General features: G+C 39.4%; 2 protein-coding genes across 8 annotated transcripts; both read right to left on the reverse strand.

Annotated features, from left to right (window-relative positions):
- Positions 1-1,000: 1,000 nt before the first annotated feature.
- TMEM35B (transmembrane protein 35B) lies at positions 1,001-4,320 on the reverse strand. The gene is made up of 3 exons (XM_082686938.1): positions 4,105-4,320; positions 2,490-2,670; positions 1,001-1,552 (listed from the first exon to the last, which is right to left on the reverse strand). Exons 1-3 carry the CDS (start codon positions 4,210-4,212, stop codon positions 1,449-1,451), a joined length of 393 nt encoding a protein of 130 aa, XP_082543064.1. The 5' UTR covers positions 4,213-4,320; the 3' UTR covers positions 1,001-1,448.
- Positions 4,321-5,586: 1,266 nt separating this feature from the next.
- Positions 5,587-49,630, reverse strand: ZMYM6 (zinc finger MYM-type containing 6). Of its 7 annotated transcripts, none has more exons than XM_082686844.1 (17): positions 49,440-49,630; positions 49,018-49,101; positions 47,957-48,123; positions 37,773-37,857; positions 36,837-37,086; positions 33,426-33,600; positions 33,136-33,327; positions 29,307-29,457; positions 28,761-28,876; positions 27,669-27,962; positions 27,348-27,498; positions 26,055-26,227; positions 24,186-24,333; positions 22,827-22,967; positions 22,345-22,382; positions 9,444-9,588; positions 5,587-7,544 (listed from the first exon to the last, which is right to left on the reverse strand). In XM_082686844.1, exons 3-17 carry the CDS (start codon positions 48,047-48,049, stop codon positions 5,713-5,715), a joined length of 3,984 nt encoding a protein of 1,327 aa, XP_082542970.1. In that variant the 5' UTR covers positions 48,050-48,123; positions 49,018-49,101; positions 49,440-49,630; the 3' UTR covers positions 5,587-5,712. The 7 variants fall into 7 exon arrangements, with proteins under 7 accessions (XP_082542970.1, XP_082542972.1, XP_082542973.1 ...); XM_082686846.1 differs by having other exon boundaries at positions 49,013-49,101; positions 49,440-49,584; XM_082686847.1 differs by lacking the exon at positions 49,018-49,101 and having other exon boundaries at positions 49,440-49,612.
- Between the last annotated feature and the right edge of the window lie 19,700 nt (positions 49,631-69,330).

The raw sequence follows: 69,330 nt of genomic DNA on the forward strand, positions 1-69,330 counted from the left end.
TGGTCACTTTCCCTCAATAATTCCTACACACACACACACAAACACGCCTGGTTCTGATCCCCTAGGATCTCTGGGATTCATCCCAGGCTCCGAGCACTTTACCATGAGGCATCTCTTGGAGTTGGGAGTCCTCTGCCTCCATGTCGATATCCAGGAAGCACCACACTGGGTGCCCTACCTCGCTACCAAAGGCTGGCAGTTTTAGAACCCGTAAAACGATGACTCTGTGCTCATCTTTGTTAGCTCTGCACACAAGGTAAAAGACTAGGAAGGAGTACCTCATGAGGCTTAAGAACCCAGGCATTAGAGTCTGCCATACTAAATGTGTAAACTATAATGATTTCATAAAAATTTTAAAAATGTGAGTGCCTTTTGAAGCAGCACTCTCTCTTCTAGGGAAAGACAGTAAGTATGCAAAGGTGATTTACTATGACATTGTAATTTAGGGGTGCCTGGGTGCCTGAATCCATTGAGCATCCAACTCCTTTTGTCTTTTTTTTCTTTAAGATTTTATTTATTTGTCAGAGACAGAGCACAAACAGGGGGAACAGCAGGCAGAGGCAGAAGCAGGCTCCCTGATGACCAGGGAGCCCAGTGCAGGACTCCATCCCAGGACCCTTGGATCATAACATGAGCCCAAGGTAGATGCTTAACCAACTGAGCCACCCAGGCATCCCACGGCTGACTCTTGATTTCAGCTCAGGTAGTGATCTCAGGGTCACGAGATCAAGCCCCCTGCTGGGCTCCTTGCAGGGGATGGAACCTGCTTAAGATTCTGTCTCTCCCTCTGCCCCTCCCCATCCTCTCTCTTCACGTCTAAGGAAAGACAGTTAAGTATGCAAAGGTTTACTGTTAAGTGTGCAACAGCAAAACACAGGGACAATCTAAATGTTCCTCAGTGGGGCCTTGAGTAAATACATTACAGTACATCCTTACGGTGGAATACTATACACCCATTAACAGCAAGGAGGTAAAACAGACTTGGAATCATGTTACAGTATGAGTTTTGAAAGCAGGTAATAATTTATTTTGTCTCATTTTCATTAAAAAAATATCTGTATAAAGGGGTACAGTTACTAAAAGGAATTAATAGTAGTTATTTTAGTGCATCATTAAAATCTGGGGTGATTTAAATTGCTTTTCTCTTTATTTTCAATTTTCACATGACATGAGGAATGTTAGTATGTTTAACACGTATCCTTTAAAAAAAAAAAAGAACAGTAAATGTCCAAGACAGAAAGCAGGGTCAGGTAGATAAGATGTCTACTTCAATACTGGCCAACCCCGGAGGTACTGGTAACAAGGCAGTAGACTGTGTTTTTCACCATGTTCCAGTCCTGACAGTGACACAGCATGAAGAAGCAAGAGGCCCTGGACTCCCAGGATCCCTTGGATGCACTCGGAAGAGTCTTCTTCCTGATGGGTCTGATCACCTTCTTAGTTTGGACTCAGAGCTGGCAGATATCCAGCAGCAGCAGGAGTCCCAGGCAGATGACAGCTGGGATGTAGGTATTCGGTGACTCTTTCAGAGATGCCAAAGTGAAGATAGCCCCTGGAATGGAAAGTGAGGTCCCTGAGACTCCCTGACCCACTCTAGCTCAAACCCTCCCATTCAACACCCCCACCCCCCAACACATAAACAGACACACACCCCCTAAACTAGTTGCACTCATCTCTCTGGCCTCCAGAAGAGAACAGAACCAAGAATCAGAGGCCCCTTGAACTAATGTAGCCACTCTCAGAGGGCAAGAAAGAAAGAGGAATAAGCCTGCCAAGTAGGACGGGGAGATAGGTAGATGGGCCTTTTAGAACAACTTCTGATCCTTCTCCCTTCTTAATCCTACTGGAGAGGAGGCGGCGCAGGGGTTAGTGATGTAGATATGGAAAAGATCTGAAGATGAGGAAAGCTCCAGAGATGGAAAAGAAGGCCTGGGAAAGGGGTGGCCGTGGTGACAGCAATGGTGACACAAGACGAGGGGATACAGACAAGGCTGAAGACATCTGACCTTTGAAGCAGCAGCTGTCATTGTACATCAGCAGTTTGTGTGCGCCGAGCTGCTGGGAGGGGTTCCTCTAGCTTGTCACAGGGAAATACTCTGCCTTTCTGTTCAGGGACCCCAGTTTCCTTGCTTTCCCACCTGCCAGACACATAACTCCACGGCAGCTGCTACTTCATCCCCTCGCCTCAAGGGTAGGGGTGAGGAGAGAGGGGTAGGGGCTTTTAAGTTACAAGACATCCTCACCATGGGGATACCCTGCAGCCAAATGAATCAATGAGGTAGGAAGTATGTTTGAGACAGAATCATGTTATAGTATCTTAAGTTTAAAAAGCACCTGTCCTAGTCTAAAGACCATGGAAACTATAGTAGAGCGGGGAGTGTTCCTGGTTCCAGAAAAAAAAAAGGTGACAACAGTAAAGGGAACAGCCAGATCTTCTATTACCCTCTGCCAGAAGTCCCCATTTCCCCAGCGCAGTTACACCCCCTTACCCATCATGAGCACGGTCAAAAGCAAGTTACTGATCTCTTGCAGCATCGGTGGGCCCAGGACCAGCAGCAGCCCAGCCAGCAGTTCGAGCCAGCCCACAGCCTCTTGGTAGCTCATGGGATCCGGCTGGTAGCCGAACACCTTCAACGGGAATACCTCAGCGAACTGCACAAACAGGGCTTTCTAGGGGCGGCAGGGAATGCCTGTCAGCCACACTCAAAGGTCCACCGCCTGGGCACTCCACGGGGGCCTTCTGTGTCTGCATCCTCAACTCCCCCAACAAAGGAGCTATCCTGCTAGGTCAGGCCCAGGGCTGAGGTCAGTCTGGAGAGGAGAGGGCCTCCCTGAGGGACTGAGCTTTGGAATCAGGAAACAGGCTTTACGCTCCAAGAATGGCCAGATGGTGGTGCAGAGGAGGACTAGTTTTCTCACCAGCCTCTCACTGGACTAGACCCCAGCCCCAAATTCCAAGACCAGGAAGTTAGGCATGCCACAGCTTCTCCTTCTTGCTGCCTGGTCCAATTTTCTTGAGGATACTATGATGGGAATATTGGGAGGCTGGGGAGAGGATGAAAGGTTAATTGTTGCTTATTCAACAGATTCCACTCTGAATATGGTATGCTGGGATCTAGACCCCACTGCAGTAGACACTGAGCAGTTAAGGAGCTCAAAGAGGCTCATTGTGCTGAGTCAGGCTCTGATCTGGGCCATATGACCACCACCCGCAGGCTCGCTATCTTTTCCTGCACCCTTACTCCCCACCTCAGCTCTACCCTCCCTACCCTGCTACAACAAAGAAACTTGAAGCTATCTGGCTCTGGGGATGTACTTCCCCAAACAATCCACCATCCTAAACCAGGAAGGAAGGGCAGAACCCAGGCCTGGGAGAGGGAGGCTGCAGGGATATCCAAGTCTGCTTTTTTGAGAGGCTGGAGAGACTGATGGGCATAACCACACGAAAACTTTTCAGGAGTCTGAAACCAGCCAGGAGACAGGAGGAGGACTTGTAGACGTTCCTCTCTACCTCCATGGTAAGGGCTCTCCAGATTCTGATTCAGGAGAGCACCTAGATTGGCTCCTGCGTCTTGACTAGCTGTGTAACCTTTAGCAGATACACTTCACCTTCAGGGCGACTTTCCTACTCCACCAAGCGGGGAATAATAAACATTAAACCCGCTCCTCACGACCCTCCCAAGAACGCAGGCAAGCGAAGGAGGAGAAGGGGACGGAGAGGGTGCTGGGTCCCCCGCTGCATTCTATCTTCCACCCACAGGGTCCGGACGCTTTCCTCTTCCCGCCCTAGGTTTGCGCGGGGGTCCCCCAGGGCTCTGCTGGAAGATCCGGCCCGCCCCTTCCGTCTAGGCAAGAGTCGGAGGACTCCGAGGAGCACCCTAGGAAGGCGCCCCCGTCTCAGTCGACGTGCTCTCCCCCTGCTCAGCGCCGTCTCGCCGGAAGGCAGGCGGGTCCGCGGGGCACCGGCTCGGGCAGGCGGGCAGACGGGCCGGAGACTGGCCGGGCGCCGAGGCCAGAGCCGGGGTAACTGCGGGGGACGCAGCACCCGCAGCCGTGCAGCCGCCCCCGCGTCCATCCGCCCGCCGCCCCCGCCCCGCCGCTCACCATCTGCTGGGACACGGGAGCCGAGATCTGCCCCGAAAGCTTGGCTGCCCCGGTTAGTGCAAAGAAGCCGCCCAGCAGGACGCGCAGAGCCGCGAGCCCGAGCGCCATGGCCGCCCAAGCCCTGCGGGAGCGAGTAGAGGGAAGAGGGCGCGGCAGGGAGGGGAGGGAAGGGCAGGGCTGGGCAAGGCAGGGCAGGGCCGGCCAAACCCGCCCCCTGCAGCCCGCTCTGTTCCTTCTTCCCCAGGGCTGGCAGAAGACCCGCGCCAAAGCTTCCCGCTCCTCGCCTCCCGAGGCTGCCGCCACCCTCTTTTCTGGCGGGGCAGTCCCATCTCACAGATGGGGACACTGAGGCCCACTGGCTCAGCTGACTAAACGGGCCCCTTTGAATTCAGTCTCCTGTTTCCCAGCCAGTACGGAGTCAGTCCAACAGGAGGATCTACACGGGCCTCGCAGAAGACCGGGACTTCCTTCCTGCTGAGCCTCCCTAGCTTTGCCAGCTGACACCTAACCTCCGCGGGCCTCAGCGTCTGTATCTGTGAAGGCAGAGGAGCCTCTTCGTTCTGAAGAACAGGCCTAGTACAAAGTCTGGCACATGGAAGAGCTCAAAAGTTGTTACTAAGTTATGGAATCATTAGTAATAAACCAGTAACAAGTGGCTATAAATTGTTCTTTCCTATCTTTGTGTAAAATGAATTTTCTCTTGAATTTCCCTCAGCTGAAATTAAAATGTGAAAAGTGTTTGAAAATTCAGACACTTGCGGCTGCAGGAAGAGAGGCTTCCACTGAACAAAACCCTACAGGCCACTCCTGGCCCATCTGCTATTACCTGAGATCTGTCTAGACCTAGATGGACAAACTTGGTGGTGCGCCAGATTAAGTCAGCTGTCTGGTTTTTTCACTCCCTCCCCGTCCCCAGCTAACAATGTTTACATTTTTTAATGATACAAAAAAATTTAAAGGCCGTTCTCATGACACATGAAAACTATATTGTTTCAATGCTCATAAAAAAAAAGTTGTACTGAAACAGCCACACTTGTTTGTGTATTGCACACAGCTGCAACCGCAGAACAGAGTAGTTGACACTGTCTGGCCTGCAAAACCTAAAATACTATCTGGCCTTTTATAGAAAACATTTGCCCAGCCCTGGTGGGGAGGGCCACAGAGACCCCTACAGGGGGCCTCAAATTCTTTTGCTGCTTCCATTTCTGGTTAGCCAAGCAGCTTGGATCTGAGTTTTTTACCTCCCCACAACAGAGCTGCCTGGCTGAAGACTGCAATGGCCCATGTGTTTCTAAAGGCCAAGAGGTTTTAACATTCAGGTGTGCCGAGACATTATAAATGCCTTTTGTTACCCTCATTTTTGTCCCTAATCCAGAGTATCCAATCAATCAATCAAATAGCTAAATTTGCTACCTTAGACTAATAAAATTATATATAACTATTTATAAATGCATAATCATTAAATTCCTCAACAAAAAGAAAAAATATTACAATGCTTATTTAATCACTGAAAGCACATATCCACATTAGGAAATTATATTTTAGGGTACTTATACAAAATTTAACACAAAATTTTATAGACTCTGGTAATAAGCAATAGCCATGTTACTATTCTTTCTCCTTTACTAATTTTTCTATCCTTGGAATTAAAGATGTGACTGCAAGTCTTAGAGCAGGACCAGAAACCAATAAATTTCTTTGTTTTGACTCGGTCAGAGCAGAAAATGTAGCATCACATAAATAAATAGTTGAAAAGGGCAACAAAAACTTCATTGCCTTTTCATGGAGTTCTGGGTAACATGTCTTTGCATTTACCCAAAACTGAGTTACAGACATTGATTTAAATACTGATTGTAATTCCAAATCCGAAGATAACTGTACTAGTTTTTCTTCTTCAAAGTCCGTGAGATTACTATTTTGGTGATTCATAAAAGGATTAATTATCCACAAATTTCCTGAACGCAAATCATCTTCTGGTGGATAACAGTCGTGGAACATTTGAGAAAGTCCTTCCAGGTGCTCAGAAATAATGCTTGCAATGCCTCTCATATTTAAGTCTGATGAGTTTAAGAATTCAGAAAATGAAGGGAACATGTCAAAATCATTCTCTTGTGCACGCTTCAACCACATTTTTAACTTTTCCTTAAATATATCCATTTTATTATACAAATTGAAGAGGGTAGTCATAGTTCCTTGGAGACTTGAATTGAGTTCATTTATAAGTGAAAAAATATCTGATAAATAGGCCAGCTTTGCAACCCATTCCTCATCAAGAAAATACTTGGCCAAATCGGAATGCTTCTGATTTAAAAAAATTTCAATTTCATGTCGTAATTCAAATAATCTTGTTAAAATTCTCCCTCTCGATATCCAGCGTACTTCAGCATGAAGTGGTAAATTCACATGCTCAGACCCCATTTCTTCACACAAAATTGTTAACATTCGTGAATTCAAGGCATTGCTCTTTATAAAACTTAAAATTTGTGCTGACTGTAAAAGGATTTCATGTAAGCATGGAGACAACTTTGCTGCTGCTAAATGTTCACGGTGAATAAAACAGTGTGTAAATGCCACAGTATTCGTGGCAATTTCTTGAATTTTCGCTCTGAAACCAGAACACCTGCCAGCCATGCTTGCAGCCCCATCTGTACAGAGACCAACACAATGTTTCCAATTCAGAGATTTACTGTCAATGTATTTATTTATTAGTTCAAATATTTCAAATCCAGTTATTTGAGAAGGCATTTCAATGCAACACAGTAATTCTTCCTTTATATCACTGCAATCATAATCAATGAAACGAATATAGCACAAAAGAAGGGTGATATTTGATATTTCTGATGATTCATCTACCTGAAGGGCAAACCACTTGGACTTTCTGACTTTTTGAATCAGCTGATCTTCAATGTCTGCAGAAAGTTCATCAATCCTGTGTCCAATCGTATTATTAGAAAGAGGAATGGTTTTCATTTTGTCTCCTGCACTTGAACCCAAAACTTCTGAACACATCTCTACTAAATATGGTTTAATTAATTCTTCAGCAATGGAGAAGGGCTTCTTGCTGGCAGCAATTTGAAAAGCAATTAAATAAGAAGCTTTCACAAGTGACTTTTCAACTAGTAAACACTTTTTTAAAGAACTATTTTGACATTCCATTTCAAGAGATTTTTGTTCAAAAAAATCTACTGGTTTGTTTTCTAATTCTGAATGCTTTGTCTTCAAATGATGAGAAAGATTTGCTGGTTTCATGTTTTCAGTGGATAAAATTTCTCCACAGATGACACACTGTGGCCTTGGTGAACTTTCTTTTGATCCTGGACAGACAATAAAACCAACTTTTAAATATTCCGCATCGTAAGTCTGGAAAAAACCTATTCTTTTTTTCTTTGCAGGTGGAGACTCAAGTTCCGCATCACGTTTCTCATTAGGCATAGGGAAATCTGCATGAAATATGTGAATCACTGTTATTTTCAAAAAAAATAAATAAATAAGCCATAACTTTATGCCTTCCCCCACACATTTAAAATTTATATTTTATTACTACTTGTATTTGTCAAAGGAATACACTAATTAAAGTTGAAACCCAAACTCCAATACTTCCATGGTGCCACTAAAAACTGAATTTCTCCTTGCCCAAAACTTGGCCACTAACTAAAGCAAAACTGTAGGCTGTAGTACATGAACTAGCAATGCTATGTATTCAATAGATTACTGGAATTAGGACTGAAGTCCACAGGATACATCAAATTAAGAAAAAATTATTTTACTTTTAAAATTTTCAGAAAAAGGGGCGCCTGGGTGGCTCAGTGGGTTAAGGCCTATGCCTTCAGCTCGGGTCATGATCCCAGGGTCCTAGGATCGAGCCCCGTGTCGGGCTCTCTGCTCTGCAGGGAGCCTGCTTCCCTTCCTCTCTCTCTGCCTGCCTCTCTGCCTGCTTGTGATCTCTGTCAAATAAATAAATAAAAGCTTTAATTAATAAATAAATAAATAGAATTTTCAGAAAAAAAGGAAAACAAATGTTTCAAAAAGTTAAATCTGATGAATCAAGATGAAGATATTGATATACTAATATTCATTGTGCCGTATTTTCAATCTTTCCGAATTCTGAAATTTTTCCAAATTAAAGTTGAGGGAAAAAGTAAAGGTTAATTGTTAGAATACCCAGTGTCAATGAGGGTAAAGAGAAATGGGTGTTTTCAAAAGCTGATGTAATTTTTCAATTTTGTTGAAAAAAGTCTTAAAATTCTGTGATAGTTTTTGAATCTGAAATTCTACTACTTAGGATCTATCCTAAGGACATAATTAGTCAAGTGAACAAAAAACCATTTACACAACTTAAAACTGTTTATAATATTAAATAACTAAAAGCAATCTTAATGTCCAATCTTAAGGGACAGATATGTTGCAATCAATGCATTCATTAAGAATCTCAATGTATATTTAAATCTACATTGGTATGGAATGAAAAAGTAGTTCACAACGGTTTATTTTAAACAATCCAATATTTAATCTAGAAATTTTTAAAAAATGTGTAACCACCCACATACGCTCATAATACTACTACCTTCCACATGCAAATGTGCATACAGTATAAATTCATGTACACAAAGAGTGCACCATTTTAACAGGAATATAAAGCAATCAAATTTACTCTGGAAAGAAAACAGGATTCTCCCTGACTCCTACCAAAACAAAGGCACCCTACATCAAAACTCATGATTATGTGTTGACAGACTATGCTTTTAAATACAGTATATTCTGGGTAGTAAAATTATTACTAAAAACAAAAATAAAAAAGTGCTTCGGGCAGAGTAGGCTACAGAACTAACTGAAAATATAAAGGTAGTGGCAGTTAACATGGACTGGGGCAATAATTTACAACCATTCCAGGTATGAATTAAAATAATTTCCCTGATCACCAATACCTCAGACACATAGTTATACTTTTAGTAAATGACAAATCAACTTACAGTATTTTTAAAAAGAGAACTAAGGTTAAATCACAAACGCTTTTCTTTAAAATCACTAATGCTTTTATATAAGTATATATCTTAGTAGTTATAATAATTTGTACATTTAAAAAACAGAAGTACACGCACAGGAGATGTTTGTCCACTCTACACAAAATGTTGTCTGTGCAGATGGACTCAATTTGGTAGTTATTAGCATTAATGAAAATAATTATAAAAGGAATAAATTAGATTTTCAAAGTCTGTGATCCAAGAATGAATGTTTTCACATTTAAGAAACTAAATGATTCTTTTTGCCTTTATTAAAAAAAAACAGAAACAAACAAAACAGAATAACTTTCTACATATAAAAAGCATAAGGATACATACCTGTCTGACATTCCTTGTGTTGTGTATGTGGTTTGCAAGAGGTGGCCTTGGTCTGTGTGACAGGTTTGCACAACACTGCTTTGTTTTTTAAAAGCCTGGAAGACTGGGAAGATAGAAGTTTCAAGGCATCTGTCTGCATGATTCCCTAGTTAAAAAATTCAGAAGCCAAAAAGAGATGTTTTTTAGTACCTCATCACTGATCATAACTGTATCAATTGAAAGGTGGCACAAAACAAAAGAAATATAATTCCTCTGAAAGAGCAGTTGCAATGAAGAAGTTACTTTAGAAAATATACACTTATTCCTAATTCTTCTAATCAGTATCTGTCCCATTTATTAATTAAAAAAAAAAACTCTGCCTATAGTAAGGACAACCAAAACAGTGAAAACAATCTTTGCTGATTAGGACAACTGGCAATTCAGAAAAATTAGATCTAATCTCAAGCCATATGCAAAAATATATTCCATATTGATTAAAGACCTCAACATTAAAAAATAAATAAATAAAACTTTAAAATCACTGGAAAGGGGCACCCGGCTGCCTCAGTCAGCAGAGCATGTGACTCTTGATCTTGGGGTTGAGTTTGAGCCCTACATTGGGAGAAGAGATTACTTTAAATATCTTTCAAAACTTAAAAATAAATCAAATCAAATCACTGGAGAATTTTCAAATAACCAGAACAAGGATAAAATATTCTCTTTTTAAAGATTTTTTTTAAGTAATCTCTTCACCCAACATGGGTCTCCAACCTACAACCCCAAGATCAAGAGTTGTATGCTCTACTGACCAGCCAGCCAGGCACCCCAAGGAGAAGGTATTCTTAAACAAAACACAAAAGAGTTAAAAACAAAATAGAAAAAACGAATACATTTGACTACCTTGATTTTTTTTTTTAAAGGTCTTTATACAAGAAAGTTGAAGGATAAGCAACAGAGTTGGAGAATGTACTGAAAACATGTTTTCCATTCAGTAAATATTTACAGCATGTTTACTGTAAACTAGGCACTCTTGTAAACCCTAGGGATACAACAAAATAACAAGACAGAAAATCCTGCTTTTATGGGCTCTACATTCTTTAGGGAGACACAGAAGATAAACAAGTAAAGCAAATATAATTCCAGGTAGTGATAAGTGGAAAGAAAAGAAAAGAAAAAAGAAAAGAAAAGAAAAGAAAAGAAAAGAAAAGAAAAGAAAAGAAAAGAAAAGAAAAGAAAAGAAAAGAAAAGAAATGAACGAACAAACCAGGATAAGGGAATGGAGAGCAATGGTGCTGAGGAAAGATATTTTTGGAAGAAACATTGGAGCAGAGAGCTTTTGAATTCTCAAAAAAGCAAACCATGCAAAGGCCTGAAGTCACAGGACTCCAGGCAGTGGGATTATAGATGCAAAAGTCCTCAACTGGGAAAGAGTTTAGTATGTTTTAGGAAGAGAGATGAGTATAAAACTGAAATAAAGTAAGCAGGGGCTGGAATGAAATGTTTGAAGGAGGCAGAAGCCAAATTACATAGGATCTGGAAGGTCTTAGTTTTAAAAACAAGATATTAGGACTGTATTTTAAATGCGAAGGCAAGCCACTGCAGATTTTATTTACATTAACTTCTTTTTTTTTAAGATTTTATTTATTTATTTGAGAGCAAGAGCAAAAGCAGAGGCAGAGGGAGAAGCAGAGTCCCCACTGAGCAGGGCGGCTGATGAGGAGCTCAATCCCAGGACCCTGGGATCATGACCCAAGCCGAAGGCAGATGCTTCACCTTTAAGAAAAGGTGCCCCTACATTTACTTTTTAAATAGGCAACAGATGTAATAATTTTGAATTATGTAATAAGAGAAAAGGTATAAAAACATATACATGAAGGGACACCTGGGTGGCGCAGTGGGTTGAGCCTCCAATTCTTGGTTTCAGCTCAGGTAGTGATCTTGGGGTGGTGACACTGAGCCCTGCCTCGGGCTCCATGCTCAGAGCAGAGTCTGCTTAAGACTTCTTTCTGGCATGCCTGGGTGGCTCAGTCACGTAGTGTCTGCCTTTGGCTCAGGCCTAGAATCAAGTCCCACAATGGGCTCCTTGCTCTCGCTCACTCTCTGATAAATAAATAAAATCCTAAAAAAAGAAAGAAAGAAAGAAAGAAAGAAAGAAAGAAAGAAAGAAAGAAAGAAAGAAAGAAAGAAAGAAAGAAAGAAAGAAAAGACTCCCTCTCCCTCTGCCACTCCTCTCCGTGTGTGCTCTCTTAGATAAATATCTTTCTTTTTAAGTATATACATGAAAATTAAGTTTTCCATCTGTCTGTCTTCTCTATCCAGACTCAAACTTGAACACAACCATGTCCCCCCAGTTTCTTACACATCCTTCTAGAGATGCTCCCTGTAATTAAGTAAGTTGCTTCTGACTACAAATTGGCAGCATATTATCGGGGATAATATGCACTGTGCTTACAGCAAGCTATCATAGAGGTATATTTACATAACTTTGTATAAAGCTTCCCTAGGAGCAGCTTTACACACTGAATGTACCACAGGTAACCCAAAGAGTCTCTGCAGCTCAACAGTGAATGTTAAAAATATTTGCTATTACAAAGAATGCTATAATAAATATCCCTACATATAAATTAATCCTACATGTGCTAGTATATTTATAGAATAAGGTATTCTAAGTGCAGTTTGGTGGGTCAGAACATTTTAATTATGATGGTACAGCCAAACCGCTTTCCACAGAGGCATAGTGTATCAAATTACATGACCTTCAGCAATGTATGTGAGCCTGTTTCTCAACACTCTAGTTAACACAGTACTATGAAACTTTTTGCTATTTCTCAAGAAATGAAAAATTACCTAACAGTAGTGTGGTTAGGCATTTTGCATGTGTAAGAATTACTAGGTTTTCCTCTTCTGTGAACTATCTACTCCTGTCTTGTACCGTGTATTCCTCTAGCTTTTAAAAAATTTCCATGTGATGGGGCGCCTGGGTGGCTCAGTGGACTAACGCCTCTGCCTTCAGCTCAGGTCATGATCCCAGGGTCCTGGGATGGAGCCCCGCATCGCATGGGTGGGGTGTCTCTGCTCAGCAGGGAGCCTGCTTCCCCTCCTCTCTGTCTGCCTGCCTCTGCCTACTTGTGATCTCTGTCAAATAAATACATAATATCTTTTTAGAAAAACCTTCTATGTGTATTTTTTGAATGAGCACTGTAACATATGACATAAAATTCAAAGATTTAAACAGGAAACAATGAAAAAACAGTAATTTCCCTTCTTAAAATTCTGCCTTGGTCATTCAGTTCTCCTCAGAGGCAACCAGTATTATCTATTTACTGCCTGACTTTCAGAGTTTTTCTATACATATGTACAGGCATGTGGTGTGTGTGTATGTGTGTGTTTAAAATATAAATGGCAGTATGCTGTATCATTTTGTCTTTTTCATTTATTATATATGAGACTGCTCTATGTACAGATATAGCTACCACATTCTTTTTAAGCACATAGTATTCCACTGTATGGATATAGCATATTTATTTTAACTACAGTCTCCAAAGAGTTGCTGCATATGCTTATGAAGGGAACTCCACTTACCAGCCCACGTGACTTAAGTATGATCTAGGAGAGGGGTATATTTCAGGCCCTACCCATGTAGGCCTATTTTTTTTTCCTAGTTCACACAGTAACTCAGGATGAACTCACAGTGGCTCTGACTACTGATGAAACAATTTGTTTTCAAGCCTTTGCTACTACAAACAATTGCTACTGCAATCATCCCTGTATATACTTTATTTCATAAATGTGTGAAATGTATCTGAAGGATAAATTCCTAAAAATGGAGTTCCTTGGTAATATTGTATTTACATTTTAAATTTTAACAAGTTTTACTAAATTGCTCTCTGTAGCAGTTTTACCAACTGCTATTGACAATATGTAAAAATGCCTTAACAGTGTTATCCATCATTTTTATCTTTGCCAATCTGATAAAACTGTAGTTCTAACTGGCATTTCTCTAATTCTGAAGTTGAATATATTTGCCTATGTTTAAGAACAATTTTTATTTCATAGTCTGTAAACTGAAGGATCATAGTTTTGCCCATTTTCCTAATGGGTGCTGGGTCTTTTTGTTGATTCACAGAAGTTCTTTACATATGAAAAAAAAAGCCTTTTATGACATTAATTGCAATCTTATAATTTTTTTCCATGTCTTTTGATTTTGAAATGTAGCTGAATTTCCCTAAAAAAATCTTTTATGGCTTCTGGGTTATGTGACATATTTAGAAAGACTCCCCACTTCTGCATTTAAATTCTTTCCTGAATTTTTCCCTACTTTATTATTTTTTTATATTTAAGTATTTTCTCCATCTGGACTTCCTTTTAGTGTAACTTGTAAGGTAGAAATCAATCGCATTTTCTTCTATATGTACACTCAATTGTCATAACACTATTTACTGAATAATCTAAATCTCCTACTGATCTAAATGCCATCTCTATTATTTCTAAACTTACATATATATTTAGGTCTATTTCTGGACATTTTTTTAAAGATTTTATTTATTGGTTTATCTGACACAGAGAGAGAGCACAAACAGGGGAAGCGGCAGGTAGAGGGACAGACAGAAGCAGACTCCCCTTGGAGCAGGGAGCCTGATGTGGGTCTCAGTCCCAGGATGCTCAACCAACTGAGTCACCCAGGATCCTCTGGACTTCTTTTCTATTGAGGTGTCTGTCTGTTCATGGCTTTAGGATCAGTTGTTTTAACTACCTACCTTTATAAAATTTAGAGTTTTACTATTGTTTTGGAAACTAGCTCCTCCCCCTTTTTTACCCTTATTTTTCAGCATTTCAGTGAAGGTTTTAAGGAGTGGAGTGACACAATCTGATTTGCTTTAAGATCATCCTGCTAACAATATGGAGGGAAAAAATGCAAAGGGCAAGAATGGAAGCAGGAAGACAAGTAGACAGTCACTGAAATGTAGCAGAGAAAAGATGATGCTGCCTCAGACAAAGGAGGTAGCACTGTAGTGGTAAGAAGTAAGGAACATTAGAAGGGAAAATAAAAGTGTTCTGAGGGAAAATAAAATTGTTCTGATTTAGACATATTATTTGAGATGGCTATTAATCAGTTAAGTGTATATGTGAAGCAGGCAATTGGATATATGAATCTGGAGTTCAGAGGTCATGGCAAGAGAAATAAATCTAGGAGTAAGCCACCATCTACATGGTGTTTAAAACCACAGGACTGTATTGAATCCCTGGGAATGATGTTGACTAAGAAAAAGGTCAACGGAGGAATAAATAAGGAAGATGTGGTCCATATACATTATGGAGTATTATGCCTCCATCAGAAAGGATGAATACCCAACTTTTGTAGCAACATGGACCGGACTGGAAGAGATGATGCTGAGTGAAATAAGTCAAGCAGAGAGAGTCAATTATCATATGGTTTCACTTATTTGTGGAACATAACAAATAGCATGGAGGACATGGGGAGATGGAAAGAAGGGAGTTGAGGGAAATTGGAAGGGGAGATGAACCATGAGAGACTATGGACTCTGAAAAACAACCTGAGGGTTTTGAAGGGGCGGAGGGGTGGGAGGTTGGGGGAACCAGGTGGTGGGTATTAGGGAGGGGATGTATTGCATGGAGCACTGGGTGTGGTGCAAAAACAATAAATGATGTTACACAGAAAAGAAATTTAAAAAAAAAGAAAAAGGACTAGTATAGGGGTGCCTGGGTGACTCAGAGGGTTAAGCCTCTGCCTTCAGCTCAGGTCATGGTCTCAGGGTCCTGTGATTGAGTCTCAAATCAGGCTCTCTGTTCAGCAGGGAGTCCTGCCTCCCCCTCTCTCTCTGCCTGCCTCTCTGCCTACTTGGGATCTCTCTCTCTGTGTCAAATAAATAAATAAAATCTTTTTTAAAAAAAAGAAAGAAGAAGAAGAAGAAAAAGAAAAAAGACATGTATGCTGACCTGGAAATTGAAGAAGATATTTTAAGAAGAAAGGGGAGATCAACTGTATCAAATATTACTGAAAGGATAGGTAAAATGAGAACTGAAAATGACCACTGGATTTGCAAAATAAAGGCTGATAGCAACCCTGACAAGAGCAGTTCCAGTGGAATGGTGCAGACAAAGCCTGACTTACGAGAGCTAAGGAAAGATAACAGGTAAGGAAATTGAGGCAGTAAGTAGGGGCCACCCTTAAAGATTTTCTAAAATGGAGAGCAGAGAAATAGGACAATAGCCAGAGCTCTATGCTGTTAAAGAATTTTTCTTACAGATATTAAGTATTACTGCATGTTTTTGTATCAGTGAAATTGAGTAGAAAGAGGTGGGGGGCAAATCCAGAGTATATAAAGAAATTCTATAAATCAATAAGAAAAAAAATTCAACATAAAAATAATGAAAAATTAATAACAAGAAATTCAAAGAAAATTCAAATGTTCAAAAACTTAGAAATATAAGCAAACATGCTAGAAAATTAGTGACCTGCAAAGTAAGACAGTAAGATATTACTAAACAGATTGACAAGAAAAAAAGTTTAAATCTGACATTAAATGATAGTGAGGCTGTGGGAAATGAGTACAATCATAAACTGCTGGTGGTAAAAAACTGAAATAGCCATTTCAGATACTAAAAATGCAAATACTCTTTGGCTCCAAAATTCCACTTTTCCATATCTACAACTAGAAAAACAACTGTACATGTGCACATGGAGATATATGCAAGAATGCTCATTGTAGCAGAGATTTTTTAGGTTAAAAACTGGAAGCAACCTAATGTTCATCAATAGGGCAATGATTAAATAAAATGTGTTATTATACAGCAGTCAATAAACTAATAAACAAATTCAGTAAAGTCACAGGATACAAAATTAACATACAGAAATCAGTTACATTTCTACACACTAATAACGAGCTATTAGAGAAAATGAAAAAACAATCCCACTTATATATGAATCAAAAAGAATAAAATACCTAAGAATAAATTTAATCAAAGAGATAAAAGATCTGTACCCTGAAAACTATAAGACACTGATAAAAGAAACTGAAGAAGCTACAAATAAATGGAAAGCTATACCATGCTCATGGGTTAGAAGAATTAATATTGTTAAAACACCCATAATACCCAAAGCAATCTACAAATCCAATGCAATTGCCATCAAAGTATCAACAACATTTCTCACAGAACTAGAACAAAGAATCTTAAAATTTGTATGAAACCACAAAGTTCTTGACTAGCCAAAGCAATCTTGAGAAAGAAGAACAAAGCTGAAAGTATCACACTCCCTGATTTCAAACTATACTACAAAGCTATAGTAACCAAAATAATATGGTACTGGCATGAAAAGAGACACACAGATCAAATGGAATAGAACAGAGAGCCCAGAAATAAACCCGCCCATATATGGTCAATTACTCTACATCAAAGGAGACAAGAATACACAGTGAATAAAAGACAATGTGTTCAATAAATGGTGTTGGGGAAAACCCAACAACTACATGTAAAAGAATGAAACTAGGGACTCGTGAGTGGCTCAGTTGGTAAGGCATCTGCCCCTTAATCTCAGCTCTGGTCTTGATCTCAGGGCTTTGAGTTCAAGTACCACAAGAATGAAATCAGACCACTATCTTACACCACATAGAAAAACAAATATGAAATGGATTGAAGACTTGAATGTAAGAGATGAAACCAGGGGCGCCTGGATGGCTCAGTGGGTTAAAGTCTCTGCCTTCAGCTCAGGTCATGATCTCAGGGTCCTGGGATGGAGCCCCACATCGGGCTCTCTGCTCGGCAAGGAGCCTGCTTCCCCCACCCGCTCTGCCTGCCTCTCTGCCTACTTGTGATCTCTGTCAAATAAATTAAAAAAAGAAAAAAATAAGAGCAGAAACCATAAAACTCCTAGAAGAAAACACAGGAAGTTAGCTATCTTGAAACATTTTTAACTTATTTATTTGCGAGAGAGCATGAGCAGGGGAAGGAACAGGGGAAGGGAGAGGGAGAAAGAGAATCTCTCAAGCAGACTCCTTGCTCTGCACAGAACCCTCTGCACAGAGGGCTCAATCTCACGACCCTGGGATCACAACCTGACCCAAAACCAAGAGTTGGACACTCAACCGACTGAGCCACCTGGGCACCCCAGGAAGTTAGCTACCTAACATCAATATTAGCGACATTTTTTTGGCAAGAGCAACAAAAGCTAAAATAAACAGAATTACATCAAATTAAAAAGCTTCTACACAGAGAAGGAAATGATCAACAAAATGAAAAGGCATTCTACTGAAAGGGAAAAAATATTTGCAAATCATGCATCTGATAAAGGATTAATATCCAAAACATATGAAGAACACACAACTTAATATCAAAAAAATAAGCAACCCAAGTACAAAATGGGCAGAGGACTTCAATAAGCATTTTTCCAAAGAAGACATACAGATTGTCAACAGACACATGAAAAGATGATCAACACCATTCATCATAGGGAAAGAAAAATAAAAACCACAATGATTTATGACCTCAACCTGCCAGATTAGATATCACAAAAAAGAAAAAATTACAAGGGTTGGCAAGGATGTAGGGGAAAAACCTACACAAGTGACTACTTGTGTAGTCACTGTGGAAAACGGTATAGAGTTTCCTCAAAAAATGAAAAATAGAACTACCATATGATCCAGCAATTCTACTTCTGGGAATTTATCTGAAGAAAACGAAAATACCAAAGTAAAGAGATAGATGCACCCCAAAGATCACTGCAGCATTATTTACAATAGCCAAGATATGAAAGCAACCTAAGTGTTCATTGATAGACGGATGGATAAAGATGATGTGATACACACACACACACACACACACACACACACACACACGAATGTAACTCAGCCATAACAGAGAACCTTGCCATTTGCAATAACAAAGATGGACCTAAAGGGTATTATGCAAAGTGAAATAAGTCAGAGAAAGACAAATAAGTGAAATGAGTCAAACAGAGAAAGACAAATGCCACAGGATTTCTTTCACTTGTATATAGAATTTAAAAAACAAAACAAACAAAACAAAACAGAAACAGACTCATACATAAAGAAAACTGTTGGTTATCAGAGAGGGTGGGGGGGCAGGCGAAACAGGTGAAGGGGATTAAGAGGTACAAACTTCCAGTTATCAATAAGCCACGCGGATGCAATATACAGCATAGGAAACATAATAATACTGTAATGACTTTGTATGGTGACAGATGGTAGCTAGACTTACTGTGGGAATCATTTTGTAACGTATAAAATACCAAATCACTATGATGTCCCAATAAACTCCTGAAACTAATAGGATACTGTACATCAATTATACTTCAATTAAAGGAAAAAACTTAGGGGCGCCTGGGTGGCTCAGTCGGTTGAGTTTCTGATTCTTGATTTTGGCTCAGGTCAAGATCTCAGGGTCATGGAATCACTTAGCAGTGAGACTGCTTGAGAGTCTCTCTCTCCTTCTCTGCTTCCCCCACCCTGCGCTCTTGCTTTCTCTCTCTAAAATAAATAAATCTTTTACAAAGAAACTTGCTTTTTTTAAAAAGATTTTATTTATATTTTTTGACAGAGAGAGAGATAGTGAGAGAAGGAACACAAGCAAGGAGAGTGTGAGAGGGAGAAGCAGGCTTTCTGCTGAGCAGGGAGCCTGATGCAGGGCTGGATCCCAGAACCTGGGGATCATGACCTGAGCCCAAGGCAGATGCTTAATGGCTGAGCCACCCAGGTACCCCAAGAAACTTATATTTTAAAAGAAAAAAAAAAAGATAAGAGGAAAAAAAAAAAACTAAGCAAGTAAGCCCAATCTAACAATGGTTAATTCTCAATGGTGTGACTACAGTAGAGCAGGAATTAGCAAAGTATGGAGTGGACCAAGTCCTGCCCACCACCTGTTTCTGTAAATATGATTTTATTGGAATGCGGCACTCACTACTCATTTATGGACTGCCTGTGGCTACTTCTGCTCTACAATAGCAGAGATGAGGAGTTGCAACAGAGTCTGTATGTCCTGCAAAGTCTAAAACATTTACTACCTAGATCTTTATAGAAAGTTTACTGACTTCTGCAGATTTTCTTCTTTGTACTGTACTGTATCTCACCTTTCCCTAAAATTTAAGACTATTTAAATAACTTGAAGGAGATTCACACTAAAGTCCCACAGAACCAAAGAAAAGATTCTAAACTATCAGGCTTTTAAACATTGTAAGAGTACTACATTACTTATCACTATACTTGCTATAGAGTAAACTGAAAATATTAATCAGAGCTAAATTGGTGAATTATAAAGGTACTCCATATAGGGGAAAGAATATATAGGGCAGTCATATTTAATACAAGAGATGAATTCCCGAAAATCCTGAATAATTCAAAACTAACTATCCCATACATATAGAAGAGGGATGCAGTCTCAGAATATATAAATCTACAGCCAATATAGAATGCTCTTATTTTTTTTAAAGATTTCATTTATTTATTTGAGAGAGAGAGATGGAATACGCGAGCAATGAGGAAGGACAGGGAGAGGGACAAACAGACTCCCCGGCCAAGCAGGGAGCCCCACAAGGGGCTCAATCCCAGGACCCTGAGATCATGACCTGAACTGAAGGCAGACTTTTTTTTTTTTTGAAGAGTTTTATTTATTTGTCAGAGAAGATAGAGTACACACAGATAGGGAGTGGCAGACAGAAGGAGAGGCAGGCTCCCCACCAAGCAAGGAGCTAGATGCAGAATTTGACCCCAGGACCCCAGGATCGTGACCTGAGCAAAAGGCAGTGGTTTAAATGACTGAGCCACCCAGGCACGCCTACAGAATACTTTTATAATACATACTAATAACATATTAAGCATAGTATATTAAAATAGTAAAAATGTAGTATATTAATACCTTAATTATATGGTTATAATGGTTAATAACAATTATTAATTCTGTAACACAGCAACTTACTGGTTATGTAATTTTAAAATATAATGTATAATACAAAGTTAATTGTATTTCATTAACTAATATAGTATTCTGCCTGAAAATAAATATTAGTTACCATTAACAACTTCCAACAACACAAGTAAGGACAGAGTTAAAAAGTATCAAATTAGGAGAAGCTCTCTCCCTATCAGGGGGAAGGCTAGTCTGAGTCCTGGAAAGACTTCTGCTAATGAATGGATCTAATGTAGCTGGTTCTTTTCTCTCATTTTTTTTTTTTTTACATAAGATTTTTTTTTTATCACTGAAGATTTCCTGATATACAGACACACTGTCCATTTTTAACCTTGCCACCATGAAACAGCAATCCACATTTGGATCATTTCCTTTAACATTAGCAACTGTCGCTGGAATATGGTCAAAAGCATATGCCAGTTACTTCACTGTTGGCTGTTGTGCTGAAGGCCCGGGCTAACTGCTGGGGCCCTGTTTTCCTAATTCTAGCAAGTTTTCCCTTATTAATCCATGGAAAACAACCCAAGCAAAATGTCAACATCCCTTTCACCAACCTTGCACAAATGCACCTTCTTTACCACTTTCACAGGTCCTCTATTAGGAGTGAGGCTGTCTTCCAAGTTAAAGCCTCTTTAGGTTATGATAAAGCTGAAATGTTTCTGATAGCTTCTGTTAGCAGATATAGCTTGCCTGCTCATTTTTATTTTCTTAAAACCTCAGTAGGCTTTAAAATTGGAAAGCCAGCCATGACTTGTAGTAAACCTTTTTGTCTCACTTTCAATTCCTTTCAAATCATCAAAAACACTTCATACCTTAACACAGGCAATGGCTTGGCCTTAGGGACACATTACGGCAGCACTGATCTTGCAGCAGTGCTGCTGGCATTTCTTCCCATTTACTTCATTATTTTTGTAAGGCTATATTTTTATGCAAACTAAATGATGTGCCTTCTTTACTGATGCATTTGTTTTTTGAGCATTATCTCTACTATTCTGCAGGTTTCACTCTCCTAAATGAACAGCCTGGGGATTCACAGCCGAGGCCTGGCCTTCATCACAGAGTTTTAGAATACCTAACTTCTGCTCCAAAGATACTGAATTTGGGGCACACTTTTAAGCACTAGCACCACTACTTAATGTACCTGAATGACATTATTATATGATATATAAAAATATTCTTAATTGTACCAAAACAAACATTAAGAGAACAGCCAAACACAGTTACCAAAAACATTAACCCAAAATCTGATACATTAAGTTCATAAGATACTGACAAAGGATCATGGGAATTTTGTTTCCTGCTAAAACAAGACACAGACAACAATGACATAGTTTGCAATCCTTTCAGCCTGCCAGATTTGAAATTATGCATTTCTTCAAAATATTTTTTTTAATTTTGGAAAGTTTCACAATATTTCAAATTTGAGACATAAAGTGGGAATTTAAATGTATTTTTACTATGCACTATTTTCAGCCTCACATAATTTGAAGATGCATAAAACAACACTACACTGAACTTTTTCAAGAGACTTTCTTTCTCTTTCTTTCTTTCTTAAGTAGGCCCCACACCCAGCATGGAGCCCAACACAGACCTTGAACCCTGAAAGCAAGACCTGAGCTGAAATCAAAAGTCAGACACTTTGACTGAGCCACCCAGGCGCCCAAGAGACTTTTCAAGTTTTAAAGAAAAATACTTGAATGTAGTAAAAGAGAAAAATAAGAAAAATAAGCAACCAGATGGAAATAACAAATATTTAAAGAAATTAAGGAGTGAAAACACAATGAAATGAATCAGAAACCCATTCTTATTAATGATGTAACTTTAAGATCCCAAAACAAAATTAGTACATAATAGGTCACTCTTTTTTTTAAAGACTAAGCTGCAAATAGAAATATATTCAGGTATGTATTGGAATGCTACACCCAAAATGAAAATAAACACAAGTGGCATTATGAGGAAAAAGATTAACAATAAAACTTACATCTTCGATGATCTTTGCTGCCTCTTTAGTAATTGCACCTGTTGTAAATTAAAACATACATTATCCCCCAGAATATACAGATGTAAACACTGAGACCAAGATATTACTTTCCTCTTACTAAGGTGGGCCAGAGTCTAGTCCAGAATTTCACCAAAAAATGGTCCAAGGAAACTAGGCATCAATGTTACCTGGGATGCCTGGTAAAGGAAAAAGATTCTTGGACCTCAATCTCATCCAGATATATTAAAATCACCAGTGATAAAGGCAACTATTAAAACCACTTAGGTTCTTAAAAAAATATATACATTCACATTCCATTTCCTTCCCTTCTCAGGCCCACCTCCTTGGTACCCACTTCCCTCTGAGAAAAAGGGGCATGTTTCCTTATAGAAATATAAATGTAAATATTAGCAACAAGAGCTACTTAGATTAGAAAGCACTCACCTCTACAGTCTAACCAAATGCCTTTATATAGGTCATACCTTTTAAAACACTGTTAGTGTTCCCTGTAGGCTGGGTAGAAGGTATTTTTGCCAATGATACCACACTGGTTATAACTGGTGTTGTATTTTTCCTTGCAGAAGAGAGCTCCACTGAAGCACTCGCCGCCTTATAAATATTTACTGATTAAAATAAAAAGGTAAAACCTAGTATAAACAATAGGGTTACACACATACACACACACACAAACCCTGTTTAACAACTAAGTTTTCAGGGAGCCGTGCAAACATCTAACTCTGTATAGAGAGTGATTCTGGTCAGATTAACATTCATCAGGACTTAAAGACAGGCTGATTCTCTAAAATTATAAACTTTAAATGCTACTTAACAGCTAAAAATGTAGCTACTAGCTTCAGAATCAACTGGCCTTTTCTATTAGTGAATATAAAACTCCTCCACCTAAGCCTGCTTCCAATAAAAATTTAACATAATAATTTTTATAAATAAGTTGGTGAGGTACCTATCCATCCACTGGTTTTTTGCTAACCCATATTGTAAAATGAAAATTCTACCACTAACCCGACTAGTCTTAGGGAATAGATGATGACATAAAAGATTGGCACGTGGCATATGTGATTAAGGCGATAATCAATAAGACTGCAAAGACAGACAAAGGCCAGACGAAGCCCATGGATCCTATGAATTCAACAGCACTCCAGGCTTTGATTAGAGAGCATAATACCAAATATTTTGAACCTAACTCAGAGAAGTACTACTTCAAGGAGCTACTTTAAGAACATGCCACAAATGTATCTATTCATCTGGAAATTTTGACCATATTAGCTGTCCTACTTGCAAAATTATTTTATTCTTAGCTTAAAAAACTTTGCTACCTATGAAGAACTGGTCTACTTTATTTTTCCTGATATAATTAATGTGCTAGTTCCTTCTTCCTTGGCTACAAGCAAGCTCTGGATCAAATCTTATGCCAGTCACAGAAACTATATTAATATATAGTATATACATATGATATATATACTTATATCCTCTCCCTTTGTTCGCGCTGTTTTCCTCTTTTTTTCCCAGTTTGTTAACTGAATAACATTTATCTCTTATGTATAGATAAAATCAACCAAAAGCAATCAAATCTAACTTTCTATAAAATTAGAGATTATAACAGTTATTGATTCTTTGGTGTGTTTGATTATGATAGCAAAAAGCATCAGGATTAACCTTCCCTGAAGGGCAATCTTTAAGAATTCTTAGAGGAAAATTTTAAGGAAATCCAGGTTATTTGAATCTAGTAAAATTTTGTTTTTATTATATTATTTACAACTGTCTGTGCTAATAGTATATCCTGGCACTGACATAATGATCCTGTTAGCCAAGTTTAATTTTACCTTTATTTTGTGAAAGAGGGTCATTCATAATTTGCCGATGACAAAACTCCAAGACACAAAACAAGTTACAGAAATGCTTGATGTTTCCTCGCCATTTTATGGACTCACTTAGCTTACCCTGTCGTTTACAGCCATCACACTTGGCCATCTAAGAAAGAAATATGAGAAAAGATAGGCTTAAAACCAAAAAATAATGAAAAGATAACACTAATCATAAAACCAGAAGGCACTATGAAAACAGGATGTATAAGTCAGGTGAGATCACAAAATATAAGGTTTAAAATAATGTGGTTAAAAGTAGATATACTTGTTTGTTTCCACATAGATGCCATAGATGCCCTCAATATATAGAATATAAAAATTATCTCTCAGGGCACCTGGGTGGCTCAGTGCGCTAAAGCCTCTGCCTTTGGCTCAGGTCATGATCTCAGCATCCCTGGATCAAGCCCCGCATTGGGCTTTCTGCTCAGGAGGGAGCCTGCTTCCCTTCCTCTCTCTCTGCCTGCTTGTGATCTCTGTCAAATGAATAAATAAAATCTTTTAAAAAAAATTATCTCTCGGGGCGCTTGGGTGGCTCAGTGGGTTAAGCCTCTGCCTTCAGCTCAGGTCATGATCTCAGGGTCCTGGGATCGAGTCCCACATCGGGTTCTCTGCTCAGCAGGGAGCCTGCTTCCCTCTCTTTCTCTCTCTGCCTGACTCTCTGCCTCCTTGTGATCTCTGCCTGTCAAATAAATAAATAAAATCTTTAAAAAAAAAAATTATCTCTCATTTTCAAAATTACTGATGAAGGAATCTAGAGCGAGGTTCTACTTTCAAGAGGTAAAGAAGCAGCATAATATAGTAGAATATGGATTTTGGAGTTGTAAAGACACTGATTCATTCAAAAAATATTTAATTAGGGAGCACCTGGGTGGCTCAGTGGGTTAAAGCCTCTGCCTTCGGCTCAGGTCATGATCCCAGAGTCCTGGGATCGAGCCCCGCATAGGACTCTCTGCTTAGGGAGCCTGCTTCCTCCTCTCTCTCTCTCTCTCTCTCTCTCTGCCTGCCTCTCTGCCAACTTGTGATCTCTGTCTGTCAAAATAAATAAAATATTAAAAATATATATATATATTTAATTAGGTGTCCTTTGTCTTGAGCACTGATAGTTTCCTGGTCATATCGTTATGATAAAGATACACTTCTCCACCAAGATTATATTTTAGGGGGTAGGTAGACAAAAAAAAAAAAAAAAAAAAATGGTTTCAGGTGCTGTCCAACTATCACCTACCAGCTTCTTGAAGGGTACATTACTTATCCTCCTTGGATCTTGCTCTTTTTCCATATTCATAAGCTGGTAGTAATATACCTACCTCTAGGATCATAGTGAGGATTAAATTACACTTATGAAGCATTGGGTGTGTATCAGTGGTTCAATTAATTGTAGCTTTCAGAGTTAGCCTTTCAAAAAAGTAACTTTTTTAAAAGGTCGTGGGTAAGGAGGTCAGTCATAGTCATTTGACTTAGTAAGTGAGAACAAGGTCATCACAGTAACCTTCTGAATGAGAGAGCCACTTAACACAACATAACTACACAAGGTTCTGACTTAAAAGAACTCAGTTATAAACAAGGTCAATATGCCTCAAGAGAAAACAAAATATAAAATATAAAAATAAAAGGAACATATGTGCAAACAACAACAAAGTCTCCAGAAACCTTATGCTCTTTACTCCCAAAATTTCACATTTATATTTGGTTGAATTTTGCTTTAGGAGCCCAAAATTTACTTTAACCCAGTTCTAAACACTAAATTTTACTTCACATGATCCAAACATATTTTAAGAAAATAATTCATACTAACTTCAGAAAGCCAAAAAGGTATGTTACATTTACCTGATAAAACAAAACTGTAAATTTCGACATGCAATCTTCACAACAAAATTCTTCTAATTTGCCCTCCAGTCGATTTTCTACCAAATTAGGGGATGTCTGTGAGCAATAACTGCACATCTTACAATAATTTCCCCATCGTTCTCCAAAGTCACGGGCAGAGAGGAATTTGCAAACTGAGAACCAGAAGGGATGAAAGAAGAAACATCAAACTTACATTAACCTGAAAGAGATAAAGTGAGTTTCCAGAGTCTCAGGTACCAGCTAAGCTAACTTCTACACACTTGAGACACAATTATTTGTTTCTTGAAGAGGAGCAAAGATAGTCTCTATATTCACAAAACAAACTCATATCACTTTTTAAACATACTCTAATATAGGCCACCTATATTCAGAAACATCAGAGATATAAAAGTTTCTTAACCCAAGAAGCAGTAATTGCTGAAATACCCACTTTACAAGTAGGTGCAAGAACAGAAAGATTTCTCAAGTCATTGCTAAACTTATGAAGAGATTTTTTAGACTCTATACTAATACCATTGATCTAATTATCTTCCAAAAGTCTTTTCTGAGTTTTAAAGCAATTTATTTAAGATTGCTATAATTTAAAACATCACCATAAGCCAATCATGATCACAAATGTATTACAATATTTAACATTTTTTTTTCAGGGTGCCTGGGTGGCACAGTCGGCTGAGCATCCAACTCTTGGTTTCAGCTCAGGTTATGCTCTCAGGGTCACAGGATCTAGCCCCACATGGGGCTCTGTGCCGAGCGTGCAGTCTGCTTAAGACTCTTTTCCTCTGCCCCTTCCTAACCCGTGCTCTCTTTCTCTAAAATAAACAAATCTTTAAAAATTTTTTCTTAATTGACATTACTGTTAACATTTAAAAGTGTAGACTTTAAAGTGACTTAGGTATAAAAAATAAACAAAAAGTGAATTAAGCATCAACTCAAGAAAAAAGCCTCAAATTATACCTCATAAAACAAAATCACTTGAAAATTAATTATAGATTAATGGTCCAACTCAGCATGAATTACTTTATAACAACAATATGCTCTGTGGATAAAACTGAACTGCCTGGAGCACCTGGGTGGCTCAGTCATTGTCTGCCTTCGGCTCAGGTCATGATGCCAGGATCCTGGGACTGAGCCCCACATTGGGCTCCCTGCTCAGCGGGGAGCCTGCTTGTCCCTCTCCCATTCCCCCTACTTGTGTTCCCTCTCTTGCTGTCTTTCTCTGTGTCAAATAAATAAAATCTTAAAAAAAAAAAATGAACTGCTTGCTTCCTTTACCTTCACTACAGAATGGCTTATCAACCCCTGAGAATCGAACAGTCTCCTTTATAATTTTCTGCAGTTTACAGTAGTCACACATTGCCATAACTTTATTTTTCTTTTTGTATTCATCAGAGCAAGTCTTGCCACAAAACAGAAACATTTTACCCTGCAGAGAAAAAAAAAAAAGTCATTGAGACCTAATTAAACAGTTGCTTCATCTTTAAGAAATCATTCTCCTTAACATTTCAAAGCAAATTAAGTGACTGTCAAAGATGAAAAGACAAATGCTTCTGATGGATACGTTTATACTCCATCCCTTTCATGATTTCTCTTTACCTTGTAGAAAAGGAGTTCTGGTTTTGTGGCAAACAGATGGCTACAGTGTTGACACTTGAGTTTAACAAGTGTCCGAGCTACAGCAACTTGCTGGGATGGGGCAGCAAGAGGCCGGAAACCGGCTGTGCCAGAGGCAGAGCTGCTGATGGAGCCGGTGGGACTGGAACCGGAACTGGCAGAGGCATTACCTCCTGCAGCTGACACTGCTGACCCAGAGGGTGGGCTTACAACCACTTGGCCCTGAGACGGGGGCACTGCTGAAGAGTTTGTTCCTTTGGGTTTGTTAAATACATTCTGAAAGAACACAAATAAGGCAAAAGTTTAGCAACTGAGAAGTAACGTGAGTTGGGTAATTTTTATTTTCTTGTTTTAATAAATTAATGCCCCCACAAATATTTCCTTGACACTTTATAAAGCAGTTCACAGAAAGAGTTTAAATGGCATACTTCCAGAATAGAAGGACTGAATAATGCAATATTGTAAGGTTAAGGACTGGAATTTGGGCTTCCCGGACACCTCTAATATAGGGCTCTAACAAATTAAAGCAGACCTCTTCCTTCCCCCAAAATACCCTTCCCACTGGCAACCAGCCTCTGATGGCCATGAAAAGCATAGTGGCCACCAGTGATCTCTTTTGCCCTGGTACCAGGGACACTGTATCAGGGCCACCCAAGAGGGTCACTAACCTCTATTCTCTCCATCTTTTCAGGGAGTGAAGAACAAATGGGACAAGTAAATGGAGGCTTACACTTTCATGCCAGGAGCCATTATGTATTTGGCCCAGGATGAGAGGAAGGGACACCACAGCACCTACCTGAACCATAACTTAGTATCCATGCTTTTGAAAGGGAGAGAATCAAGGGCAAAAGTGGGAGGGAAGAGTAGTTTAGGTAAGGACCCTGGATAAGGAAGACGGCACTGAGACTCAGCAACTGGCTGAGGCATTTTGCAGAAAGGACTTCGGGGACCAGAGTTGAACAGAATTTTTTTCTAACTTAACCTTTTATAAATACAGACCTTCAACAGTTAACATACTGCCATAGAGCAATGCCTAAGAGAAGCTCAGGGGTAAAATACTAGTTTAGATCATACCTGGAAAGCCACCACACAACTGGAGCTGCAGAAGCTGTATATAGTTCCATTGGACATGGCTAGATGATACTGAGGGATTGCTGAGGTTTTACAGCTATGACATGAAACCTGGACACCTTGGTGTAACAAAAAATAAAAACCAATGACTAAGCTACATGATGAACAAATGATCCAAAAGTGTACTAGAAAGATTAAAAAATACTCAGTAATATATAAAACCAAAATAAAGGAACTTTACAATAATCTGTGCTAACTGCAACTAATCACAGTGAAGTCCTACTTACACAAAAATTTGGAACTTACAAGTTGTTTTGTTTTGTTTTTTTCCTGGTCTTTCTTTTCATACAGAAACTACAAAATAAATAACCTCAATAAAAAAATGAGTTAAAAACTATTTTCAATTAAAAATGAGTTCTCTAAAACTAAATCTTGAGTCTCAATTTAACCACATAGATAAATTCCATTTGTAAAAAAATGAAAGAAAAGCAGCTACAATGTTCTTCAATAGTTACTAAATCTATAAATTTATTGAATTTTAAACATTACCTGAAGAAATAACTGTCTTAACTCTGTAAGCAGATAAGCAATTAATAGAGCAGAAAAGTTCAGTTTTTCCTGAGTCATTGGTAGTCTCAATCATTTCAGCTGAGGGCCTCAATGATTTCCCCAAGGCATATGGAGGAATTTGAGCTGAATTCTATCAAGAAAATAAAATAACATTTAGATACCTAGCACAAACATACAAGTTGTGTAAAAAAAAAGAAACACTACCTACAAAGGCTGCCTTTGGCTGAAATATTTGAACATGACTACGAGGCCACCCTATAGATTTTTCCGAAAGTTGGGATGTGGGAAAAATAAGTTCTTTCAGACAATGATAAAATGTAAACTAAAGAAAATTAGTAACTACTCATGTATATTAACAATAAAACACATTAAAAGTAATGAATTTGGTATTTGTAATGCACTTTTCTCATTACGAATAATCAATGATGACCATGTAATCCATGAACCAAAGAGTCACGCTCAGCAGATCATGGACATCAATCTAGAAGATAACCTATGGGGTGCCTGAGTGGCTCAGTGGATTAAGCCGCTGCCTTCGGCTCAGGTCATGATCCCAGGGTCCTGGGATCGAGTCCCGCATCGGGCTCTCTGCTCAGCAGGGAGCCTGCTTCCCTCTCTCTTTCTCTGCCTGCCTCTCCATCTACTTGTGATTTCTCTCTGTCAAATAAATAAATAAATAAAATCTTTAAAAAAAATAGAAGATAACCTACGACCTTTATGGTTACTTAACCAATAAGGCTCTTTAGCAAGAGGAAAGAGATGATGTTCAATGTATACCAGAAGATCTTACAGAATTATCTGTTTTTCAAGCTGAGTTCATAATAAAATATGCCTGTAACCTTACTTGTTTTAAGAAACAATAATATTGATAGCTAACATTTATATAAATTACCAATATTATTATTTATTCAGTGCTCACCATGAGCTAGGCCCTATACTAAATAACTTATATACTGTAACATAGAATCCTTTCAACAACAAAGTGAGATACTTTAAGAAATTATATTAACAAAAAGGTTAAATTAATTTTAATTCAATTAACAAATAAACAGAAAAATGGGAGATGAAACATTTCATCTCTATCCAAAGTTCCAGACTAACCATTACACCATACTGTCACTGACACAACATAAAATCTTTCAATAAGAAGTTATATGGAGTAGGTATTTATCCCAAAGACACAAATATAGTGATCCAAAGAGGCACCTGCACACCAGTGTTTATAGCAGCAATGTCCACAATAGTCAAGCTATGGAAAGCGCCCAGACAGATGTCCATCAACAGATGAATGGATAAAGGGGTGTGTGTGTGTGTGTGTGTGTGTGTGTGTACAGCAGACTACTATTCAGCCATCAAAAAAATGAAATCTTGCCATCTGCAATGACGTGGATGCTAAGTGAAATAAGTCAATCAGACAAAGACAATTAAATGATCTCATCTGTATGTGGAATTTAAGAAACAAAACAGTGGATGATACGGGAAGGGAGGGAAAATAAAACAAGACAAAATCAGAGAGGGAAACAAACCATAACAGACTCTTAATCATAAGAAATAATCTGAGGGTTGGGGTGCCTGGGTGGCTCAGTCATTAAGTGTCTGCCTTTGGCTCAGGTCCTGATCCCAAGGTCCTAGAATCAAGCCCCACATCTGGCTCCCTGCTCAGCGGGAAGCCTACTTCTCCCTCTCCCACTCCATTTGTGCTCCCTCTCTTGCTGTGTCTCTGTCAAATAATTTTTTTTTTAAATCTTAAAAAAAAAATAAAAAGAAGAAACTGAGGGTTGCTGAAGGGGTGGGGGGTAGGGGGATGGGGTAATTGGGTGATGGACATTAAGGAGGGCACATGATGTAATGAGCACTGGGTATTATATAAGTCAAATAAATTACTGAATTCTACCTCTGAAACTAATAATACACTATGTTAATTGAATTTAAATTAAAAAAATAAGTTATATAGGGAATTAAAAAGTAGGAAAATATAATTTGTGAAATTTCACTACATAATCTTTCTGGTAAAAGAAGAAAATCATTTATGCAGTTGACAGAGTATAATATCAGCAACAAAATAAGGAACGGAATGGATTTTTGCAGGTACCTGGGTGGCTTAGTCAGCTGACCGGCTGCCTTCGGCTCCTGCCATGATCCTGGAGTCCCGGGATCGAGTGCTACATCAGTCTCCCTGCTCAGCCAGGAGTCTGTTTCTCCCTCTGACCCTCCCTTCTCTCCTGCTCTCTCTCACTCCCTCTCTCTCAAATAAATACAATCTTTTTTTTTTTTTGAAGATTTTTTATTTATTTCACAAAGATCACAAGTAGGCAGAGAGGCAGGCAGAGAGAGAGAGAGGGAAGCAGGCTCCCTGCTGAGCAGAGAGCCCGATTCAGGGGTCGATCCCAGAACCCTGAGATCATGACCTGAGGCGAAGGCAGAAGCTTAACCTACTTAGCCACCCAGGTGCCCCAATAAATACAATTAAAAAAAAAAAAACAACTGATTTTTGGATCACATATATAAAAATAACACAAATTTTATTCTTGAGGAAAAAGTAACCTAACTGCCAAAACTGGTCATTCCTAGAAAAGGGAAACTTTCAATCAGAGAAGTTAAAAATAAATCAAATTTGCTAACTGAAAAAAAAGTTTAATTATCATTTATACCCTTTTTTAGAAAAATAACTTTTTAAAGATTTTCTTAAGCACAGCAATTTTTTAAAAGATTTTATCTATTTGAGAGTGAGAGAGCAGAAGCAGGGGGAGCGGCAGAGGAAGCAGGCTCCCCACTGAGCAGGGAGCCCAATGTAGGGCTCAATCCTGGGAACCTGAGATCATGACCTGAGCCAAAGGCAGCCATTCAACTGACTGAACCACCAAGGCACCCCTAGAGATTTGAAATCATTCTGCAATAATTAACACAAATTAATCTACTTAGTAACCAAATGAATCCATTATGCATTACAACAAATAAAAATTAGCTAAAGTAGGGACGCCTGGGTGGCTCAGTCGGCTAAGCCACTGCCTTCAGCTCAGGTCATGATCCCGGGATCCTGGAATCGAGTCCCGCATAAGGCTCCTCATCCCGCAGGGAGGTAGCCTGCTTCTCTCTCTGCCTCTGCCTGCCACTCTGCCTGCTTGTGCTCTCTCTCTGAGAAATAAATAAAAATCTTAAAAAAAAAAAAATTAGCTAAAGTAGTCTGATAAGGGATGTGCCAAAATAATTACAATTCATTCCAAAACAGATTTTAAAATATATATATATATATATATATATTTTTTTTTTTTTTTAAAAGATTTTATTTATTTCAGAGAAAGAGATTACACAAGTTGGGAAGACAGGCCAAGGGAGAGGGAGAAACTGATTCCCTGCTGAGCAGGGAGCCTGATGTACATAGGGCTTGATCCCAGGACCCTAAGATCATGTCCTGAGCTGAAGGCAGATGCTTAACCAAGACACCCAGGAACTCAAAAATTGTATTTTCTAAAAGGAAAAAGATATGCTTAAATCCACTGATTTTATCATCTATAAGTGGTCAGTTTATTTATAATAATATGGGACTTTCTTCACTTATCAATATATCACAAAATATTTCAGATTCTTAGCAAAACACGAAATTCTGTTTGTGAATTCCTGACCATGATCTGGTTCGCCTGTATTATCTCACTACCATAATCACTTACACAACCACAATCGATCCCACTTTTCTGCAGGGGAACTCATACACCAAGATCAACTGATCTTGTTTGTTTTGCATTTGATCCCTGCAGGGCCACCCTGGAAGGAGTAAGCCTACCTATGTGTGACAGATGGATCTTCATACCTGCTTATATGCTGTGACACTTGTGGAACTAAAAACCTTCTGGGACTGGCACGGGCCAGAGCTACTATAGCAGTAGCTTCCACAGTTCTCGCAACAGTTCATGGTGAGGTTGTTGGCGGAGTGAAATTTTGAAAAACAGGCATCACTACAAAGACCATGCACCACATTTTGATATTTAACTTCAAATCGAATCTAGGAAATAAAAACACATACACATCCAAAATCAGCAAAGCCAATTAAAAATCTTGGGGCTTTGAGTAGAGTCCCAATAAAGGTACAATGTGACTTACATCAGCATTCTTCTGACATATACTGCACTTGGTTGAAATGCTATTGGTATAAATGGTGACAACAGGTTTTTTCTTTAGCTCATAAGAAGAAAGACATGATTGGCTGCAGAAATCTTTGCTAGGAGAGGAATTTTCAAATCGGGTTGTGATCACGTCCTTTGGATTTAAAATGTCTCTAAAAATAAATAACAAAGGCAAAATGAAATGTGTTCTTCATAACTGTAATTTCTTCCTCCCTGTGAGCTAAAATAACTGTATTTATGAAGGGCAGCTACTGCATAGGAAAAAACAGCTGGCCTAGGATAAGGCTTCTAGAAACCTGAGTTTGATGACTAGTTCTGTTACTTAGCTGAGGGACAATGAGTGAAGTAATTATTCTCTCAATTTTTCATGCATAACATGGGTTTATGATACCTAATTTATAGATGTGTTAAGGGAAAATTATGTTTAAAATATATCCAACCAGATGTTCGTGACAAAAACAGTGAGGCTTCCAGCTCCAACCAAGTTTCATCCACTGGAGCCAATGCAAAAAGTGGCCATCCCACAACTCCAAACCACAAAACACTTGTCCTCTTACTAGTCAGCAGCTGCCAAGAGTGGAAACATAAGTGAGACAAGGAATGACATGTTTTGGGATTTTTTAATTGAAATGCAAGATCTGGGAAACAGATGAATTACCAAAGATTAATATAAAAAGTTAGCATGATATATAAAACTTAACTATAAATGAAGAGAGCAAGGAAACAGATAAAAGAGCTATTAAGAGTTTGGTAGCAGAGGACAGATGGAATTAAGAATAAGACAGAAGGAGCACAAATAAGTGAGTCGTTCTGTAAAACTCAAGTTATTTTGTAAGAGTCATGCTGTAATAACCACTGACAGTAAAAACAAAGGCTCAGTATTGCCATTTTTCTGACCAGTGTAAAAAACTAAAGAAAATGGTCATTCATTAGAAGTACTAGGAGAGGCCATAAAGAATACAATGGCAATAATATTTTATACAGTAATGTGTATTGAGTAATTAGTATGTACCAGACGTTGTTCTCTTTATTCAAATTATCCAACTTAATTATCAGAAAAATTCTGTGAGTTAAGCATTATTACAATTGCCCCTTTACACATGAGGAGACCAAATCCGAAAGGTTAAATAGTTTGTCAAGGTCACACAGCTGGTAAGCAGTGAAGCCAGAATACAAACTCTAGGCAGTCTGATTCCACAGTCCGTGGAGTTAACCATTCCACTATTCTGCCTCCCATCCTATGCCTTTATTACACAGAACTGTTCCATGGTAAACTATCAAAGAATAGTAATAACAACAAGGTACTTTAATTTTCTAAAACTCACCTAACCTTAAAAATAGGACAGTGAATCTTGGAAACCAAGTGGATATGCTTACCCAGGGGTGAAGTTATTAATTTTTAAAAGTGATTTTTCTACTAAAAACAAAGCAATAGGGGCGCCTGGGTGGCTCAGTGGGTTAAAGCCTCTGCCTTCAGCTCGGGTCATGATCCCAGGGTCCTGGGATCGAGCCCCGCATAGGACTCTCTGCTCAGCGGGGAGCCTGCTTCCTCCTGTCTCTCTCTGTCTCTCTGCCTACTTGTGATCTCTGTCTGTCAAATAAATAAATAAATAAATAAATAAATAAGAATATTCAAAAAAAAAAATCAAAGCAATAAAGAATGTTATTTAATAATGTAAATCTGCCAGTGGTATAATATACATATATGTAAACCAATGAGAATGACTTTTTTAATAAAAATCTGTGCATATAAATAAAAATGCATTCTAAATCTTATGCATCCAAATGAAACTTACACCTTAACATTTATCTTTAAAAAAAAAATACATCTTCCAAAACCATGGCTTCAACATTTTTCTAATTTCTCTTTTATTTATAAGAACCCTAAGAACAACTTTTCAATGTTATAGTCAAATATCATGTTTAAGAGTATGACTCAGTTGAATTTGTCTACGATAGTCAACTGATAAAGGCATCAAACAACTTTTGGCAATTTGCAAAAATCATGGTATAAAGATAGATTTGTCACCTAACTTTGTCTAAAAGAATGTTTCATAGGCTCTGAATGCGATGCCCAATCAAGAAATCAAAAAATTTTTTGAGTAAGAGCAGCACTGTGGTAAAATGTGTCTGACAAGAGTGACTATTTTTAAGAGAATAATATGCATTTGGATGTATAAGTTGTGCTATGTCCTTTAAATTTTAATTCATTTTATTTTGATATTTATATGTTGAAACATAGGATCTAGAAACCAAAAACTAAATTTACCCTTTCAGATCAGTTTGAGAATGTATAGAAGAGTCTGAGGTATTTAAAGGACTTTTTAGAACAAAACTAAATTTGAATATTTATGCAAAATATTTTTAAATTCCTCTTTTAGTTGGAGATTTCCATTTTAACAAGATCTACTTTTAGATATATAAGCCCAACACCCAAGAAGACAAAGAAACTGTCATCTATCTCCAAAGAAAAAAATAGGAGCCTATAAATTCTGTTAATATACATAATAATAATTTTATTATTAAAAATAATAGGATCCCACTTATTAAGCATTTGCTATGTGCTAGGCCCTGGGCTAACACTGTTTCATTAAAATCTGAGGAAGTAGATACTCTTTACTGACAAAGAAACTGAGGCTTAGGAAAGTTAAAAATCCAGACCCAACATCATATAGCTAATAAGGCATTAGAGCCATGATCGAACCAAGATCTTAACTTATTTCACTCTACATTAATGATTACTTACAATACAATGTATTCCAAGAACTACACTAACACAGAAGTAGGCAGAACATGCCAAATTTTTCAAACACACTAATGTAGAGAAAGAAATTTATGTGGCTTAGTTGCTATTTTTTTCTTTCTCTGCGCCTGTGTGACTGTAAAGCAAAAATAACCTCCAACTAAAACTTACAAGGATATTTTAGATATAAACATATTACTTTTGTAACCATTTAGACTTTACCTTCTAAAGAATTAAATAACTTATATAATACTATAAGACTACTGTTATTTTATTCTATACTTCAATAACTTTCAAGATAATAAATAGTTGTGAATGGTTGTTGTCCACAATTATAGGATACATGAGTGCTCCTACAATTTCCACAATTGGTTTATTTTCCACAGTAAAATTTCAGCTTAAAGAGATAGAAAACTGGTTTAGATGACACTTTTGACACCAAGTCTCTTATCTAACATCACAAAACTTGAGAATTTGCAAATTTCTCAATCAGCTAAATATTTCCATAGAAACATGCTAAAGAGATTTAAAGTAGCAATAGCATTTTTGGTTCTTTTGTTTTGTTAACAATAGCATATTTGAGCTAAACTATATACACACTAAAAAGATATAGAGTAAAGAGGGATGTAATTAAAAATTTTATACTTTGAACAGTTTGTGCAGGTTTTCTTGGGAGGAGGTGGTATGCAGACAGATGAAGAATATCCAGTGATGCATCGCGTGGAGCAAAAGAGCTGAGTAGATCCTGTCTTATGATATGCGGTTTGCCCTTTATGAAGCATTTTTTTACAACCAGAACAAAAAACCTGAATAGCTACGGCTGGAACCAAAGGAAGCGATATGTTTGGGCCAGATGATGCAAGAGAAAACTGAAAGCCTGGGGTCAACTGCTGGGCTACAAATACAAAAAAAGGCGGGGGAGAACAGTTTTAGTATCGACACAAACAAATACACATTCTCCATTTTTTGATAAATTCTCAGTCTTGAAACCCAATATTAATGAGACAATAAACACTCTAAAACAGGGGTTTTTCAAACTTTTTTAACCATAACCCATAGTAAGAACTGTATTTCACATTATAACTCAGGAGACACATACATCCGTGTGCATGTTTATGTGTGTAAAATTTAGTAATTGAAACAGCAGTTCCATGAAATTATGTTTCCTTACTATATGTATCATACTTTAATATCTTATTCTAGTCCCACTTTTTATCTCTTCATACATATATATATATAGTTTGAAGCTTTAACTAATCACCACACTACAAACGTGGGGCTCAAACTCATGACTCTGAGATCAAGGGTCACATACTCCACTGACTGAGCAGCGAGGTGCCCCTCTATTCCACTTTTTAAAATGTTAAGACCAGCTGCCCAGTAGCTTGTGATCTCTGCTGAATAAATAAATAAAATCTTTAAAAAAAAAAAAAAGTACTACTTTATCTTAAGGAAAAAAGGACTTACAAAAGGAGGCATTTTCCTTCAATTCTACTAGTTAGAACATAACAATATATATTATATAACAATATTAATCATAATATTAATCATAATTTTAACTTATACAATTCTATTTCTTACCAAGAGGACTATCACCCACAGAAAACACAGCACTGATTTTCAGTTCACTTTCTTGAGTTTTTGGCTTTGGGGCATGTCCATACTCCTTAAAGAAAAAAAAAAAGAGAAAGAAATGAATACAGTCTCTAAGTAAACTAGAAATTCAAGCAAAGAATTAAACTGTCATAACTCTTCTATATTCTAATCATAATCACATTCACAAATATCTCAAAGGTCAAAATTTACAAGTTACAGATTAGATTTAATCCTCACAAAAAGGACCTTTCAGAACTAGAAAATCTTTCATGACAGTTGTAACCATTTTTCAAATGTAATCTCATATACAGGAGGCATACACAGCTATTTCAATGTTGAACACCACCCTTTTTTTAGACTTTTATAAGGGAGCAATAAATAAAATTAAATCTGAATGATTCAGAGAGTGGATCCAATTAGTAACTTTAGCCAACAGACTTACAAACTGTCATATCTGTTAATGGCAGAAAAGACACAAGAGTTTCAATGCAATCTGTTCATTATACATAAAATCATCACAGGCTAAATCAGATTTATCCTAATCATACATTCTTTAAAATGCTTTAAGATAAAATATAGTCATAAAACAAAATTTTTAAAATACATATATCTATTTTGAAAAATACTGATCTTTATTCTGAGATCACAACCATCCTAAATTTTTTTTTTTTTTGGTGTTAAATACATATTTCAAAATAAAAAGTTAAAGAAATAGTTTTCTGAAACAATGGTGATATAAACAGTAGTTGTATTTTTTTCTTAAAGATTTATTCGTTTATTTGACAAGACAGAGATCACAAGTAAGCAGAGAGGCAGGCAGAGAGAGGGGGAGAAGCAGGCTCCCGCTGAGCAGAGAGCCTGATGCAGGGCTCAATCCCAGGACTCTGGGATCATGACCTGAGCCAAAGGCAGAGGCTTTAACCCACTGAACCATCCAGGCGCCCCAGTAGTTGTATTTTTAATATCTCTATATTTCGCAAAATAAATGACTGATAGGTCAGCTCCCAAAGTTACTTTAGAAATTGCATTGGACTAATACATGCCAAAGACTAAGTACAACTGCATTAATTTACCACTTCCCATAGTATACATTATGGCGCCAAATGAGCTGCTGCCAATCAGGCAGGAACTATAATATGGTATCTTCTTTATAGATGAGGAAAGCGAAGCTTAGAGGTAGATGGTTCAACAATTTGTCCAAGGTCACAGACACATTAAGTACACAGAAGGGAATCAAATCTAGGTCTCTCGGTTCCAAAACCCATGCTATCTCCCTCATAGATGTATAAATACAATATAAAAAAAAAAATTAGGGGCACCTGGATGGCTCAGTGGGTTAAAGCCTCTGCCTTCGGCTCGGGTCATGATCCCAGGGTCCTGGGATCGAGCCCCGCATCAGGCTCTCTGCTCAGCAGGGAACCTGCTTCCTCCTCTCTGCCTGCCTCTTTGCCTACTTGTGATCTCTGTCAAATAAATAAATAAAATCTTTAAAAAAAAAAAAAAAAGCAGGGGGGGGGGGCGCCTAGGTGGCTCAGTGGGTTAAAGCCTCTGCCCTCAGCTCAGGTCATGATCTCAGGGTCCTGGGATCGAGCCCCACATCGGGCTATCTGCTCAGCAGGGAGCCTGCTTCCTCCTCTCTCTGTGCCTGCCTCTCTGCCTGCTTGTCATCTCTCTCTCTCTCTCTCTCTCTCTCTCTGTGTCAAATAAATAAATAAATAATCTTTTTTTAAAAAAATTACTATAGGGGCGCCTGGGTGGCGCTGTTGGTTAAGCATCCAACTCTTGATTTCAGCTCAGGTCCTGATCTCAGGGTCGTAAGATCAAGTCCTGCATTGGGCTTGCACTAAGCAGACAGTCTGCTCAGGACTCACTCTCCCTTTCCACCTGCCCCTCTCCTCACTCCCCACCTCTCATATGTGCTCCCTCTCTTTCTCTCTTTCTCTCTCATAAATAAATATTTTTTTTAAAAATTACTATAATTGGAATGCCTGGGTGGCTCAGTTGGTTAAGCATCTGCCTTTGGCTCAGGTCATGATCCCAGGATCCTGGGATGGAGTCCCACAATGGGCTCCTTGCTCAGGAGGTAACCTGCTTCTCCTTCTGCCTGCCACTCCCCCTGCTTGTGCTCTTTCTCTGACAAATAAAATCTTTTGAAAAATTAAATTAAATTTAATTTAATTTTTAAAAATTACTACAATGAATTCAAACCCCAGACCCCACTGAAAAAGAAATTCTCCTGCTATAGTCACCCATTTCCTTTCACTCATTGCACCTATCACAATACATCATCTCCTATTTATTTGAGTGATAATTTACTATGTCTAATACCCTTTCTCTTTCCTCCATACACACAAAAAAACCATGCCCATTAAGGACAGGGACCATATCTGTTTTCCCACCTTGGCACAATCAACATAACCTAACAAGAAGGCTATGGGTTCTGACAGCAGGCAGAAACAGATGTGATCTTAATCTCTTCCAGTTTCAATTTCCTTATCTATAAAATATATTATCTAATCCATATTGCCATTAGGGGGGGATAAATGATTTACTACAAATGCAGTTTATAGCATTATGCCTTACAGATATACCAAAAGGTAAGCATAACTTACACACAAAAATTCTAGCTTTTATTATTTTCATAATTATGGCATTAAATAAATATTGAATGAATGAATCCAAGTGGATGTTCTTAAACATTATACTTAAATAACAATATTATTGGCACTTGCAAAAAGAAGTTAAAAGTAATCTAGATACACCCTCCTTTAATTTACCAGAAAGAATCAATATAAAACTACTTTGCCTTATCATCAACTCAACCTCTAATATTTCTAACATGCCTGTTAAATGTCCCTTTTGATTTACAAAGTAACTGTTCCAAACCTTCACCACTAATAAATCAACCCTATAAATTTCCTGCTCCCTGATATTTCAACTGTACCAAGAAAAAAAAGAAACAACTAAGAACTCCCTTAACACCCTGATTCCCCCCTCCACCATGCCTATAAATTGATCAACAAACTCTCCTCCCATGTTACAGGAAAAAGCAATCTTCTTAATCATAACTAAAAACAGTACTTGTCACGGGGCCTGGGTGGCTCAGTGGGTTAAGCCTCTGCCTTCGGCTCAGGCCATGATCCCAGGGTCCTGGGATGGAGCCCCGCACCGGGCTCTCTGCTCAGTGGGGAGCCTGCTTCTCCCTCTCTGCCTACTTGTGATATGTCTGTCAAGTAAATAAATAAAATCTTAAAAAAAAAAAAAAAAAAAACACACAGTACTTGCATTTGGGATCCCTCTGCCTCTCCCCTCTTTCAGCACTCCATATCACCGACATGTATCTTCCACCCCTCACCACCTCCATATTGGTTTTTTCTCTCAGTTTATGAGAAATTTATTTCCTAAGGAACGAATGCCCTCTTCTCTGCCCTTCCAACCAGCCAGAGAAAAAGAAAAGAAAAATTTAAAAAATTATTTCCCTTCTTCCTTACTTTGATTACCTCCTGAACCCAATGCTGTCAGGCTACTGTTTGAACTGAAACTGGTGTTTTGTTTTGTTTTGTTTTGTTTTGTATTTATATATTTAAGTAATCTCCACTCCCAACATGGGGCTCAAATTCATGACCCTAAGACCAACAGCGGCATGCTCTTCCAACTGAGCCAGCCAGGCAGCCCCAACTGAAACTGTTTTAAGATTAAGCAATCACCTTGCAGTTGCTTAACCCAATAAACTTTTTTTTAGGTTTGATCTTATATGGCTTCTCAGATATATCTGACACTGCCAATGATTCTGTTTCATTGTCTTCTGGTTCTGTTACTTCAATTCATTACTATGTCTTATTATCCTTCATTGATCTTATATCCAGCCCTAAAGTCAATGGTTCCCAAATTCAGTGGCATCAAAAGCCCCTAAAGGTCTTGTTAAGACATAGATTCTTGGGCGCCTGGGTGGCTCAGTCAGTTAAGCATCTGCCTTCAGCTGGGGTCATGATCCTAGAGACCTGGGCCCACATGGCTCCTTGCTCACCAGGGAGTCTGCTTCTCCCTCTACCCCGCCCTCCTGCTTGTGATCTCATTCTCCCTCAAGTGCGCTCTCTCTCTCTCTCAGATAAAATCTTTAAAAACAAACAAACAAACAAAAAGTTAACAGACTGTTGGGCTTCCACTCCAGAGTTTCTAGCTCAGGAGGTCTGCAGCAGGGTCCAAAAATATAAATTTTTCACAAGTTTCCAGGTAATGCTGAGGCTGCTGATTGGAGGGGACTACTATGAAGCCCCTCTGAAGTCCTAAATTAATCCATTTTCTAATTTTCTATCTGGAGCTCTTCTCTCCTCAACTTTTGTTCCCTGAAAGATCTCATCCACATTCATAACTTCAACTATCACCTATATAGGACTACCAGATTTAGCAAATAAAAATATAAAAGCCTAGTCAAATTTGAATTTCAGATAAACAACAAATACTTTTTTAGTGAAGTATGTACCAAGTATTGCATATAACATACTTATATTAAAAAAACAAACACTGTGGGGCGCCGGGGTGGCTCAGTGGGTTAAAGCCTCTGCCTTTGGCTCGGGTCATGGTCCCAGTATCCTGGGATTAAGCCCCACATCGAGCTCTCTGCTCCGCAGGGAGCCTGCTTCCTCCTCTCTCTACCTGCCTCTCTGCCTACTTGTGATCTGTCAAATAAATAAATAAAATCTTAAAAAATAATAATAGTAATCACTGTTAGGGTGCCTGGGTGGTGCAAATGGTTAGGCCTTCCTGAGTCTTGCTTTCTACTCAGGCTGTGATCTTAGGGTTGTGAGATCAAGCCCATGTTGGACTCTGAGCTCAGTGTGGAATCCGCTTGGGACTCTCTCTCCCTCTCCCTCTGCCCCTCCCGCAAGCTCACATTTTTTTCTCTTTCTCTCTCAAATAAATAAATAAATCTTAAAAAAAAAAATCACAGTAACCTGATAGTCAAATTTACCTAGGCATTCTGTATTTTATCTGACAACACTACACCTACAGGTATACATCTCTAAATGCCATATCCATGTATGCAGATGCCTCCCAGTGCAAGTTACCAGTTGAATGTCCCACTAGCCTCTTAAACAGATCCCAAACTGGACTTATTATTTCCCCCCAAATCCCGTTCCTTGCCACTCAGTAAACAGTATCACCAAAAATTCAACTTACTGAGGACAGAAACTTCTAAGTATTCTAGGGACTCCTCCTTGACCCACATACCTCATATGCTATCTTTAAGTTTGATCAACTCTACCTAAATATCTTAAATCTATTCTCTTTTCTTCTTTGTTGTTGAAATACTCAACCACTAGACATACCACATTCTCTCACCTCCCTGTGACTTGGCACATACTATCTTCTCTGCCTGAAAACATCAACTGTCACGATTCAAGTGTTGCCTTGAAGTCTTCCGTTCCTCAGATTCAACAGACTCAAGGGCTCCTTCCCATAAGATTCCCAATACGCCTTACTCAATTTGCTGTTACAATATTTACATAATACTGTGACTCTGTATCTGTACAGAGGAGGCACAAAGCAACAGAAAGAATACAAGTTTGAAGCCAGTTCCTATTCCAACTCTGTTGCTGCCTCTGAATTTGGTAAATTACTAACCTTTCTTTTCCTCAATTCCCTCATTTTTTTCAGTTCCCTCATTTGTAAAATGGAATAAAGAAACATCCCTCCTATGGTTATAGAATTTAAATGAGAAGGCACAAGACACGACTAGCATAGCTTTCGGTGAGGTGCACTCAATAAATAATTACCTCTTATTCCCACAACTCCCCCTTAACAATATCAATTCCCTTGACATTAGAAGTCCTGTCCTTTCATCTTTGTAGCTCTTCTGTAGACAAAATAACTAACACAACTTAGCCTGCAGTATCCTGGGGAAGGTTTTGGGATCTTGAACCAGACTGCTTGGGTTCAACCATGTACTACTTGTGTGACCTTTAACAAGTTACTCTCCGTGTCTCAGCATCTTCATGGGTAAAGCAGGAAGAGTAATAGTATCTAACTCCTAGGGCCGTGCGCATCAAATGGATTAATATAGGTAAACTACTTACAACAATGTTGAACAAGTGCTATGAAATTTACAGTAAGCAGGAATTAAAAACTCAAGGAACAAATGACAGCTCAACTGTAACTTGAGTATCCAGAACAGACTCTTAGTAGAGGTATTCCCCACTTGTCAAAAGTTCATGTAGTGCCACTTCACTTTCACAAAAGACACTAGTACCTGCTTTTGCTAACCAAAAGAAATCTGAAGATTTCTCCTTTTATGAGAAAGGGCAAAAAGCAAAAACAGCCTTCAGCTTTGTTTTGCAGCAAGCAGTTACAGAGGCAGTGTGCATCCCAAGAAGCAAGAAGCAAGAGCAGCACCACCAAGCTCCTTTCTCAGAAGCACACTCAGCCCCTCAGCATCTACCATCTCAGCTGCTACGGCTCTGACTATGTGAGCATCAGTGCTTTATCTTGGTTTATTTTGTGTATCTGTTAGTATCACAAAGGTATCACAAAGTTATCACAAAGCTTAATCTAGTAATGCTCAAAAATTTTGACATAAAAATTAGTGGTAATCACTTCATTTTACACCATTTCATTAAATAGTTTTTACTTCTTGCTTCCCATTTTCCAAAATTCAAATGCAACTTGGAAAACATCATACACTATTTGTTTAATTGGCTTTTCTATCATAGCCTGCCCTCTCAATTATGAAAAAAATTATAGCCTATTCACCTTGAGTAGCATTAATACAAACCAAAGAGAAGAGAGTTGGCCCTATCTATTTAAATTTAAAATGTGAGCCATTGGGATGCCTAGGTGGCTCCTTGGTTAAGTGTCTGCCTTCAGCTCTGGTCATGATCCCAGAGTCCTGGGATCAAGTCCTGCACTGGGCTCCTTGCTTAGTGGGAAGCCTGCTTCTCCCTCTGCCTGCTGTTCCCCCACTTGTGTGTGCTCTCTCGGACAAAGAAATAGATAAAATCTAAAACAAATAATAACAATAATAAAATAAATAAAATGTAAGCTGTTGGGGCACTTGGGTGGCTCAAATGATTAAGCGTCCAACTCTTGATTTTAGCTCAGGTCATGATCTCAGGGTCTTGGCTCTGCACTCAGCAAGGAGTCCACTTGTCGCTCTCCCTCAGCTCTTTCCCCCAACCCAGCTCACTCACCCACTCTCTCTCAAATAAATTAATTAATTAAACCTTAAAAGAAATAAAATCTAAGCTGTAGAGGGATTTTCATTATCACAATTTTGATATTCAGAAAGAACATTCAACTCATAACACAGTATTTGTTAAACTTCTATATTAGAGACAAGGCATCATTAAAAAAAAAACTTGGATCTAGAATTTTTAAAAACTGGTTTTGTATCCCAACTTTGCCATAGGACTCTGGTGAAGTCCCTTGTCCCTCAGGCCCAGTTTCCTCATCTGTGAAACACAGGTTCTTTTATTTCCATTATTGAGCTTGTACCTTCAGCTAGTCATTGCACTAAAAATTGAGGATTCCAGACTCTGTTTGAAAACAAAATTCAGGGGCGCCTGGGTGGCTCAGTGGGTTAAAGCCTCTGCTTTCGGCTCAGGTCATGATCTCAGGGTCCTGGGATCAAGCCCTGCATCGGGCTCTCTGCTCAGCAGGGAGCCTGCTTCCTCCTCTCTCTGCCTGCCTCTCTGCCTATTTGTGATCTCTGTCTGTCAAATAAATAAATAAAATCTTTAAAAAAAAAAAAAATTCATTGATCTGCAGATGCCACAGCAAAAGTGAAAGCAATATACAATAGAAAAAAAGAGAATGATTAATTCTACCTAGGTGACCAACTGTTACACTGTACCTCAAAGAGGAGAAAAATTTTTACCAAGTTACCTAGTTTAGAACACCACAAGCAGAAGAAATGGCATGTGCAAAGGCAAGAAAACAAAACTCAACAGAATATGACTTCAAGCAAATTGCAGATAGTTTGCAGGTAAATAGATTCGAAAAGGTGGAAAGGATGACCAATGACACTGAAGATAAAAACACCAAAACATGGATAGTTTGGATGTTACACTAAAAAGTTCATGCTTTATCACACAGGTCTTTAAAGGGAGAGATGTCATCAGATCTGTAGAGCTACAGTAGCATCATTACACTGTGTTTTGCTAGGGACTGTGACTGAAGGAAAAAGGATGAGTAGGAAATTGTTATAAAAAATTCAAATGAGAAAAAATGAAATAGGGATGAAAAGACAGAGACAGTAAATACTTCAGAGGTAGAATCCACAAAACTTGACAAACAAATGGTTACTTCTGGAAGAAGAAGTAGTATTTACCATGTGGGGGCAAAATAAATATCATGGATGCCATCAGCCCCCACCCCACATCCTGTAGACCCTACCTCAGATGCTTCTTAGCACAGCACTCTTGGAAGACATAGAGTTGACGAAGGAGACAAAACCTATTTGGCATCCCTGTCCTGGACTAATACTACCTTTGAGATGGTATGAGAAATAAAATATTACCATTATTATTTATTATTTTGTTATTATATTATTTATATTTTTAGTATTATTAGTTTGCTTATGCAGTAACTCAAGAGTATCAAGCAAAAGAATTGTGCAAGAATGACCTGGATGGAACTAGAGGGTATTATGCTAAGTGAAATAAGTCAATCAGAGAAAGACAACTATCATATGATCTCTCTGATATGACAAATTTGAGATGCAGGGCAGGGGATAGGGAGGGAAAAAATGAAACAAGATGGGACCAGGGAGGGAGATAAACCACAGGAAACAAACTGAGGGTTGCTGGAGATTGAAAGAGGAGGGATTGAGGGTGGCTGGGTTATGACATCGGGAAGGGTATGTGCTATGGTAAGTGCTGTGAATTGTGAAGACTGATGATTCACAGAACTGTACCACTGGAGCAAATAATACATTATATGTTAATTAAAAAAAAAAAAAACTGTGCAAGAAAAAAAAAATCATTCTTTGCCAAAACAACTAACCACGTCTCTATTGTGATCGCCACGAATTTCTAATCGGGGTTCCTAAGGGTACCTAGATGATCTTTCTGAACACGTTTATCTTACCCTCCTACTTAAAATCCTGCCATCTCCTCCCATTGCTCTCTTCCACTGAGTCTTCCCATAAAGACCAAAATTCATAACATGGTCCCAAAGTCCTGCATAATCTGGCCTCAAACTACCTACAGAGCCTCATCCTAGAAGCAGGATAACAGGCTGGATTTGAATCTAGTCTGCCATTTATGAGCTACGATCCCTGGTAACCTGCTTGACTTCTTTGTACTTTGGTTTTCTCATCTGTAAAATGGGGATAATGATATGGTTGTGAGAATGGTGCCTGGAATAATCTAAGCACATATAAATATCAATAAGTTAATATTTATAATATCACAAATTATTATGATATAATATATACATGTTTACATATAAAAACTATCTATTAGTGTTGTTATTATGATCGACATTACCATCATTGCTATTTTCATACCTTTTCTGTTCCAGGCTCACTGGTCTTGCAGTTCTTCAAAACAACCACCCACCTTTCCAACTCAGGACTTTCCTATACGCAGATACCTCTGTCTGGAATGCTCTCCATGTCTTTGCCCAATCAATTCATTCTTCATAATTCAGCTTAAAGATCCTTCCCTCGGGGAAGCCTTCCCTACCCAGCCTCTGGCCCCAACCAAAACTAGATCAGATTCCCCATTTTAGGCTTTTCTTGCATAGTACTTTTCATAGTTTGCAATTATAAATATATTATTTTATCAATTACTTGTGTAATATCTATCTTCCCTACTATCTATAAGCTCAGTGAGGGGAGGAACTAAACTAACTCCTCAATCCCCTGGCATAGAATAGAACACAAATACTTACAGAATGAAAGGAAACTACTGTCAGATCCAAGAGAATTAAAAAAAAAAAAGTTACCAAGCATAGAAAAACGATAATACATTTTACTTTCTTTTTACAAGAAAAAACATACGGTTACCAAGATCTTTTCTCATTTAAAGAGGAGAAAAACTGATTTACTCATCTAATGGGGAAAAAATTGGGGTTGTTTTAACATACAAGCCAGAAACTGCCTAACTAAAAATCTGTTCACCAGTTAGAAAAGAATAAAAAAAATTTTTTTAATAAAATAAAATGCTTACTTGAGCATTGTCAGGTTCTTCTTTAATTTTGTCCAGAAGCCCCTGCTGTGGTGCCATTGCTTTGCCACATTCACCATCCAAAGGTTCTTTCATTCTAATTTTTTATGTAAAGGAACTCCCCAGTCTAAAACTAACAGATTTCTTCTTGATAAAGGATAGCTGGACTCCTAAAATACAACATAAAGGATTGGTACTCAGGTTTATTCCTTTTCTTTTCTCCTTCATGTTTATCTATATTAAAAGCTCTGTATTGAGCACAGGCTTCAGAGCCTTTGAAAATCAACTCTACTGGGACCATGACTATTCCCCCTCTTACTACCTTCTGCTCTTCTAATAGTTATCTTCACATAAGAAAAGTCTTCTGGGGCCACCCAGGAGGATCAGTTAAGCACCCGACTCTTGACTTCGCTCAGGTCATGATCTCAGGGTCCTGGGATAGAACCCCACTCCGACTCCAAGGGCTCAGAGCTTCGTGTGGAGCCTGCCCAAGAGTCTCTCCCTCTTTTCCTCTGCCCCTCCCCCACCCTTTCCCTCTCTAAAAATAAATAAATAGGAAAAGTCTTCTGGAAAAAGATCCCCCCCTCTCTAATAACTTTAAAGACAAACACTTTGGCTTCTCAAATGTGGAAACTTACACGGGGAATCAGACCAGCTGGCCAAGATGTGGGAAGAAGTTACCAAGCACTAAGGGAAAAGAACTCAGAAGTACAATTCCTGACTCCCGGAGAATTAGTACTTGGAAGCCCACCTCAGCTTTAATTTCCCAAAGTGGGGCACACCAAGCTCCATACCCCCACCTCTAACTCAGCCTTTACTGGAAGCCTCCATAAGGGCCCCATTTCTCGGCCTAACGATAAATGAGAGCTCCAGATGCCACCACCAGTGAACAAAAGCCACGCCCTTGTTTAAAGTGGACCACCTGCACCTTCCGGGGTCTCCCTGGGGTCCATGCCCACGAATAAGCCCCTCTGAGCTCTGCTTCTCAATCGCTTCCCTGTAAACAAGAAACTCTATTCGCTATCCAGCAGATTTCCCTTCCCCTAAGAGTAAACGTACTAAACCTGAGGCAAAAAGGAAGCTCCCTCAAAGTTGTCCTTATCCAAATAGTCAAGCCAGGCATGGAAATGGGCAACTGGTGGAAAAGCCTGTGGGGAAGAAGAGATGAGAACTTCTGACCACTTGCCACAGTTACAACAATCTACGGGTGCTCATCCCTCCTGCGTGTATGGTATCGCTGCGAACGTCTCGTCCCCAGCAATAACCCCCGCGCCCGTCACCGAGTACGAACGGGGCAACGTTGTATCCGATGGAGAGAACGGGACCCGCAAATCCCTATCACCACGTCCCTGCGGCGAAATCCGCACGGCGTCGCCGCGCAGCCCTCCCGGCGCCGCCCCCGCCCGGTGCCCGCCTCGTCACGTGGCGCGCCCGCCGCCCCGCCCCGCCTCGCGCAGCCCCTGCAGCCGCCACCGGCCATTCTCACCTGAGGTCGCCTCCCTGCTCCCGAGTGTGCGCCGGGTAGGTAAAGAGGATTAGGACCCAAGGCTCCCCGCGCCGGGACGAGGTTTATTTTCTCTTATTGGAATTCTTCCGCCTGAACCATCGCAACGCAACACTCGGCCAACCGCGCGTGCGCAGTCCTGGTCTCCGCCCCTTTTTTTCCCGTCATGCTCTGGACCTGAGCTGAGTGGATCTTCCCAGGATTCCGTTTTCCTCAAGTTATGGTTGACTTCTTAAAGAGACCAAGACCCAAGGGTGAAAAGGTAAAAAAAAAAAAAAAAAGAAAAGAAAAGAAAAGAAAAAAAGGATTTGGGGCAGAAAGTTGGGGGCATTAGCACTATAAATAGTCTGCATTATTCTTTAATTCCCATTTCCAGAAAGCCTACTAAGGAACATAGGAATAAGTAATGGCTGACATTTATTAAGCCAGGGGCTTGCTAAACACTTGGCATGCATCATTCCACTAAATCCTCAGCACAACCCCAAGAGGTACAGTTTTCATCTCAGAGATGTAAATGAATAGATTAATTAACTTGCTCAAAGCCAAGATTCAGTATTTTTCATTCAGAATTGTTTTTTGATTTGTGACTGCTGTGTAATATTCCATTTTATGAATATGCTACAATTTATCTATTGTTGATGTACATTTGTGATATTTCCAGGTTTGGGCTATTAGGCATAATGCTGCTGTGAACTTTCCCATCTTTTGCTGCACATATGCTAGGTTTATACGCAGCAATGAATGTGCTTCCTAGGTATATCTAAAACTTACGTGGATAACGTCAAGAAATTTTAGAAAGTGGCTTTTCAGTGGCACTCCCACCAGCCATCTATGAGAGATCCAATTGCCCCATATCCTTGCCAATAACTGCCACTGTACATCTTTTTAATCTTAACCATTCTGGTGGGCGTATAGTGGTATCTCATTATGGGGTGTTTTGGTTTGTTTTTGGCTTTTTAAGATTTTATTTTATTTTTTTCAAGATTTTATTTATTTATTTGAGAGAAAGACAGTGAAAGAGAGCATGGGAGGGGAGAAAGTCAGAGGGAGAAGCAGAATCCCGGTGGAGCTGGCAGCCGGATGTGGGACTCAATCCCGGGACTCCGGGATCATGACCCAAGCTGAAGGCAGTTGCCTAACCAACTGAGCCACCCAGGTGCCCCTAAGATTTTATTTTAAAGTAATCTATACAACCAAAATGGGGCCCAAACTCACCACCCAGAGATCAAGAGTCTCTCTTTACACCAACTAAGCCAAACAGGTACCCCCTCATTGTGGTTTTAATTTGCATTTCCCAAATTTCTGATGAGATTGAGCCGTTTTTATGTTTGGATACCTGGATATGCTTTTATGAAGTGCCTGTTCAAGTCTCTTACCCATCTTTGTATGTGTTGTCTGCCATTTTATTATGGACATATATTCTAGGTATGAGTCCTTAGTTGAATATATGTATTGTAAATATCTTCTCCCATTCAGTGGCCAGCATTTCCACTTTATTATGGGTGTCTTTAACAAACATAAAAGAACTTTATGCTTAGTGCTTCTTGTGTCCTGTTAAGAAATGCTTTCCTACCAAAGATCTTAATTAATTTCTGGTATTGTAATTACTTTGTCTTTCTCATTTCTGCAATCCACTTGAAGTGGGGATTTGTGTATGGTGTGAGGTAAGTCAGGTTTCATTTTTCACATGTGAATGTTAAATTGATTAAGTATTATTTTTGAAAGTTTGTCCTTTCCCCTATTGTTCCATATTGTCACCTATGCATAAATAAGTTGTCTATAAATGTGTGTATTTACTTCAGGATTATATAATCTATATATTTTATCTCTCTTTGTGGTAATATCACACTGTCTTAATTTCTGTAAGCATTATAATAAATCTTGGTATCTGGTAGAAATAAGTCATCCTTCCCATTATGTCCTTCAAGATTGTCTTGGATCTTCTTGGTCCTTTGCATATTCATATAAATTTTATTTTTTTTAAAAAGATTGTATTTATTTATTAGACAGAGATCACAAGTAGGCAAAGAGCCAGACAGAGAGAGAGAGGGGAAGCAGGCTCCCCACTGAGCAGAGAGCCCAATTCGGGCTCGATCCCAGGACTGGAGATCATGACCTGAGCTGAAGGCAGAGACTTAACCCACTGAGCCACCCAGGTGCCCCATATAAATTTTATTTTTTTAAGATTTTATTTTTAAATAATCTCTACACCCAGTGTGGGGTTCGAGCTCAGAACCCTGAGATCAAGAGTCATCTGCTTCACTGACTGAGCTAGCCATATAAATTTTAGGTTCTGCTTGCCAAATGTGACCAAATTTTCCTCATATATTTTAGACTGAGCCAGAATTTTGTTTAGTGTTTATTGCACGGAAGGTATAGACCTGTCTTGGAGAATTGGTGACCTCAGTAAACATAATTAGTTAAAATGAGGTCATATTGGAGTAGGGTTGACCCTTAATAACTCATATCCTTATAAAGAAAGGAGACATAGAGTCAGGCACTTGTAGAAAGGACACCAGGTGACAATTGAGGCAGAAATTGAAGTACTGCAGCTGCAAGCCAAGGAATGCCAAGGATTAATGGTAAATACCAGAAGCTAGAAGAGACAAGGAAGGACTCTCTCATTCAATTTCAGAGAGAAGGTGGCTCCGCTGATACCTTGATTTTAGACTTCAAGCCTCCAGAACTATAAGACAATAAATTTCTGTTTGTAGCACTTTCTTATAGCAGGCCTAGGAAACTAATATGGTTGAATCTTTCAATCCATGAAAATAGTATATCTCTCCATGTATTTCTGTAATTTTTCTTGATAATGTTTTACAGTTTTTAAGTATAGAGATTGTACATCTTTTTTAGATTTATTCTAGATCTTTGATAATTTATGGGTTTTTTTAAAGATTTACCCATTTATATGAAGAGAGAGTGGGGGGAGGGGCAGAAGGAGAGAATCTCCAGGTAGACTCCCTGCTAAGTGTGGAGCCCAGTGTAGGGCTTGATCCCACACCCATGAGACCTGAGCTGAAACCAAGAGTCAGACGTCCAACCAACTGAGTCATCCAGTTACCCCTTTCATGGTATTTTAAAGGGTAAAATTTCATTTTCTAATTGTTTATTTCTAGTATAAATTTAGAACTACAATAGACTTTTCTATGTTGGTTTTGAAGCCAGCACCCTTGCTAAATTCATTTATTAATTCTAACAGTTTATCCATATTTGTAAAAATTTTCTAAGTTTTCAACTATATAGAGAATAATGACAAATTTATCTCTTCCTTTCTAAGCATATAATTTTTATCCCGTTTTCTTGCCTTAATGGAAATGGTGATATTGGGCATCTGTATCTTCTTCCTGCTATGTTGTTTTCAATACAAAATCATAAATATTAAATTTGCTTTAGAATTTTTGGATTAAGTATGGAAAACTCTTTGCTACTTCTTTCATCAAGAGAGGGAGTTTGCTTCCTTATCCCTTGCTTCTTGGTTGGCTTTGTGACTTATTTTGACTGATAGAATGTGGCAGAAGGGATATCCTGTAAATTCCCAAACGTAGACTCAATAGGCTTTGCAGCTTCTGCTTTGACTTTCTTGGAACACTCTCACCACCATGTCAAGATTAGATGGGTTAAACTACTGAATGATGAAAAAAATCATGTGCAGAGAGTACCCTTATAGCCAGCACCAAAGCCCCATACATATAAGTGGAACTATTTTAGATCCTCCAGGTTGATAGATGACTGCAGCCTTGTGAGCCCAGGCAAGATAAGCAGAAGAATTATCCAGCTAAGCCCAAATTAAAGAGTCATGAATGAATAAACAGTTCTTATCATAAGCTAGTAAATTTGGGGTGCTTTGTTATTTAGCAGTAGATAACTGTTACAGGACCAATATCTAGAAATAAAGTACTGCCATAACTGAAATCTAAAACATGTGACATTGACTTTGGGACCAGGCAGCCAGCAGAGTCTAAAAGGACAAGGAGTCTGTTAGTGGAGGCCAGAACAGCAGTGAGGAAATTGTTACTGAAGGCTGGAGGAAGTCTAACGAGTGCAAGGCAGCAGCAAAATCTTTTGCAGCACTGCCACCTATAACAAATATAAAAATAGAAAATATAAATTGTGAACTTGTAGATCTGGCTTAGGAGATTTCTGGGCAGAATATATAAAAGTGTTTGGGCGCCTGGGTGGCTCAGTGGGTTAAAGCCTCTGCCTTCAGCTCAGGTCATGATTCCAGGGTCCTGGGATTGAGCCCCACATGGGGCTCTCTGCTCAGCAGGGAGCCTGCTTCCTCCTCTCTCTCTGCCTGCCTCTCTGCCTACTTGTGATCTCTGTCTGTCAAATAAATAAATAAAATCTTTTTTTAAAAAAAGAATATATAGAAGTGTTGATTTAGGGGCACCTGGGTGGCTCAGTGGGTTGGGCCTCTGCCTTTGGCTCGGGTCATGATTTCGGGGTTCTGGGATCGAGCCCTGAGTCAGGCTCTCTGCTTGGCGGGGAGCCTGCTTCCCCTCTCTCTCTCTGCCTAGCTCTCTGCCTACTTGTGAAATAAATAAATAAAAAATCCTTAAAAAAAGTGTTGATTTATTTTAGTCATCTATGATTAAGCTTTGCAAGAGATAAACAAGTTAAAGAAGGAACTTTTTTTCAAGCAGAAATTAGACAAAATATAAAGGGTCCAAGACAGTCTCTCCAGCTAGCAAAATATCATCGAAATAAACAAATCTCAGAAAAAAATATTACATATAGGACATTACAGGTAAAATGCGGCCTCAAGGTCAAGATCAACTCAAGAGTGCAGCTGTAAGACCTTGAAAGGAGTTAAACTACCTCATAGAGCTTTTCATCTAGACAGAAGGACTTCTAAGAAACACAAGGGCATTGTCCCATAGCAATCTGACACACTCAGAGTAGAGAGTGTTCTGTCTCAGAAAGAAGAATGGAGGTAGTTTGGGGGCACAGAGTGAATCCCCATAAGATCCACAAAGTTTTTAAGGAAAGCATTTGGGCAAAACCAAAACCTTAAACTTTAAGGATTATGGACAGTTTGAAATGAAAAAGATAGCTATAGAAGCTGAGAAAGCTACTCAGCTGCAAATATGGACCATTTCTTATGGAAAATAAAGGTTTCTCAGAGAAGAAAGCCATGAGCCCAGAGGGAAGAACCAAAATCCTCTGGAGAAAATTGATTATGAGGCCATTCCCAGGGAACAAAACAATCAAAGAATGTCCTTGCCCTTGGAGTAGGAGAATCTGACAAGAGGTGCCCAGGTAGTGAATTAACTTTGGATCAATGACTGTTATATGCTTTCTGTTCGTCTTCTTGAACAGAAACATTCATTGGAGTCACAATGTCTCTCTATCATCAGGTGTTTTTGGTGTGTGGGGAGCAGAGAGCAAGGGGAACAGATAACTTTTTTTTTTTTTTAAGTTAACAGGCCTTTGGATTGGAAAAAGTTGCACCTGAGCAAAGGCAGTCAATGAACTATACTAGAGGAATAGTTTCTTCTTCATAGGCCTGGTTTAGATGGTGAAATCCTGGACTTTGATCCAATGCCATAATGATTTGAGACTTTTGGTTGAGAAAGTGAGTTTATTTTGATTGGGAAAGGACATCAGTTGTTATGTCCAGAAGGCAAACTGTAAGAGATGGTTTCCAAAGATGGCCACCAACAATTCCTCCTATCTCTGTATGTGTATGAGGTTTCTACTAGCAAGAAGTGGAGTCAGTTTCCCAGCCACTTGAATCTGGGCTGCCCTATGAACTACTTTGACCAACAAATTGCAGAGGAGTAACAGTGTGACATCTTGGCATAGGCTCTAAGAGAACTGGCAGCTTCTGCCTTTGCTATCTTGGAACCACCATCATGTAAACAGTTGTGGCCATCATATTAGAAAGACCACAGAGAGAGAAGGAGAGACGTCCCTGGGCTTCCCTGCCAAGGTCCCAGGGATGTGGGTGAAGTTATCTTAAGTATGCCAGCCAAATTCCTAGCTGAAAAAAGTCAACATACTGTGGAGCAGAACTCCCCAGCTGGGCTCAACCAATCACAGAATCATGAGAAATAACAAATTGTTGCTTTAAGCCACAATGCTTTTGCTACAATACAATAGAAAACTGACACACTAAAATAGTTTACATCTTTTGGTTTGATGTTATTAGGAGTTCCCTCTGGGTTCTCCTATGTTTTGTTTCAAGAATCCTTATTGTATCCTTCTATTTCAAATTCCCAGTTGCAATATTATGACATGTTCACAGTACAGATTTATGATCATTCTTTCTTTTTCTCTCCCTTTCTTCTACCTTGAAAACTAATTAGAGTATTTTAATTATTTTCCTCAGATAACGTTATAGATGATATATTTTTTAAACCCCTGTGTGTTGAAGACTATTTTTATAACAAAGAAACCCCAAAACTCTACCTCAAATAAACTAAAGTTTAGGGAAACCTGGGTGGCTCAATCAGTAAAGCACCTGCCATTGGCTCAAGTCATGAGCCCAGGGTCCTATGATTGAGCCCCACATCAGGTTCCCTCCTCAGCAGGGAGCCTGTTCTCCCTCTGCCCTTACCCCCCTCACTTATGCACTCTCACTCAAATAAATAAATAAAATATTTAAAAAATAAAATAAAAAGCTCAAGTTCATCATCCATATCACCATTCAAGGCACGTGCTCTAGGTCATTAGCAGTTGTGCTTCTACATCACCATTTATGAACAGGGGATTCTCCCATCTTGTTCCTCCATCACTGAAACCAGTCGCAGGTCCATCTTCCTGGGAGTATGGAGGAAGCACACATAAGTCTTACATTGCTGCGCTCAAAAATGCCACATAAAACTCTGAGTCCATACTTGTCCACACAACCATGTGTAACAGCGCTGAGGTGAGGGGAGGGTGTGGTGAGGAGAGAATAGTGTTGTGTTCCATCTAATTATAATCCCACAGTAAAAGTGACATATTTGGTCATGAGGTGCTGCCAAGTCAAAGCCAAAGTTGCTGGGAAGTGATAGGCAGCTCTCTAGCTCAAGAGCACAGTGCAGGAAGATGAGTAGTAAATGCAGAAAATCCTAACGGAAACATGAAAATGAACATTTGCTTACAAAGGAAAGAGAATCAGACTAGCTTTGGCCTTCTCGTCTGCAATACTATGACAGAAACTAAAAACCAAGAATGTTACAGATGGCCAAGACTGTTAGGGCCAACTAATGACATTCCTGGAAAGACTGTGTAAGGTATAATGTAGATTGCTAACTTTCTAGTGAATTTCAGTCTTTTTTTTTTTTTAATTTAGAGATTTTATTGTTTTGAGAGAGACAGTGAGAGAGAGCACAAGGGAGAAGAGGGGAAGCAGGGAGCCCAACTCGGGACTCAATCCCAGAGCCCTGAGATCAGGACCTGAGCCAAACGTGGACGCTTAACCACCTAAACCACCCAGGCGCCTCAGTCTTTCCTTCTTTTGTGATTAATTCTATCCACCATAGGCAGGCCAAGCTTTCTGCGCCTCTCCCCTTCTCAGAATTGCCTGGCCAATCCCAAGAAGAGGAAGCCCATAGCTTCGCTGGGCCTGTGGGCAGTAGAGGAATTGTGTATAAATTTGGGCCAGTGAGTGTTTATTTAGTGATGAGGTTAGGTTTTAACATGCTTATCTGTGAAAAATATATGAAGATAAACATTTATAGCAATGTTCATATACAGGCAGGAGTGTATGTAAGTTTTATGTGATTTAAATTACTGTACATATGGGTGTGCATGTACAAGAAAGCGATAGGAGTTGGGGGTTGATTAGGCCATGCCATTATTCTGAGTGGCCACCGGATGACCTTGGCCAAGTCTAGATATACAGGCAGGTTTCTGAGCGCTGTAGCTCTCTGGTACCAGCCCTGCATCCTCCCACAATCTCATATTTCAGAGGTGGAAAGCCCTTTAGTGGTAATATAGCCTGAGGCTTGCACTGTTCTTGAATCCCAGTTACAGCACTGCAGGGGAAATCTTCAGTCTCTGCACACCTTTAAAGACAGAGTTAACTCCTCCCTAACAGCTCCTTTGACAGTGGACAACTCTGCCTCCAGAAAGGTTGTGATCATAAATCCTGGCTGAAACCTAGGAAGGGAGTCCCTTCTCCTTCTTCTGTCCTCACCCCCACTTATATAATTCAGCTGTGGGGTACCACCCTTCCTTTTCTCAATCACGGTGCCTAAAATTACCAGGGATCATTGAACCAGAGCTGGTACTAAGCACTAGAGACATAGAGAAGAATGAGTTAAACCTTAGCTTTTTTTTTTTAACTTTCTCGTTCTTGTTTTATTTTTGTTGTTGTTGTTAAGATTTTATTTATTTGACAGAGAGAGATCACAAGTGGACAGAGAGGCAAGCAGAGAGAGAGAGAGAGAGAGAGAGAGAGAGAGGAGGAAGCAGGCTCCCTGCAAAGCAGAGAGCCTGATGTGGGACTCGATCCCAGGACCCTGAGATCATGACCTGAGCTGAAGGCAGAGGCCCAACCCACTGAGCCACCCAGGTGCCCCTAAACCTTAGCTTTTAAAGTTCATGTGCTAGAGGGGCAGCAGACATGGAAAGACTATCAACAAGAATTAGAAGGCATGAGTAACTAGGTGGGGGAGGAAGAGAGGTGGCTTTCAGAAGAGACTCCCTGCAGGACGGAAGACACCTGAGCTGAGTCAAAGGCAGAGAGTCAGGCCTAGGAAGCCTGCAGTCAGTACTGTCTTTTCTACCTTCACACTCCAGCTGCATCCCTAGCTCCCCACTCTCATCTCCTGCTAACCCCAGAAACCCAGAGAGGAGAAAACTGGCTTAGACATCCCTGAGGCCTGAGTCAGCCTCACGCAGTTCCAGGAGGTGCTAAGGATGGGAGGGGCCGCCATGTGAACGCAGCAGTCCTCTAACTGCCCGGTGGGGCCCAGCCCTGTGTCTGATTCCCCTCTGGGAGAGGCTCAGAAGGAGGGGACAGGCCCCTAGCTCAGAAAGAGAGCTTTACAGGATGGCGTGCTAACCCAAGAGGCAGCCCTATGCCCTGGCCCTGGCGAAGGTCTGGACCCCTAGATCAGAGAATAAGAAAGACCGTGGGCCTGGCCTGGCTGACCAGCTCTTGCTCCAAGGGCCCCTGCTATGCACTTAGGACTCCTGACTACAGCTTTTGGCAGTTCTGGCAGGTGTAAGTGTGTTAGCACCCTGGAGACTATGGACTCTATGGTTACTCCTTGGACTCTATAGTTGCATAGCCCAGCTCAACACTTGTCATAGATTCTCAGACTAGAGAAGGCTCTGGTGCACTAAGGAAGAAGAAAGGAAGGAAGCAAATGACTTCCTTCTGTACCAGGCATGACACAGGATGCTTCACACAGATTAATACCTTGATACCACAAAATCTCAGTTTTAGCATGGTCATAAGAGAGGATACACATTAAACAGTTAACACTTATCTGCAATGGATAGAATATTAGAGGATTTTGTTTCAATGTTTTATACAATAATGTATTATCAGAAATAAAATTTTTCTAGCAGCCAGAATATCTGATTATTAAGATATATATCCTATGTCCCATTTTTTTAAATGTAAGGCATCAGTCATTAACATTAAAATACTGACTTCTGCTCACCCTCTCATTCTTCCCCTGTTGAGGCAGTGACTTCTCTAAATGAAGAGTTTGGAAGGAGAAATTTTGTGCAGTCCAGTCTCTTCTGCTATTCTTTCTACATGGAAGCTGGTTGTCAACAGGGAACTAGTTTCCTTGGCTCTTTCCTGCCTTAAGCCCCACAGGGGCAGGCCTGCCATGTAAGGAGTCTCTATCTTCCAAGCTAGCCTTTTCCATTAATGAAGGTGCTATGCACCTTTATTTGCCATTTCCTGAATCTCATTTCTCAATTGGTTTAAAAGTTAGTGGGGAAGAGGAATTCTAATTATTGGACCCCTTCAAACTCCCATTAGTACAATGGAAAGAAAACTGAATCAGGAGATACAAAGTCAAGTTAGTGATCCTAGGTCTGCCACTTAGGAGTTGTGCCCTAGGGCAAGTCACTTACTACTTAAGACCTTAGTTTTTTACCTAATGAAGGAGTCTACATTCTTGATTATAAGCAACAGAAACTGGATCTGATTGTTTGTTTGTTTTTATTTTAATTCCAGTATAGTTAATATACGGTGCTATGTTATTTTCAGGTGTACAATATAGTGATTCAACAGTTCCATATATTACTCAGTACTCGTCAAGGTAAGTGTACTCCTCTTCTTCTTCTTCTCCTCCCCCTCTCCCCTTCCTCCCTTTCTGCTCCTTCCCCTCCTCCTCCTCCCTCTCCCTCCTCCCTTCCCCTCCTCCTCTTCCTCCTTTTCCTTCTTTCTTCCTCCTCTTCCTTTGAGGTGGCTCCACACCCAACATGGGGCTTGATTTATGACCCCAAGATCAAGAATCACATGCTCTAATGACTAAGCCAACCAGACACCCAAGCTCTGGTTCTTTTAAGCTAAAAAGGGGAGATAGGTTGGCTTACAAAATGGTGAGAAGCTCTAAGAAAAGGTATAGACAATAGACAAAATGAAGGACCTCCCGAGATCTGTCAGCAAGAATAGCTTGATCCATGTCACAGATATTGCTAAAGTAAACTTTATGCTAAACATTCTGTCTTCAAGTCTGGGTAAGCTAAATACTAAGACAACCTCCCAAATTATAGAGGTTCTACACTGTGAAAGTTTGTTTCTGTTTCACACAGTAGTCCAACATGGGTGCTCCAAGTCTAGAGGCTTTTCTGGGCAGCTCTCCTCCAGGTATTGTCTCAGGGACCCATAATTCTTCCATTTTGTGTTCCTGTTCTCTCCTATCTCTGTGGAGTCTTCTCCATTCAGCCAATGGTTGGGGAAAGAGAGGGCAAAGATCACATTTGGGATGCTTATATAGGTCAGGCCTACATGTTGAGCATTGTTTCTATCTATGTTCCATTGTCCAGAATTCGAATCACATAGCTGCACCTAACTTCAAGGAAAATATAGTATACCTGTATGCCCAGGAGGATAAGAAAATGGGGTTTGACGAACATTTGACAATCTCTGTCAGGATTCAAAGTTCTAAGAATGATCTCTGATTGGCCAAGTTTTGGTTACATGCTTTGTTACTGGCCATATCAAGAAGAAAATATGGGAAGAATCTATCCCTCTCTATTTCTACTGTGAGGGGAAACAAACAGAGAAATTGTCCTCACAGTGGAGAATTACCCTAAAAGGGAGATCAGGATGCTTTTGAACAAGGGGAGAGTTGGGTGCTAGACAGCCAAAACTGACAAATGTCTGGTATATCTGTAATCAGCATGGATTACACAATAAGGTCTCTAAAGGCTTTTCCGGCTTTAAAAGTTTATAATTCAGATGCAAGAACTAAAAAAATATATAGATGTTCAAAGATTTCTATTGAGAGCAAAATAATTCGTAGAACGAGAAAATAAATGTCAATGCATGGGACAACATTAGTGCTCAATGGAACCATATAGTCTAAAAAAAAAAAGTATGATTCAGTAACATAACATGTTCAAATGGAAAATAGCACTGCACGGTCATGACCTTAAATTTCTTTTCCAAGTTTGTCACTACTAAAAGAGGTCTAATAGCAGTTCTAATATTTTGGCTCCACATTTACTCTCATGTATATCCCTAACATCTGAATTTTATTTTTAGTGGTTTTATCCACCAAAATTATCTGGAATTCATTGCAGAGTAGCTGATTGTATGGGACAGGAGAAAAAAATTAGTATGACTTTAGCACATTCTGTTATGACAAGAAAGAAGGGATGTTTCAAAGATGTCAGGGGCAGAGCTAAAAGGACAAAGCCTAGAGATGTACCCACTGGTGAAGTTGTAATAATTTAATTTTAAAATGTCATAGAGTGAATTGGAATAAGTCAAATCGACAAAGCCTATGCATTCATACTAAGACTCAAATGAGAGAAGTAAACAAAAAAAAATAGCTTTAAATAAAAAATATTTAATACAGGGGCACCTGGGTGGCTCAGTGGGTTGAGCCGCTGCCTTCGGCTCAGGTCATGATCTCAGGGTCCTGGGGTCGAGTCCCACATCGGGCTCTCTGCTCAGCAGGGAGCCTGCTTCCTCCTCTCTCTCTGCCTGCCTCTCTGCCTACTTGTGATCTCTGTCTGTCAAATGGATAAATAAAATCTTTAAAAAAAAAAATAAAATAAATAAAAAAAAATATTTAATACAATAGAAGGATGAATACAGTTTATGTTTAATAATGGGTTATATGTGTGTCTTTAAGTGTACAGGTATGGATGCACATTTATTTTTTTTCTTCTGTAAAGGGTGTAGGGTGTGTTGATTTAAATATAGCCACAGATAGGGATGCCTGGGTGGTTCAGTTGGTTAAGCATCTGCCTTTGACTCAGGTTATGATCCAGGGTCCTGGGGTCAAGTCCCACATCGGGCTCCCTGCTCAGTGGGGAGCCTGCTTCTCCCTCTGCCTGCCAACTCCCCCTGCTTGTGCTCTCTTTCTCTGTCTCTCTCTCTCTCTCTTTCTCTGTCTCTCTGGCAAATAAATAAAATCTTTCAAAAATAAATAAATATATCCACATATAGTTTGCCTATATTTATGTTTCATATATGAGCAAGTGAATAAAAAGGAACCAAAAGGTAGGAGGAAGGAGCCATCAACACTAGTAATTTTGGAGAATTATCACAGCTAGATAGAAGGAGAGTCTGTCAATTATTCAGCACCAGATTTACAATAAGCAGGTAAAAATAGAGTTGAACAGATATTCTGAGAATGAGAAGGATAAATCAATCTTCCATCTCTCAGGAGATAAAACAACTAAATGACCCTACCAATTATAACAAAATACTGGTAAGAAATACATAAGTTTTTAAGCAGATTGACGTTATATAATGGCAAGATGATTGATTAGGGACTATTCATCATGCAAAACTTAGAGCTTACATCATTTCCAAGATAGACACTAAGTTTCAAAAATTAAAAGCCATAAAGAAGACAGAGAATTACAAATCCTGTAGTACTTAAAAACTTTTATTATTACAGGGGCACCTCGGTGGCTTAGTGGGTTAAGCCTGTGCCTTCAGTTCAGGTCATGATCTCAGGGTCCTGGGATTGAGCCCCACATTGGATTCTCCGCTCAGCAGGGAGCCTGCTTCCCCTCTCTCTCTGCCTCCCTCTCTGCCTGCTTGTGATATCTCTCTCTGTAACAAATGAATAAATGAAATCTTTAAAAAAAAAAAAAAAAAGCTTTTACTATTACAAAAGGGTTAACAAATGTTCTAAATTCCCTTGGACAACAAAACTAGGTTTGTTGTTTTTTTTTAAGATTTTATTTATTTATCTGACAACAGAGATCACAAGTAGGCAGAGAGTCAGGTAGAGAGAGGAGGAAGCAGGCTCCCCGCTGCACAGAGTTCCAGATGCGGGGCTGGATCCCAGGACCCTGAGACCAGGACCCGAGGCGAAGGCAGAGGCTTTAATCCCCTGAGCCACCCAGGAACTCCAACAAAACTAGGTTTTGTATCTTAACCAAGAGAGAATTAGTTGATATCACAGATTCTGGAACTTCAACTGATCTAAAGTTGTATTTCTTTTTCCTACTAGATTTGATAATTTTCTGAAATCCTAGAAAATAATCAAAATGCTACTACTAAACCTTAAGAAGATACCAAAGTAAATATAGATATAATCTTAAGAGGTATAAAAGCAGTACAAAGATAATGCAGTAATATTCAACCCATGGCATTGAACAGGTTTAGATACAAATGTAGTTGATTTTGTAAATTTTTAATTTGTGCATACTTTGCTGATGTTTAAGGCATATGAGATATTCAAAAGTATCAGCCATATTAAATTTGTAATGCCAGCTTAAATTATTTAGGGAATTAAGTTAATCAAAGTGAATTACATGTTAAATAATCAAGAAAAAAATATTTCAACACTTCATTTATTAAAAATATGATTTGGGGGTGCCTGGTGGCTCAGTCGGTTAAAGCATCTGACTTTTGTTTTGGCTCAGGTCATCATATCAGGGTCCTGGGATGGAGCTCCATGTTGGGCTCTGCACTCAGCGGGGAGTCTGCTTGATATCAAATTCTCCCTCTCCCTCTGCCCTTCCCTCCCCCATCTCTCAAATAAATATCTTTTTTTAAAAAAGAATTATGATTTTGTAAATTGGACATTAAACAACAAATAGCTGTATCCTCCAGGCAAAAAAGCCCCTTAGACGTGAAAAATACTGAGTCACAAGGCACAAAATAGAGAATGTGTTTTAACTACTACTTTTTAGGAGAAGGGAAAGTAATAAATGGGAGACTAGAGCAAGGGGTTTGTTGAAAGAATTTTGGAAATTGTGTCACACACACTTTCTGAGAAGGACACACAACCAGATAATTAGTCTACAGCATGGTGAATATTACAGAAGGGATGCTCTGGGAGCAAAAAAAAAAAAAAAAAAAAAAAAAAACAAAGAAAAGTTTATCTGTGCATCTGTTACTTACCAGGCATAGTAGAATACTATGTAATTGCCTAGATGTTTGTAACCGAGTATCATGGAAACCTCACACCAGTTCTAATTCCAAAGGTTTTTCACAAGGTGTGAAAACCAGATTAAGCCTAAAATGTCTCCGTGGCTAGGATCTAGACATATTCTCCAGGCTTACCTAATTGATAGGACAGCCAAGAAGTCTGTTTGCCAAGGGACTTCTGGAAGGGAACTGAGGTGAAAGGAAAGAATAAGCCATCAGGACAAGCCTGGTGCAGTAATGAAGCATCAGGAACAGAGGAGAGGCAGCTGAACAGAGTACAGCATCTGCCACTTGGATTTGATTCAGCTTCAGCTCCAATGCTGTCATGTCTAAAGAAAGGGAGAGACGGGGGAAGAATGAGGTCTTCAGAACATGCAAGAAAGCAAAAATCAAAACTTGAAATAGCAGTTTTTACTAGAACTTCTGACAGATATTAATCCTACTTGGGGGCCCCTCCAATAGAGTGTAACACAAATGTGAGGAGAGATGGTCTCTTCACTTTATTGTAGGTATCAAGAGATCATATTGCCAGGGAAATGCTGATTACAAACAAACTAGAGGGCTCCAAGATTAGTTACGCAGATTCCCTGGCTTCTCCCAAAGTTGTGATAGCGGTAGCATTTGGACCCAAATATTGTGTGGATTCAATTTGTTTTTTTTTTTTCATTTCAATGTGCTCTGCTGTGGTCTCCTGGCTGTGTCTATTTCTTTTTTTTTTTTAATATTTTATTTATTTACTTGACAGACAGAGATCACAAGTAGGCAGAGAAGCAGGCAGAGAGAGAGAGAGAGAGAGGGGGGAGGAAGCTGGCTCCCTGCTGAGCTGAGAGCCTGATGTGGGGCTCGATCCCAGGACCCTGAGATCATAAGCTGAGCCAAAGGCAGAGGCTTCAACCCACTGAGCCACCCAGGTGCCCCTGACTCTGTCTATTTCTAATGATAACTACTTCACTTGCCACTCTCAAGTGAAGGATGCTCAGTCTCCTATACTATCTGCCTTAGGATTTAAAGTTGGGTCTGTATCCCCTATGCTCCCCTTTGCTGCACTTAATTAAAAATTCATGTTCCTTTAAAGCTTATTTCACCAGGCTTTATTTGAGTACCCTTTCTTATTACTGACCCCTACTCATCTCCTAGTCACTCTTTAACATTGATCAAAGAATTTAGCTGCTAGCTCACTGTTTTCCTCTTCTGCCATGAATTCACCTTTCCCATGGACACTTCTAACACCTTGGTCTCTCAGTTTATTTAGCTTCTCAATTTCAATGAACTTATCCCCTTTCTACTTGAACTTCCCCATTCCAATGACACATCTTGAACCCTTTGCTTGCCTAAAATAGCTCCACCTCAGAGATAATATATCCAGATATCCCACTTTCTGACTACAGTCTTCTATCTTTTCTGTTTTCTCACTCAATTTCTCCCTTTCAAGCTCCACTTCTATTTTATAGAGACCTCTGGTTCTTTGATCAGTGTAATTTATTTCTATTTATTCACCTCCGCTATCTTCTCTTCCCTTTATATTTTCTACTAGTCACTTACCAATATCCTCAGTTCTCTCCTATGAACCCTATGTTGTTCCAACTTCTCCATGCCCACACCTGGGCTCCTTATTATTGTTAATAAAAGTTACAGAGCTGGCCACCTGAGTGGCTCAGTTGGTTAAGCAACTGCCTTCGGCTCAGGTCATGATCCTGGGGTCCCGGGATCGAGTCCCACATTGGGCTCCCTGCTCAGTGGGGAGTCTGCCTCTCCCTCTGACCCTGCCCCCTCTCATGCTCTCTCTCATTCTCTCTCAAATAAATAAATAAAATATATTTTTAGAAAAAAGTCATAGAGCCTACCAAGCTGGCACAAATATAAATTCAAGTTCCTCAGCCTTCTGGACTAATGATATTGTCTAGAAACCGTTCTGTGCCTCTTTTGTCAGTTCTCTCTTCCATTCTTCACAATGGCTATTCAGAGTTTCTCCTTTCTCTTCAAATCTTTGACCCTGTCACTTCACTCACAGCAGATGACCTGACGTCTTATTTTCATAGAGAAAATACAAGCAGTTCAATAAGAACTTCCTTGGTTCCTGGCACCAAACACAGTGTTTTCTGCAATTAAACCTACCATTCTTTCTTTCCTCTAATTACAAAGGAGAGTCTCTTTGTCACAGCCACATGCCTTTTAGAAGAGCTGACCACACTCCCTGTTTTCATTTCTTCCTATCACACCCTCTCCTCAATCCACTGCTGTCTGGCTTCTGCCTTCTACAGGAATCACTCTTGGTGAATTCACTAACGACTTTGTTGCTAAATCCTATGGCTATTTATCAGTCCTTATTTCATCAATCAATGGCATTGCTACTATTGACCTCATTGCCTCTTTTTTTAAAGATTTTTATTTATTTATTTATTTATTTATTTGAGAAAAAGACTAAGAAGGTACACACATGCATAAGCAGCGGGGAGGGGTAGAGACAGAGTATTTCAAGGAGACTGCATCCTAAGCACGGGGCCTGACAAGGGGCTCAATCTCACAACCATGAGATCATGACCCTGAGATCATGACCTGAGCCGAAACCAAAGACCCTTAACCTGACCTCATCCTCTCTTAAACCCCAACATTTGGCTTTGTGGTACCATATTCTCCAAGTTTTCCTTCTATAGCCTTAGCCATTTCTTTTTAGTCCCTTTCTTATGTTCCCAAATCTATGCTAATTGATTAATTATCAATGTTCCTCAAGGTTTTCCTCTTTGGCCTTCTTTTCACCTCATTCTACCCAAAATAAGTGTACTCTCACCACCCGCTTCTATGGCTATAATCATCAACTCTGTGTGAAAAACCATAACTCCTACGGCGCCTGGGTGGCTCGGTGGGTTAAAGCCTCTGCCTTCGCCTCAGGTTATGATCCCGAGTCCTGGGATCGAGCCCCACATCGGGCTCTCTGCTCAGCAGGGAGCCTGCTTCCCTTCCTCTCTCTCTACCTTCCTCTCTGCCTACTTGTGATCTGTCTGTCAAATAAATTAATTAATTTTAAAAAAACAAACACAACTCCTTCCCAGATATTTCTTCTGAACTGTTAGCCAATTGCCTATTAAATATTTCCCTTTGGGTATTCCACAGCATCTCTGACTCAACATATCTAAAATTGAACCCAGGTGTGCTCAGTTGGTTAAGCATCTGCCTTCAGCTCGGGACATGATCCCAGGTTCTTGGGATTGAGCTCCATATTGGGCTCCCTACTCAGTGGGGAGATGGAGAGTATGCTTCTTCTTCTGCCTCTGCCCCCCGCCTCGTGCTTGCACTCTCTCTGTCACACACTTTTCTCTCAAATAAATAAAATCTTTTTAAAAAATGAAATTGAACCCATTATTTGTCCCAGTGCCACACTCCTTCAGTTGCTCACCCTCCCTGTGTTCCTGTGTTCCCTGTCTCTTGGAATAAAACCACCATCCACCAGGATGTGAAAATGAGAAATAGAAACAAAGATATTCTGAAGCAGAAAGGATACATGCACATATCCATTCATTAAACAGACATTTATCAAGTGACTCCCTGCCCAGTATTGTGTTAAGTATGAGGAGATGAGTTGTGAGAGACAAAGACCTACAGTTCCAGAAACAAAAAGAAAGTATATGTCAGACAGAGATGCAGAGAAAGACCTACACAGAAAGTTTCATTTTAATTTGTGTTTGATAACCAAAAAAAAAAAAAAGTGTGTGTGTATATATATATATATTTTTTTTTTTTCAAATAATTGTCCTGAGACAGGATGTTACACATAATTTGGGTGCTTTTTAAAATTTTTCTTTAGCTTAGGGATGTCTGGGTGGCTTAGTTGGTTAAGCATCTGCCTTTGGCTCAAGTCATGATCCCAGGGTTCTAGGCTCCTTGCTCAGTGGGGAGCCTGCTTCTCCCTCTCCCTCTGCCTGACACTCCCCTGCCCGTGTATGCTCTCTCTCTTTCTTCCTCTCTCCCTCTCTCTGACAAATAAATAAATAAATAAATCTTTCTTTAAAAATAAAATAGCTTAAAGAACCTTGAGGAGGGAAAAGAACTAATCAAGGAGACAGACTTATGACTCACTCTTATTCTCTCTACTGCAGATTGTTATTGGCAATTAGCTGTGTACTTACTATCTGGTGAAATCTCATACTATTATTTTGGATCATTCTTTGACTCTTGATTTTTTACAATAAATTTATGGGACTTTTTATCCACTATAAAAGAGATACAGGTTATGATTGGTGGGGAATATATAAGAAGCCTTTTGAGTGACATACAGAATACAAAGTTGTGGGATCAATTCTCATTCTTTCTGAACTCCTACCCTTGCATCCAAAGCAGGATATTCTTAATATTTAGGTGTTTTCCTAAGGGTATGAATGCCATTGACTATGGGTGAGCTTCTGGGGAATTTTAGGACTATGGCTTGACTGCTGTTGGGCCTCTCTTCAGATAGTTACTCAAAAGTGATAAGTCAAGGGACTATGTTGGGGTCTGATACTTCATCCAGAAGTAACAGGGATGAATTTTAGGGCATATGCAGATATGTTAATAAAATAAATGTTATTTTATGTTAATAAAATAAATGTTATTTTCTCACAATTAACTTAAATCCAAATCTGAAGTCTCACGCTGTTACACTGGCAGAAAACTTAATGTCATTATTGGCATTCCCAAGAAGAATTCCACCAGAGGTATGTATATGTCCCAAGGTGGGTCTTATCCACCATTAAAGCATCAGGGAGGAACTGCAGCAATTGGCTCAATAGTCCAGATTGGTTACCACAGAGATGGCCATTGCCTCAGTCTGCATGTTCTCAACAGGACCCATGGCTTAGGGCATGAGCATCTTCATTGAGGATAAAACTCCTTATGCTCATGGTCCAGCACTCTCCCCACGGTGCTGTCAAAGAACATGGTGCAGGTTCCCTCAAATCACACAGCTATAGACCTTTGTCCCCTTCCTAGCCTTCTGAAATCTTTTTTTTTCTTTCATTTTTAAAAAGATTTTATTTATTTGACAGAGAGAAAGCACAAGCAGGGGGAGCAGTAGGCAGAGGGAGAAGGAGAAGCAGGGAGAGGGAGAAGCAGGGGCAGAGGGAGAAGCAGACTCTCTGCAAAGCAGGGAGCTGGATGTGGGACTCAGTCCCAGGACCCTACGATCCTGACTTGAGCCAAAGGCAGATGCTTAACTGTCTGAGCCACCCAGGCACCTCCTTCTGAAATCTTTTCTTCCTTGGTTTTCTCTAAGGCACTTCCCTGTCTCCTTAACCCCCGACCCATACACACACACACACACACACACACACACTCCCTGGATATTTTCATAATCTTCTCAATCAGGTTGAATTTTTACAA

This window comes from Mustela nivalis (assembly GCF_964662115.1).
Source record: "Mustela nivalis genome assembly, chromosome: 10".
Taxonomy (NCBI): Eukaryota; Metazoa; Chordata; class Mammalia; order Carnivora; family Mustelidae; genus Mustela; species Mustela nivalis.

Bases quoted from the DNA above. Each gene is read 5' to 3' on its own strand.
- TMEM35B (XM_082686938.1), bottom strand. From the start codon at position 4,212: ATGGCGCTCGGGCTCGCGGCTCTGCGCGTCCTGCTGGGCGGCTTCTTT. The intron at 2,671-4,104 runs GTGAGCGGCGGG...TGCCGCCCCTAG, and splicing joins CTCCCGTGTCCCAGCAGATG to AAAGCCCTGTTTGTGCAGTT. The intron at 1,553-2,489 runs GTAAGGGGGTGT...TTTCCATTCCAG, and splicing joins TTTGACCGTGCTCATGATGG to GGGCTATCTTCACTTTGGCA.
- ZMYM6 (XM_082686844.1), bottom strand. From the start codon at position 48,049: ATGAAAGAACCTTTGGATGGTGAATGTGGCAAAGCAATGGCACCACAG. The intron at 33,328-33,425 runs GTAAGTCACATT...TTTATTTCCTAG, and splicing joins TATGTCAGAAGAATGCTGAT to ATTCGATTTGAAGTTAAATA. The intron at 9,589-22,344 runs GTAAGTTTTATT...TTTTTTAACTAG, and splicing joins CAGCAAAGATCATCGAAGAT to GGAATCATGCAGACAGATGC.